The sequence below is a fragment of the Capsicum annuum genome, chromosome 12, assembly GCF_002878395.1.
Source record: "Capsicum annuum cultivar UCD-10X-F1 chromosome 12, UCD10Xv1.1, whole genome shotgun sequence".
In the NCBI taxonomy this organism is placed as follows: Eukaryota; Viridiplantae; Streptophyta; class Magnoliopsida; order Solanales; family Solanaceae; genus Capsicum; species Capsicum annuum.
Genome location: NC_061122.1, coordinates 81,873,947 through 81,946,035, shown reverse-complemented (window position 1 = coordinate 81,946,035; position 72,089 = coordinate 81,873,947).

The following is a 72,089-nucleotide window of genomic DNA, read 5'->3' as shown; positions in this document are numbered from 1 at the left end:
TAGACTGTATTTTTACTGTAGTGTTAGTTGATAATTAGCCTAAAAGTATCATTAGTGGATCCACATATAGATAGATAGGTCCTATATATCAAAAAAGTAAGGGGCAGCCCTCCTAACTGGGTTAGACGTTGGACATCATTAGCTCAAATGATGTATCTCGGTTACAAAAAAACTCCCTCTTATAAAGTTTTTACATTACTTTGATGGTCATCCAAAACAATTATACTATGTACTCAGATAGTATGGACATCATGAATTCTTCTAGATCCCGACTATCCGATAAAGGAAGCAATTGTATACCAATTGTTGACCAGTACATTATATTTCATCTGCATTTCACTTCATATCGATTTAGTGTTAAGTTAATGAGATGGTTGTAAAACCAATTTGACTTGATATGATTGAGGAAAATTATGATCCCAAGTTGCACCCTCAACAGATTGGCTTCGCCACAACAACTTGACCAAGGGAACTTCTTTGTTCCTTAGTCTTCGGATACTAAAATCAAGAATCTCAACAGGAATCTCATCAAAAGAAAGATTTTCTTGAATGTCAGCACTCACAGAGGAATCCACTACCACAGCATCGCTAATATGCTTTCTAAGCATGGAGACATGGAATATTGGATGAACAGAGGACAACTTGAAGGCCACTCGACCTCATAAGCTACCTTACCAATACGGCTAAGAATTTTGTAAGGACCAATATAACGGGGACTAAGCTTCCCCTTATTTCCGAATCTCTTCACCCCCCTCATGGGTGAAATTTTCAGATACACTAGGTCACCAACTTCAAACTCAAGGTCTCTCCTTCTAACATCTGCATATGACTTCTGACGACTCTACGTAGTTTTCAACCTTTCCCTAATCAACTTAAATTTTTCCATAGCCTCGAATACCGAATCAAGACCACTCACAGCTGCTTCACCCACCTCGAACCAACCTATGGGTGATCTACACTTCCTCCCATACAAGGCTTCAAACGGAGCCATGCCAATACTAGAGTAAAAGTTGTATAAGCAAATTCTATCAACGGTAAGTGATCATCCCAACTTCCCTTAAAGTCAAGTGTACAGGATCTCAACATATCCTCTAAGGTATGGATGGTCCACTCAGCCTAACCATCGGTCTGCGGATGAAAAGCAGAACTCAAAAGCACTTGGGTACCAAGACCCTTCTGAAAAGCTTTCCAAAATTATGAAGTGAACTAAGTACCCCTATCCGAAATGATAGACAAGGGAACTGCATGCAGTCTGACTAGCTCTCGGATATACAATCTAGCATAATCCTCAGCAGTATATAAAGTATGAACAGGCAAGAAATGAGCAGACATAGTCAACCTATCAACCACAACCCAAATGGAATCATGATGGAGTCGGGAAGGAGGTAAACCAATCATGAAGTCCATATTTATATCTTCCCACTTCCAGGTGGGAATACTAAACTCTTGCATCATACCACCAGATCTTTGGTGTTCAAACTTAACCTATTGGCATGTTGCATACTTAGCTGCAAACGCTGCTATATCTTTCTTCATGCCACTCCACCAATAGATTTTCCGCAAGTCTCGGTACATCTTGGTGGCACCAGGATGAATAGAATATTGCGCCCCATGCGCTTTAACCATAATTCTTAGTCTTAGATCATCAATATTCGGGACACACAATCTACCCTGCAATTTCAACACATCATCTCTCCCTTGGGAGAAAACCTCTACTTTTTAGTCCTTGACTGACTCCTTCAGTTTGACTAAACTAGCATCTAATTATTGTTTTTACTTCACTTCCGAAACCAAGGAGGATTCGGAACTACTCTGAACCCCTATACTACCTTCAGCAGAGTCAAACAACCTAACTCCCAATCTAGGTAAACGATGTACATCACGAGCCAACTCTTTCTTACCTTCTACCACATTGGAAACACTACCCATGGACACTCTACTTAGGGCATCCGCCACAATATTTGCCTTGCCCGAATGGTACAGCACACTCATATCATAGTCCCTTAACAATTCTAACCATCATCTCTGCCTAAGATTCAATTCTCTCTAGGTAAATACATACTGCAGAATCTTATGATCAGTGAAAACATCAACATGGACACTATACAAATAGTGTCTCCAGATTTTCAAAGCAAACACAACAGCCGCCAACTCAAGGTCATGGGTGGGATAGCTTTTCTCATAGGGTTTCAACTGTCTAGAAGCATAATCTATCACCTTACCTTTCTGCATCAATACGTAACCCAAACCAACTCTTGAAGCATAACAGTACACCACAAAACCATCAACACTATCAGGCAAAGTCAAAACAGGGGTTGAAGTGAGTCGAGTCTTCAACTCCTGAAAACTCTTCTCACAAGATTCAGACCACAAGAACTTCACTTTCTTTTGGGTCAACCGAGTCATAGGAGATGCTATAGAGGAGAAACCCTCAATAAAACGGCGGTAATAGCCAGCTAAACCCAAGAAACTTTGAATATCAGTCGGAGAAATAGGTCTAGGCCAATTTCTAACAGCTTCAGTCTTTTGGGGATCAACTCTAATACCCTCGAAAGAAATGATATGACCTAGAAAAGCAACTGACCTTAGCCAAAACTCACATTTACTGAACTTGGAAAACAACTTGTGATCTCTAAGGGTTTGCAAGACAATTTAGAGATGATCAGAATGTTCATCCTCACTATAGGAGTACACCAGTATATCATCGATGAACACTATGACAAACATATCCAGATATGGTCTGAACACTTGATTCATGAGGTCCATGAAAGCTGCTGGGGCATTAGTTAATCCGAAATACATAACAAAAAACTCAAAATGGCCATAACGAGTTTGGAAAGCAGTTTTCGGGATGTCACACTCCCTAACTTTGAGTTGATGATATCCAAAACGAAGGTCTATCTTTGAGAAATAACTTGCACCTTGCAATTGGTCAAACAAATCATCTATTCTCGGAAGGGGGTACTTATTTTTTATGGTGACTTAATTCAGTTAGCGGTAATCAATGCACATACGCAAAGAGCCATCTTTCTTTCTCACAAACAACACAGGAGCACCCCAAGAAGAAACACTGGGCCTTATGAAACCCTTATCTAGTAGATCTTTGAGTTGCTCTTTCAACTCCTTAAGTTCTGCAGGGGCCATATGGTAAGAAGGAATAGAAATGGGCTGAGTATCGAGAAGAAGATCAATTCCAAACTCTATCTCTCTATCAGGAGGTATCCCTGGGAGATCATCCAAAAAGACATCAGAAAACTCATTGACGACGTTAATAGACTGGAGAGTTGGAGTCTCAGACTTAGTGTCTTGACTCTAACCAAATGGTAAATACACCCCTTGGAAATAAGCTTTCTAGCTTTGAGGTAAGAGATAAAATAACTCTTGGGTAACACAAAATTCCCAGACCACTCAAACACGGATGCACCCGGAAATTAAAACTTGACCACTCAGGTCCGACAATCAATATAGGCATAAGAAGAATACAGCCAGTCCATACCTAAAAGCACATCAAAATCTACCATGTCCAACTCAATCAGATCATCCAATAAAACTCTATGAAGAATGGTAATAGGACACTTTTTATATACTTTTTGGGCAATAATCGAATTACCCACTGGGGTAGAAGCTAGGATAGGCTCAGGAAAAATCTCAGGACTCATTTAAAAATTCACAACAATCAAAGGTGTAACATATGAGAAATCGGATCCAGGATCCAATAAAGCATACACATCAAACTGAAATATACGAAGCATACTAGTAACAACATCAGAGAGTCCTCCTATTCCTGGCAGGATGGTAAAGCATAGAATCTGTTCTGGCGCTGCTTGCCAGCATTACTAGAAGAGACGCCCTGAGCTGGGGCTGGGCTAGTCACTGGAATTGGAGCACTAATAGTCTGAGTCTGGGTCTGAGAACGATAGTCACGACGCCCTTGTCCATCCTATGGAAAATCTCTAACTCTGTGACCTATGTCACCACATTGGAAACATCCCCTCTTCTCACCCCAACACTCACCCGAATGAGCCCTACCACACTTAGGACATAGGGGATGATTTGGCTTACTGCCAGCACTGTACTAGGACCTGGATACGTATGACCTGCTACCTTGCTCCTACCTACCTCTAGGCATGGGAGCACTAGCAAATGATGTTGTTGGCATAGAAAAATGATCCTGATACTGAGGGCGACTCTCTCTCTGCGATCTAGTCTGACCCTGTCCGTGCTACCAGCCCTAGCTCTCTTATTCCCTCTCATTCTATCTCTCTCCTTAATCTTGTTTGCCTCAATCTGTTGGGCATAAGTCATCAGCCTAGAAAGATTTATCTCATTATTCAGCATAGCAGACCTACACTCCTTAACCACATAACTAGATACTCCAGTCACAAACTTACTCATACTAGCCCGATATCAGCCACTAAGTCAGGAGCATACTTGGCCAACTGATTGAACTTTAGATAGTACTCCCTAACAGTCATAGATCTCTGTCGCAGGTTCATAAACTCTTCCACCTTTACCTCCCTCATCTCCAAAGGGAAAAACTTATCCAGGGATACATCCTGGAACTCTTGCCAAGTTGTAGAGAAATCTCCCTCACCTCTACCTTTCCTCAAAGCAATAACCCAGTCATAAGCAAGGTCTTTCAACCTATACGTAGCCAACTCCACACTATGTTCCTCAGATACATGCATCACCTGAGTAATCTTCTGCACCTCCTCTAAAAACAACCGTGGATCCTCATTAGACTTGAACCCATAGAATTCTGGTGGATTCATCTACATGAAGTCACGGATCCTGGCAGCAGCTGAATCACCTCCCTACTGTTGTAGAGCCGGGGCTGGGTTGGCCTGAATATTTATAGTAACAGCTTGGGCCAGCGCCTGAAAGGCTGCCCAAAATTCAGCATGAGACACGTTTTCATTCAATGGGTCAGCGGGTTGAGGTTGGTGACCATCATTATTTCTTCTTGCTCGATGTGGAGGCATATTTTTAAAAGAGGAGAGCACGAATCAATAGCAGAGAGAGACACTTTAAGCATGATAGACTTCTGAAAGAAAGAATCACACTTTTTCCTAAAACGTCTTATAGCCTCTTGCTCATAGATGTGGCGCGCTACACACCGATGATCAAGACTCTACTTAACGCGGCTTATCAGACTCTCTAGGACACCTTAAAACCTTAGGCTCTAATACTAAGTTTGTAACGCCCCGAAAATAGGTCCCAAAGCATCACACGGTGCATAGCCCCAAGCTAACCCTTTGAGCCATTTTCATTCAGTTCAACACGAATCAATGGGGTTTCCATAAAATACCCTCAAATATCAACAGAGTAATCATCATCCAAGAATAAAAGAATTTTAGAAAGATAAAAAAATACGACTTATTAGTTAACTCCCAACATCTATACTAGTCTGACAAGCCTCTAAGAAAATCAATAAAACCAGCAAGCCATTGAGACATTCCCCAACTGACTCATACTCAGTTATAAAATGTAAACAATTTCATGAAACCAACATCAGACATCACATCCTCAAAACATGAGGACTCACCATGACAGATGATGTAGAACAGCGTGCCCGAAGAATTATTATCGAACCTGGAACTAAGCACCTGAACCTACATTCTGAGAAAATGCAGCCCACATCCGAAGATGTGGGTCAGTACCATGAAAAGGAACTGAGTATATGGGGGTGTATGCAGTTGTATAAAGATCATCATGATAAATATTTATAAGAAATATGCAGGATGTATGAAAGACTCACATAGCCCAAAGAAAATCATCATAATTATGAGAGGATGAAATAAGTACAATAACACATGTGAGTCATCATATAATTTGTCAATCACTTTCAGTTCATCAGGAATATCAATTATCATAATGTAAATATCATTTAAATCTTTCAAAAGAATAACTTTCACAATTTCTTTTTTAAATCACTTCACCATTCACCATAGACACAAGAAAACACACACACACTGGGAGATCCTATAACCGACATAAACCATGTGAGCTACATGGAGTCCAACATACAACCCACATTGGGGAGAGCCGTCCTATCCTTGCCATCGGAGTAGGACTATCGATATCAAATCCACACAAACTAGTGATCACTATATAAATTAGCCTTAGGCTCACTTCTATGGGTGCACGTAGTTCTAGGGAAGTAAGGTCGTTTTATACCTCCCGCTCGGTGGTAAAGATTTCTCCCGGACTTAGCTCAGATCATTTCAAAGATAATCCACAGTAAAAAAATTTCAATAATATATAAATAAACACCAGGAGTCATCATGCTTCCCATCTATCAAAATCAACCACGTTGTGGATTTCTTTCACACTCAAGTTCAAAACAACTCCATTAAGACCAAAAGGTCAAATCATTCAAAATATCTCAAATATTCAACATCAACGTGCTTATAACACACACTTTCTCAAAAAAATACAATTTCCAATGGGGATTCATGGCCCAAATATCAAAATCATGATAAATATCGTTCAAGATTCATGCTTTATATCTCCACACATGTAAATTCATCTTTTAAGATCATAAACATCAAGATTTCATATAATCATCATAAGATATGGGTTCATGCTTTAAATTCATAAAAATCAAATAAAAATCATGCCTTTGTAAAGAAAATTACTTTTGAGCACAAGAATAAAAGAGAGTTCTTGTTGAAAAATCCCACATACCTTGAATGATGAACTTTAGATCGATACTCATTTTTGAGATGTTAATCGTGCCTTTGAATGATGGTTCTTAGAGTTCTTGATCTAGGAACTTGGAATCATGAATAAATTTGTAGAATTAATGGTGAACTTTGAAGGTTCTTGAAGTTGGATGTAAGAGCTTAGGATTTTCTTTTTGAGGGAATTTGATGAAATATAACATATAATACTTCTAATAGGCTTTAATATAGGGTTTGGATGGATTTTGGGTGAGGGTGAATGAACAAAATGCCTCTAAAAATCAAATAATTCTCGAATCTGTCCTTTGGTGGACTGTTTTGATAGTCTGAAGTAGATCAACTATAACGTTTTACTTTGATATCCAAATTGGATGAAACCAATTTCATTAGAAAGAGGACTCTCATATATTTCCATTGGTATATAGTATCTCACCCAGATCATTGTGTATGAGGAGTGATGATCGTTTGTAGTTGACCCACAAATTTGCTTTTGATAGACTGAAGTAGATCGACCATAACTTTTTGCTCCGATAGACAAACTGGATGAAACCAATTTCATTAGAAAAAGGACTCGCAGAGATTTCCGTTGACATATAGTAGATCACACAGATCATTATGTATAAGGAGTTATGATTATTTAAAGTTGGAGCAAAAATACGCCAGGCCTCAATACTTTTTCCTGCATGTTTTACTATTCACTACTATTCATGGTTCGATCGGAATGTTCATAACTCGCCGCTCGTGTGTCCGTTTTTGATGATCCACATATCGTTGGAAAGCTTATTCAATACTCTATGCAATGGTGGGGTATAATCTAAGACATTCCATACAAAAAATTTATAATTTATTCTAGAAGATAAAACCCAACACGTTTGCGCATAAAATTTCAATGAAAAATTTTTCGGGGTATTACATCTTTGTAGACACAAAACTTCTTTATTTATTTAGTTTTCCCTTTTTAGAAAAGCTGATAGGTTCTCCTTCAGTCATTTTCCTCTTCTTAGAAAGTGTTCTTGGCCATGTTGAGAGCACTTATGTTGTCACACATCAGATGGATAGTAATGAGACAATACCAAAGTCTTTTTATTGTTGGTTAATCCATAACAGTTGAGCACAACAAGAAGCTGCAGCTACATACTCAACTTCAGCAGTAGATAAAGTAACTGAATTCTGCTTCTTACAACCCTTGGAGATTAAGGAATAGTCTAAAAAATGATCCATTAAAATGAACCATTCCTGAGGTACTTTTTTTATCCACCAGATATCAAGCATAATCAGCATCAGTATATCCTACCAAATCAAAACTATCTCAAGATTGATAGTACAAAACCAGGTCCCCTATACATTTTGGATACTTAAGAATTCTTTTTGCAACTTTCAAATGAGACTCCTTAGGACAGGGCTAAAATCTTATACATATTCCCATACTAAACATAATATTTGGCCTACTTACAGTGAGATATAGTAAGGATCCAATAATCCCTCTATACATGGTTTTATTAACTAAGGGACCAAATTCATCATTATCCATCTTGGATTTGGTTCCAACTGGAGTTTCAATTTTCTTGGAATCTCTCATATTGTATTTATTAAGTATCTCCTTGATGTACTTCTCTTGACAGATCATTATCCTTTGAGAATTTTTCTTGATCTTCAAACCTAGGAAGACACTCAATTCACTCATCATGCTCATTTCAAATTCACTCCCCATTATCTTTGCAAACTCTTCACATAGGGATTTAGAAGTAGCTCCAAAGATTATATCATCAACATATATCTGAACAATCAGTAAGTTGCTACCTCTAGACTTTAAAAAGAGTGTATTGTTAATTTTTCCTCTTAAAACCATTTTCCAAAAGAAACTTTAAAATTTTCTCATACCAAGACCTAGGTGTTTGCTTCAACCCATAGAGAGCTTTGTACAATTTGAGTACATGATGAGGAAAAATATGCATCTTCAAAACCTAAAGGTTGTTTGACATAGACTTCTTCCTTCACGTTTCCATTTAGAAAAGAACTTTTGACATCTATTTGGTAGAGTTTGATCCCCATATAGGCAAGAAAAGAAATAAAAACCCTGATAGCCTCGATCCTTGCTATAGGGGAAAATGTCTCATCATAATTAATTCCTTCCTCCTGGTTAAAGCCTTGAACAACCAGCCTTGATTTTTTTCTGTTGATATTTCCTTGTTCGTCCTACTTTCTTCTATACACCCATTTAGTCCCAATAATTATTCTGTCAATAGGTCTGGGGACCAGGTGCCAGACTTTACTTCTTTCAAATTACTGAAGATATTCTTGTATTGTATTGATCCAGTCAGCATCTTTCAAAGCTTCTTTCACATTTTTAGGCTCAATTTAGAACAGGAATGTTGAGAATGACATGAAATTTATGGCTTGAGCTCTTGTTTGGACTCCATATTCCAAAGGTGTGGCCAGATTCTTAAGTAGAAAAGAAGATTTGTGTCTCCAGTTTGACCTTCTAAGATTAGTTCCACTGAGACCAGGTCCCTAAGGAGTTTGACTGGGCCTATCTTGTTGTTCTTCAACTAGAGTGGGATTCTGTGACTCTGATCCTGGAATATCATCATCTTCTCATTCTCATATACATCATTTATTCCTTGACCACCTTCTTCAGCAATGTTATTTCTTTGAATGTGAATGAGTTCTTCTATTTTGGAAGCTTCACCATCACCTGGATTCAGTAGCTTTCCTGACTCATTAAAGACCACATGCACATTTTCTTTAACACACAGAGTTCTTTTGTTGAAAACTTTGTATGTTTTGCTTGTTGAAGAATAGACCACAAATACTACTTCAGCACTTTTGGATACAAAATTTCCTAAATCCTTCCTCCTATTATTTAGAATAAAGCATTTACACCCAAAAGGTCTGAAGTAGTCAATCTTAGGCTTTACATTGAACATAAGCTCATAAGGAGTCTTTTTCAAGAGATATCTAATCAAGCACCTATTTGTCAAGCAATGTTTACAGCTTCATCCCAAAAGTTCTTTGGACACCCACTATTAATCAGCATGGTCCTGGCAATCTCTATGAGGATTCTATTCATTCTTTCAACAACTTCATTCTGTTGAAGAGTCCTTGGAGCATTGATGTTATGACTGATTCCATTTTCAGCATAGAATCCTACAACTTAGGAGTTCTCAAATTCAGTTCTATGATCAAATTTGAATTCAGCAATCTTACAATTCAGCTTCATTTGAATTTACTTGGCAAAAGTAACCAGAAAATCATAGGTTTCATCCTTTGTTCTCAAGAACAATGTCCACATGAACCTTGAATAGTCATCCACAATTACAAACACATACTTCATTCCTCCTCTACTTTGGACTTTAATAGGTCCACATGGATTCACATGCAATATCTCAAGGGGTCTAGAAGTACTCACTTGCTTTTTCAACTTAAAGGAAGACTTTGTTTGTTTTCCCTTAACACAGGCATTACCAACCTTGTTGTCTAGAAATTTCAGCTTTGGCATGCCACGGATCAGGTCCTTTGAAATCAACTTGTTCAGCAAAGAGAAACTTACATGCCCCATCCTTTTATGCCATAAATCAGCATCTTCACTTTGAATGCTTAAGTAAGTTAATTCCCTGTCAGCCACAGACTCCAAATTAGCCACATACATATTCTTTATCCTCTTGGATTTGAGAATAACTCTCCCAGACTTCAAACTTAACACAGTACATCCACCAACTGAGAATTTGATCTCAATACCTTTGTCACAAATCTATGAAACGCTTAGAAGACTGTAGTTGAGGCCATTCACATAGTACACATCTTCTATTTCTTGATCTGGAGATCTTCCAATCTTTTCCACACCATGACCATATCCTTTTTTATCATTTCTAAAAGAGACACCTCCACCTTGAAGTGTCTTGAGAGAACGAAAATAGCCAGTCCTCCATGTCATGTGCTTTGAACATATACTAACATGAATCAGTTCTAACTGTGTTCCCCTCTTTCTACCAGTAAATATAGTCATTTTTTATATTTGGGAACCCACTTTAGTTTGAGTTCCCAATAGGAAGACAAAAGTGTGATCATATCTTTCTTGGCCCATCTAGGTAGAGAGTTTCTCTTCTTCACATTTTCAAAGGTATGAAACCCTTAGGATAATAGTTCTCCTGCTAGATGTATTTAGTACTGCTCATTCTAGCTCTAAGTCAATGCTGATAATTTTCTTCAAGTGTCTATTTCTCCCACAATGAGTACATAGAGGTTTGTGGACCCTGTTTCTACTACTATGAACAGCTTTCCCATAAGACCCAAGTGATTAGGTCTTGTACTGATATCCCATCCCTTTATCACTATTAACACTGTGACCAGTTAAATTAGAAAGGATTTGTGAAGATATGGTCCATTTTAGTGATTTATTAAGTTCTTCCCTTAAACGGACCAGGTCTCTTTCTAATTTTTCATTCTTATGTAGTTCAGTCATAAGATGCTTTTGAGATTCCCTCAACTTTTCTTCAAGCTCAATTTGAAGCCTTGAAGCTTCTTTCTTCCCTTCATCATTAGAATCATTTACTTTCTCTAGTTGACTCATTAAACTCAGATTTCAAATTTTAACTTAGTAAATTATTCCTCTATTTTAGATATCTGGAGAGTTAAAGCAATTAATTCAAGATCCTGACTCTCTACTTTCTCTTCTAGAGCATTTTTCTTAGTAGTCAGTTCACATACAAAATCAATCAAAACATTTGCTAGCTTCTTTATCTTTCTAGCAGAGTATTATCTAAATTTTTTTTAATGTCAAAGAGAGTTACCTTATTTTCTTCTTAATTTTCAAGGTTTACCATGAGGGAAAATAAAGAATCATAGGTAACTTCACACTCCTCTACAACCAACATAGATACATCTTCAGCCTTTTCAGCTTCATCAGATTCACTAAAGGAATCTCCCCACACTGCTAGGGCCTGCTTCGCTGCATAATCAGCCACAGCCTTTCTTCTTGATTTTACAGGGACCTGGTCTCTGTTTTTTCCTTTGTCACCTCTATTCTTGGGATATTCTTGATAATCAATTTTGTTCATTAGACAGTCCTTAATGAAATGCTCAGGACTTTCACATTTGTAAAAAACTTTAACATTGCCTCCCTCCTTGCTGCTACTTTCTCTTCTTTGAAACTGACCACTTTTCTTTATAGCTCTAACTATCTTTTTTGCCAAATAGGCAACATCATTGTCTTTTTCACCTGAATCAGATTTTGAAGCCTTTAAAGCCATAGATTTTTCCCTTTTTACTTTCTTCTTCTCTTGTCGTTACTATTTTTTGAGCTCATGAGTCTTTAGATTTCCAATGAGTTCATCCATAATGAAAGTCTTCAGGTTTCTTCCCTCAATAATAGAATCCACTTTTCTTTCCTAGGACTTAGGAAGAATACCAAAAATTATTCTCATATGCTTATGCAAAGAGATCACCTTTCCTGAGCAGTCCAGCTCATTTGTGATAGAAGTGCATCTTGTATGCATTTCTTGAATTATCTCTCCTTCATTCATAGATAAGTTTTATATTAAGTAGTCAACTTTTGAATCCTTCACAATAGTTGTTCCTTCATGATCTGTCTTCAGTTAATCCTAAATTTCCTTGGCATTTTCACAAGCAGAAATCATGTTATACTCATAAGGTCCTATGCCACATACAAGAAATTTCTTTGCCTTGTAATTCTTCTCAACTTTCTTTTGATCTTCATCAAACTCTCTCCTATTTTTGACAACCATCCTTATTATGTCTCCTTCTTTGACCTTTCTAACAAGAACATAAGGATAATCAAGTATTATATCTATCAGCTCACTACCTTCAGCCATAATAAAGTTATACATCTTGGTTTTCCACCACCCATAGTAATGCCCATTAAATCGGGATAGTTTAATAGTAGATTGCCCTTCTTTCAAATTAGATGGAGCATCCATATCAATAAATCACTCTATTTATGAACTTTTTAGAGTGTTTTAGCTCTGATACTAATTGTTAAAACATAGGGGGTTACACTACACTATGAAGGACTAGGTCCCTTAGAGTTATACAATCAAACAGTAAAGCAGTAAGGAAACAAAACTTTATAGAAAATTAAAGAACACAAAGATTTAACAAGGAAACCTCCTTACTCAAGGGAGGAAAACCACAATTTTCCCTTGCAAGCACTCAACAATCTACTATAATCAAACTCTTGATTACAGACTCAATGAGAACTTAACTCTAAGCTCCACCAGTTTGTAATAACTCTATTACAAACCTACCTTGACAACTCTGCCAAGGACTTTCCTTAATATTGATTAACTCTAACCAATATCAAACTCAGGTAACTCACACAAAGAAAACACATTACTCTTATAACACGAGTAATTCAATTATACGCCAAAACTTGACTCCATAACACACACACTCTCAGTACATAAAGATTGGTACATAAGCAATATTTGATTTTTGTCGATTTCTCTCTTGAACAATATGATTAGAAAAATTAGTAAAGTGAGGAGGATTGTTTCTATTTATAGCTGGATAATGATTAGGGTAGAAATATAATTGGGCTAGGTGTCCTGATAGGTACAAGATTACCTGTGCAGTTTGTTACAATAATAGACAAAACTGTGCAGGACAATGATAACTTTATTAAACTAATGAAGACCCAGGGACCTGGTCCCTTGTTGTCAGCTGATCATCATCAAAACAAGATATAGAAAGTATTTGTTAGGATACATCTCATTTCACTTGTAGAAAAGGTTAGGAGTAAAATCTTGCAGAGTACATATGTTTCCAATACTCACTCTATATTTGCTACAATTTTTTGCATTTAGGGAATAGTTTAGGTACTAGCAGTACTTGAGTTTTCTAGTATTCAAGGTTGTTGTTATTAGAGTTCAAATTAAGTTGCTTTCTCCATAACATCATGGAATTCTAGAGATTCTTTACATTTTCTTATCTTATTTCCTTTTAGATAATTATTTATCCTTTTCACATTTCTTTTGTATTCATAGATGATCTTATACTAGTGTCACCATATCTTGGGGCCTTTTTGGATTTTGTCTCTTTTCTTATATTTTTTTAAGTTTGTTGCTACTTTTACATTACTCTCACATTATTTATATTGTTAAATGGTTAATAAAGAAAGAAGTTTTCCTATTAGAATGGTGAGTGCCATAACAATCTGATGGAAATTTGGATTATGGCAACATGTTATTAGATCATGGTTCATAGGCCCCCTATGTATAAAATCAAAGTCTAGTAGAGTCTTATGAATTTGTGTAGAAACGTTCATTATTTATTTAATAGAGTCTATAGGACTTTAAGAATCTTTCATTCATTTTTTCCTTTCCACATGTGTGTGGTTCTGTTTATGGTCTAAACTTCTTTGTTCAATCATCTTAATAATGATGAATACACATTCATAAATTTGCACATAATCAATAAGGATGAGGTTACATAATATAGTAAGAGTTGTTGTGATGTGTTAGCAAGATAACTTAGTAATAAGCATTTCCATTTTGAAGAATATAATCGAGGAGGGTAGTCATAGTAAGGAAGGTTTACTTAAGATGTTATTTGGATAATGATACTTCGACCTCGTTTATGTTTATTATGATATTCTTGTGAAATTGTGTCTCAATATCAAGTCAAAATTCAATGATAGAATGATACAATGTGAATGTATTAAAGATAACTATAAGCTTGGAAGATTAGTTGATTATATGGGAGGATAATGAATATGGTAAGGCTATGAGGAGTAGTTGAAAAAGGATAAAGACATAAAAATTGATCCTCGGTGATGAAGTCTAAGATGATAGGACGTGTTATAAGATTCGTACAAAGAACTTTCTTTGTATCCACTGGAATTAAGGTGTACTAAATATAATCTGAATAGTTCACATTAGATGACATAATGACCATATCAACATAATGTTTCTTGATGAGAGCCACGAGGTGGGATAAGTTTGATACCTCAAGAGATTATAAAGTCTAAGTTAGATACTAGTCAATAAGGACATTTTAAGTGGAGGGTTAATGGTAGATATTCACCAATATGATTTGTGAGGTGCCTTTCAGATATTAAACTGGGAGATTAATAATATTAGTTTAAATTAAGAAGGGATGAGTATTTTTTAGTTAAAGGATATTTTCAAGGATACTAGTATGAAGCTATGTGGGAACATTCACAAATACATGCATATAGTAGTTAAGAATTTCCCTACAAATCATACACTAATACAATGTTGGTTAGGAATATTACTTTGACAAGTAACTAACTCTATTGGAGTGAGTATGGTTGTCCCGAGTAGTATTAAGTACGCCCTCAACCTACTACAGTTTAATTCAACCATGTATTTCTTTCTTTTAAAAACCTATGTACTTTGTTTTTAATTTGGATATGTTGAGTGAATCTTCTTCAATATGTAGAGGTATTCCTACACCCTTAGATGGTTCTTAGTAGTGGATCTATTTCATCAATCTTGTTTAGTTGACTTGGACGTACAAGACACTAGGGTTGATTAACTATAAATGACATGGTAGGTTTCAAAATTGTATTGGGAATGGATTGATTAATTACGTAACATACAATTCTAGACTGCTATGCCAAGATATTCAAATATGACATATATTCCTAAACTAAAGTGGTAGTGCACTCTTCGAATCATCTGAGAAAGGTTATTTTATTTTTGAAGTCTAAGCACATGATTGAGAAATGGTATCTCATTTATTTGGCTTATATTCATGATACTAGTCTTGATACTCCTTCTTTGGAGCTCCTTTTGAGTTTGTGCCATTTTAACGGAGCTTTTAGAGGTGTTTATAATTGTTCCTCCAAACATTCACTTAATCCTAATATTTACTTCAGTATTGACTTGGATCTGAGAACTCAATGCATTTATATCCCTCTATATTGGATGGCTCTATCAGAAGTGAAGTAGAAATTGCAAGATTTGTTGAGTAACAACTTTATTAGGCCCATTTTTCCCCTTGAGATGCTCTAGTCCTATTTTTGAAGAAGAAGGATCGCACCATAAGGATGTCTATCGACTATAGGAAATTGAATAAAGTGACTATAAAGAGCAAGTATCTCATTTTTCATATTAATGAATTTCTTATTAGCTTCAAAGAGCCTCGATATTCTCTAAGATTGATTTGAGGCCTAGTTACCATCAGTTAATAATTAGGGCAAAAGATATTCCTAAGACAACCTTTAAGACTTTCTAAGGCCATTATGAGTTCATGGTTATGTATTTTGGGTTGATAACGCCCCAACAACATTCATGAAGTTGATGAATGTAGTGTTCAAGCCTTATTTGGATCTTTTCATTGTAGTCTTTATTGATGATACTTTGATCTACTCATATAGTAGATAGGGGAATGGGTAGTATCTAAGAATAATACTTCAAACTTTGAAGAAGAAGCAACTTTATTTAAACATTTCTAAGTGTGAGTTCTTCCTCAATTCTATGATATTCTTGGGAATATAGGAATCAAGGATGGTGTCATGGTAGATCCAAAAAGATTAAGTTTTCTAGAGAGTGGGCTAGTCTTGTGGACTTACTATGGTTTGCGTTTTATGGTTTTATTGGTTACTATAGAAGGTTTCTGGAGAGCCTCTCTTCTATTGTGCCGTCTATACCCCAGTCACAACAAGGTGCTTAGAGCCATAAGTGACACCAAGCTAACCCATGACTTGGCATTACACTAACTCTAAAAATATATGAAATATTAAATGCAAAATCTAATTTACTTAAAATAAAATCATCTAAATTAGATAGAAATAAAACTAAATCTATAGACCAACCACAATCTGAAATAACTGATTGTTCATCTAAAAGCCTCTACTAAAAGATGAGTTGCTTGGACAAGTCCCCAACTAACTCTAACTTTCTAAAAGCTAAAATAGTGACAAGTAAAAGAATAAGAAAATCCCATCCTATGAGGATGACAACACACTAATAGTCTACGGATGAAGGGTATTGGATCATGCTAATTATGAGTTTGATGTTGAGTGTCAAAATCTATATCCTAACACGATTCAGCGCAAAAAAAGTATGTTGCCAATACTTTGAATGTGTTGGGCATTTTGAGGTATACAACAATAAATAACAAAACATGTTGGAAAGAAAATACTGATAACTAAACTGAAATGCAGGACTAAATGCATAAGATGAGCTAAAGTACAATGACCTTATTATAAATGCATGTAACTGATAAGGTATGACAAGTTTAAAAAGCCATACTTAAAAATTAGTAAATTGAACTGAGAGTCATGTACAAATACTAAGTTTGAATTTGTAACTATGGGAGAGCCTGTTATCCGACATAGTGCTACACGTTAAGCTCGATGTGTATTCCACATAGAAAGGGCCCAATATACCATGCCAGGGTATAGAGACATGGATGGCGTGATCACTAAACTGATGCCCAACTTATAGGGCTAAATAAACCTATGGTGGCATATAATTCTGGGACTTGGGTGCGCTGAACCCTAGTCCAACTTGATGCTAAGTACTACTCCCATATCATTTATACGTTTAGCTCTTAAAAACTGATATACTAAAAATTGAGTCATAAAATACTTTTCTAAAAGTACTATCTGATGAACTGAGGCTATGCTATAAACTAAGGCTAATTACTTTACTCATGCTAAAATCAATAATTTAATGGTATCGTGTGTTCATAACAATCTTTATAATTGAAAATCAATTCATATAAAGATACTATAAATTTAAGCTATGCATCATCTACAAAGTATTAGATTGTGATAGATACCAAATTTATAGATCATACATAATTATGCTATGGAAATCATGAGACAACTAAGATCGTAAAGGGACCATAAATTACATGAAGAACCCTAACTTTAATCAATAAAGAACTGAGAAACTCTAAGTTATTTACGACTCAATGGGTGAAAAGGTACCCATTGATGAAGCCCCACATACTTGGAAGTCAACTCTTGCTAAGGACTTAAAGAGATTTTGAACTTGAAGATGAATCCTAGTTTTTTTCTATTCAGAGAGAAAAGAATCACTTTTGCTTTTGTTTTTCTTGTGTTTGAGAGCTTAAGAGATATGAATGAGGGATTAAATGATGAAACCCTTTTAGCTCTCCTTAAAATAACCCTAAATGGTGTAGTATGGGTGCTAAAAGAGTGGGAAATAACCAAAAGGTCCCTGATTAAATGTAACTACTTTTGCCGCACCAGTTGTCATGGGTCCTCGGGATGATTCCTTGGGTCTAACTATGACTTATTATTAGACTCATCGTGACTGCACAATTTTACCTAGGCTTGGGAATGACTAGATACAATGGCTCATCATCACGGATGATGAGTCATTATATGGCCTCAGTATAACTAGGATAAAAAATAATTCTTTAAGACTTTCACTGAGCTTCTTCAAGATGGGATACATAACGACTATCATCGTGATAAATGAAGACTCATCATCATTAGTCGTTTCCATGATCTTTATCCTTCATGATTTTTGGAATAGCTCTTTACGATGACTTACCCAATGAGTAGTTGGTGATGACGACTACTCAATTGCCTGAGTCATTCTAGGGAAAATTTTCTAGTTTTAGTTGGTTTTCTATGCGAAGTCTGGAAATAATCTTAGGAACTTTTGGTAAATTATAATATCTCCCCATTAGGTACATTCATCCTCAAAGAAAAGCTAGCTAGGCTAAACGATAAGGAAAGAGTTACAATCTAAAACTGAGTTCTAAAAGCTGATTACTGACATAATAATTAATTTCTGACATAAAACATGAACTGGATTGAATTCATAAAACATGCGTGCAAACTAAAACATGAGAGCAACTGAGGGACATGAAATTGAGAGGAATGAAAAAAAGGCGACAATTACCTCAAGATAGAACTTGGCTAAAAGGGAATAGGTAGGGGTATTTGATCACCATATTTGCTTCTGCTTCCCAAGTAGCTCCGTCAACTAGCTGGTTCCTCCAAAGAACTTTCACCGAAGTGACTTTCTTGTTACTCAAGTTAACCTGACAACTAAGAACCTTAGCTGGAATCTCATTGTAAGAGAGGCTATCTTTCACGCCCACAATCTCTAAAGGCAGAACTAAAGTTGGATCACCAAGTTATTTCTTTAATAGAGACACATGAAAGACTAGATGCATCGATACTAAATATGCAAGCAAGTCGTACTTATAGGACACATTTTCGTTGTGCCTTAAAATTATATAAGTACAAATATATTGGGGACTAACTTTTCCTTTCTTGCCAAACCTCATCACCCCTTTCATGGGTAAAATTTTTAAATAAACCCAATCATAAACTGCAAACACAAGCTCCCTCTTTCTCACATCTGTATAGGATTTCAGATAACTCTAAGTTGTCTTCGGCCTTTCTTTAATTAGTTGAACTTTTCAAAAACCTTATGAACTAAATCAAGCCCTATCAAGGTAGCTTCTCAACCTCAAACTAGCTAATAGAAGACCTACACCTCTTACCATAAAGTTCTTAAAATTGAACCATTTGAATACTAAAGTGATGAATGCTATTATAGGGAAACTCAATTAAAGACAAGCAATCATCCCAACTACCTTTAAATTCGATCATGCAAGCTCTCCATATATCCTCTAAAGTTTGAATGGTCAACTTTCACTAACCATCGATCTGCGGTTAAAAGGTTTTACTGAGAAGAACCTGGGTACCTATACCCTTTTGGAAAGACTTCTAAAAATACAAAAATAAACTGAATACCCCTATCTAAGATGTAGTAAAAGGACTCCATAAAACTTGACCAACTTTCTAAGGTAGATTCTAGAAAAATCCTTGGCCAAATTTGTAATGTTAACTGTAAGAAATGCTTTGACTTAGTTATCCGGTCAATAATAATCCAAATGAAATCATATTGTTGGCAAATACAAGGTAACCCTATAATGAAGTCCATATTCACCAGTTTCCATTTCAAAGTTGGAATACTAATATTCTAAGCCATACAACCTAGTCTCTAGTGGTCAGCCTTAACTGGTTGGCAATTTGGACACTTATCCATACATTTCATGATACCATTCTTTATCTCATTCCACTAGTAGACTTCCCATTTGCCACAGTACATCTTGGTGTCACCAGAGTGAATAGAATAATCACACCGTGAGTTTCTATCAGTATCCACTATCTCAAATCATCTAAATCTAAAACACATAATCTGCCTTGATAGTGAAGAACACCATCTCTCCCATGGGAGAAAATCTCAACTTTCTGACTTTAGATTTCTTCCTTTAACTTAAGCAAAATAGGATTGCTATATTGCTTCACGTTGACCTTTGCTACTAAGTTCCATGACCTGATTTATGAGTCATGATGGCATCTACTAAACCCTTTATAAGGTAAGACGAACTGTAACCCAAAGCTATTCACAATGGGTTAATTTGGTGCAAATTACCACAAAAAGGCAAATTATACAACTCAGCATAAAAAATAAGCAAGGAAATAGAAATAGTCTAAAAGATAACCATAATATAGACCACTATCCCACAACCTGGTAGAGTTAGTACAAGAGCTACTATAAATACAACCCAAGTCCAAAAAAGTCAATACAATCCTGTCTCAAAACTAGAGACTAGACATAAGTAAGATAGAAGGAAATAGGGTGACTCCAACTCCAAGAGCTCACTCTATCTCCAGAATCTAACATACCAGTAATTGGTACTCAGATCTACACTAAAAAGGTACAAAAAATGTTGCGTGAGTACCAAACCATATGTATTTAGTAGGTATCATCGGGCGACTGAGCTAAATCATGATATAAATATGATAAAATGCAAGATAACACAACTAAGTCAAGGTAGAGACGAACCTGAATCCACTCCACACCGTTGTACATAAATAAGTAATTAAGATAATAACATAACATAAGGATCAAACATATACAATTATAATTATAAAATTGGCCCTAATAATCCAATAAGTGTGGAAAAGTAAAAAAAAAACCAATGCAGGCCCCCAAAGCCTAGAGGGTATAGACAAAGATAGTATAACCCAAATGACCATCATTTACCAACTCTTAAGGTACAACTAGAATTTATCCATATTATGACACATTACCATAATTTCCACTTTCAGACTTAAACTGGCATATATCTTATCAATATCATATCATTAATATCATACTCCATAGTTGGACTCGTACCGATAATAATATCATCAATTCCATCATCAATATTCGGACACGAATGGGTAATCATATAATTAATAACATAATAACCTTCCAAATTTGAATCGGGTAATCATGTATCACCATATCATCGTCCCTAGATGGACTCAAAATAGTGTATGTGTATATATATATATACATATATTTATTTATACATATCATCATGTCATAATCAATGTTACATTAATAATCAACATCATAACTATTGGGTCTTTTTACATTTAGCATCAACTCCCAATGCCCATCCATTAGATCAATAAGTACTAATTCTCTTCAATATCACCACAACAAGCATTTCTAGACACATAATAAGCATATAAAATTCTACCAATACTAGTTCAAGTCTTGGCCTAAGATGGGTCGAAGCCTACTTTTAAACCCCAACAACCATTATCAATCAAACTCTATTCCGGACTAGGCTAAGGTATCTAATTCTGCTTTTAAATGTCAAACAAGCCTTAATTATCCCTAAGATGGAAATTCTACTCATGATCTAAGCAACAAAGCCAAAGAACCTAAATTATAGTTTTCAAATGGCCTAGAAGGTCTAACTAACCCAAGTATTATCAAATTGATCACAAACACCTAAAACCCATCCCATATCTAACATATATCAAAAACATACAATGAAATATCTCAATCTATGAAGAGGAAAAACGTTGCCTACCTGGACGCTGAAGAAAGTCCACTAAATCACTGACTTTTCTTTCTGAGAAGCTTTCGCAAGATGCCAAGCTATCAAAATGATAATCTACTAATCAACATGAGAATAATGATACTATATAGCATCATTGTACTTCAGATTCAAAAATCATACCAAAATCAATTGTGGATTTGGTTTACAAAAATTGCATTCCCGAAGTCAACCCAACATTCCCTTGGGCTCAAAGAGTAATTACCCTTAAGAATAGGTGAAATCTGAGCTATATTAGTGTGAAAATCAAGACACCAAGGTTTAGGGATTTTATGGGAAGAAAAAGGGAAATCAACTAAGAAATTAGTAAAATCTTACCTCAAATTCGAATAAAATCACATAAATAATCGTTATTCAAGCACCCATCACCCACAAAATTTAATCCTAAGATTTTCCACTCTTTAAGGTTTAAGTCTCAAGAGAATGGATAAAGAATAGGTAAAAACAGGATAGAAATTGGGTATTTATACCGTTTCAAGGTACCCAGGTGTTGCTGTCGTAACTTGGGGCTTGAGATTGCCACATCTGTGGGCTACCCACGTAAGTCGCTATCACGACATGGCACCATAATTGTGGAACATGGTTCCTACCAAGGGGATCATAATCACTATCCCTAGCATCGCTATTGGAAATGACACCAAATACAGGGGGAGACTTGGAATTTTCCAAGTCGCCATCAACCCCTCAGAATCCATCCACAATCCCGTATACGCAAACCAACTATGCTACCATACAAAATTATATGTTCCAGACTTAATGGAACAGTTGAAAATTTCCTTTCGAGATTTTTTTGACTAAAAGTATATCCCACATCCATATTTCATATCATGACCCGAACTAGGATCCAGCCATGACAGGTATCTCAAGTCCACCCAGGATCGGAGACCACCCCCTCAACCTAACCTCAAGAGCATAGTAATAATAATGATAACAATGTAGAAGCCAACAAACAAAAGTAAAAGATGAATAAATAACTCTATCAAATTGAAGACTCAATCAATAACGAACCCACATATGTCCACAATAGCCTCTAAAACTAGAATAACCAATAAGTCAATATATACCCTCGACAATGACCAAATAGAATCCAAAGTACTATGAAAATAAAGAGAGAACGATGAAATAATAAGGCCTTCCAAAGAAAGGAAGCTCACCACTTCACAACAACTCAATGAATGTGCTAATCCACCTAACGCTACACAGGATCAACAGAAGTGTCATCAAACACTACATCATGAAATGATGTAGCATCCTAGGATAGTTATTAGGATAAACAATGGCACGTAACTCAGGGAAAGTGATAACATAATGCAACGTCCAAAATAAGTCAAAACCACATATTCATATATACATATATAGGATGTCAGGATAGGGTAAGGGTCATGAACATAAGAGTTTTAAAACCATTAACATAGACTGTGTAGCTCAATTCGTCCTAAGGGCACATATGGGCTATATGGGTTTAGCTCCCCCGACTGAAAGGGCCGCAGTGTGTATTAGCTGTATAGACCAAGAAAATTTGAGGAAGGGCCAAAGAATCGAGGATCAAACCATTCTAATATATATATATATATTATATATATACATGTATGTATATATGTAATGTGTGAACTATGCACAGGGTTATAAAGATCCCCACGTCAGCAAACGTGGTTTCTAGTATTGGTTTCCCTAGGACCTCCACCTTCATAGCAAGCCACACAACACCCATTAAGCCCAAATTAAAAACATTTAGCACATAATTTCAACAATTAACCTAGGAGTCAATCATTAAGGCATTTACCACTTGGTATCATCATAAAAATATGCTTGCAAGCTAAATTAAGCATGCTACACCAATTCACACAACCAAATTGGACTTTCAATTTCTATTAAAATCCAAACCATGGTCACCAAGGCCATCCAAATCCATTTTTTATATCCAGTTATCCATTACTGCAATGCATGGGGTTCAAAAGCAAGTTAAACCATACAATTTCTCATAATTAAAATCAAATTCACAAAGTGGGTTGAGGTTCATGAAATTTCAAGCTAAAATCTATCCAATTTGGGAAATCTATGTCCCATATTCCAACCAATTAAGTAATACACCAATTCAATTCCAAAAAAAATAATTTAAAATATGAATAATTAATTTAAAGCATGGGACAAGTAATTAAATTAGTAGATACAAAAACCCCTCAACCCAATTTCAAAACCCACCATTAAAATCATATGAAAATCCATTCAATTCATTTGACAATGTAAAATTAAAGTTTTGGAAAGAGAAACATACCTGAAATACACAAGAATTTAAATTTGATTTGAAGTTTGGATCCTGGATGATGAATCCTCTTTGAAACCCTTAAGCTTTCTTTGTTGGAGAGTTAAAGATGAATAAAGTAGAGTTTGATCTTTGAAAATGGAAGGAAAAGGGTCCTTTTATGTTTATAATCGTGGAAAGGGTGAAAAGAACATAAGCCCCTCATCCCTAAGTGAAAAAAATTGGACAAAATTTAACCCTCAGCGTAGCACGGCCTTAGTGAAGGTTACCTTCCGTGCCACGCCGTTATCATGAAGGGTAACCTCCATGACACGGTGATATCATGAACCCTCACAACCTCGGGGTCCCAAAATGACCCTGATCCCTATCTAAGAATTTTAAAACTTTCCCAAATTACCCTTTTAACATCCCTAAACATATTTAAGTCATAAATTGATATTACAAACACAAGAAGATCAAACATAAAATGATCAAAATTTTAAGGGTCTTACGTTTTACCCCCTTAGGATCATTCATCCCCGAATGATAAGTTAGGACACTTTTAGCACAAGAATGGCAAGAATACACAAGGAAAAAGTGATAAACTCAGAAAATGACAAGAGGAAAATAAAACTCATACCTTAAGCACTTTCATCCAACCTGAAGAACAAGAATGGGTTCTTAGCCTTCATATCTTCCTCGGATTCCCATGTAGCCTCTTCTACCTTTTGGTTTCTCCAAAGAACTTTCACTGAAGTTATGTCCTTTGTTCTCAATCTACGAACTTTCCTATCTAATATTTCAACTGGGACTTTCTCATAAGACAAGGAATCTGTACCACCAACATGCTCAACTGGCAGTATCAAGAAAGGATCACTTACACTTTTCAGCATAGATACGTGAAACACAGGACTAATGGAACCCAAACTCAAAGGCAAATCCAACACATAAGTAAAATTCCCAAAAACTCGTAAAAATCTTATATGGACCAACGTAATAAGGACTAAGCTTTCCCTTTTTCCTAAACATCATGAATCCTTTCATAGGAGCACCTTCTAGAATACCCAATCATTTACTTTGAACTCCAATTCTCTTCACCTCACATCCGCATATGAGTTTTGGCAACTCTGAGTAATCTTAAGTCTTTCTCTAATCACCTTCACCTTTTCCATGGCTTGGTGAACCAAGTAAGGACCAAACAACCTAGTCTTACTAACCTCAAACCATCTAATAGGAGATTTGTACCTCCCACCATAAAGGTCCTCAAAAGGATCCACCTAAATACTCGAATGATAACTGTTGTTAGATGTAAACTCAATAAGAGTAAAATGATCAACCCAACTTCCCTTAAAGTCAATCACATATTCCCTTAGCATATCCTCCAAAGTTTGAATAGTATACCCAAATTTCTATTCTTCTAAGGGTGGAAAGAGGTGCTAAGGTTAATCTACTTACCTAAACCCTTCTAAAATAAAAGCCAAAAGTAGGATAAAAATTTAATGCCTTGGTCTGAAATAATGTACACTTGCACACCATGAAACTTCTCAATCTCCTGAATGAATAATTTAGAATAATCCTCTTCAGAGTAGTCAGTCCTCAGCGGCAAGAAATGAGCGAACTTATTCATTCTATCCACAATAACCCAAATCAAATCATATCGATTACAAGACTGCTAAAGACTGGTAATGAAGTTCATATTGATCAACTCCCACTTCCACATAGGCAACTTTATCTCTTGGGAATATAAGCTCACCACTTCACAGCAACTCAATGAATGTGTTAATCTACCTAATGCTGCACAAGAGCAACAGAAGTGCCTTCGAACCCTACTTCATAAAATGATGTAGCATCTTAGAATGGTCAGTGGTGTAAGCACTGGTATATAAATCAGAGGATGTAATAATATAATGCCATGTCCAAAATCGGTCAAAACCACATGGACACATTCATATATATATATTTAAGATAACGAGATAGGGTAAAGGTCATGAACTTGAAAGTTTTAAAACCATTAACCTAGAATTTGTAGCTCAGTCCATCCCAAGGGAACCCATGGGCTATATGGGTTCAGCTCCACCGACTGAAAGGCCCCAATGCATATTAGCCGCACGAACCAGGAAATTCTAAGAAAGGGTCAAATCCACTGAGTCTCCAACCATTCTAACACACACATATATATATATATATTGTGTGTGAACTATGCACATGATCATACAGATCCCCACGCCGGCAAATTTGGTTTTCAGTATTGGTGCCTATGGAACCTTCACCTTCACGGTGAGCTACACAACCCCCTTTAAGCCTAAATTAAAACCATTTAGCACATAATTCAAACCATCAACCTAGGAGTCATTTATTAAGGCATTTACCACTTAGTATCGTCATACCAATATGCTTTCTAGCTAAATTAGGTATGTCAAACCAATTCGTACAACCAAATTAGACTCCCAATTTCCATTAAAATCCAAACCATGGCCACCAAGGCCATCCAAATCAATTTTTTATATCCAATTGTCCATTAATGCCATGACTTGGATTCAAAATCAAGTTAAATCGTGCAGTTTTTCATAATTAAAATCAAATTCACAAAGTGTGTTGAGGTTCATGAAATTCTAAGCCAAAATTCATTCAATTTGAAGAGACCCATGTCCCTCATTCCAACCATTTAAATAATACACCAATTAAGTCCTAAAAACATTAATCTAAAACACGAATAATCAATTCAAAGCATGGGACACATAACTAAATCAGTAGCAACCAAAATCCCTCAGCCTAATTTCAAAACCAACTATTTAAACCACATGAAAATCCATTCAATTTTTGCCACAATGTATAATTAAAGTTTAGGGAAGAGAAACCCACCTGAAATACATTAGAATTTGAATTCGATTCAAAGTTTGTAGCCCAGATATGAATTCCCTATGAAACCCTTAAGCTTTCTTAGCTGGAGGGTTAAAGATGAATAAATTTGAGTTTATGAAAAGGGGTCTATTTTATGTTTATAAGTCGTGAAAAGGATGAAAAGACCAAAATTACCTCACCCCTAAGTGTAAAAAACAAAACTGGATTAAATTTATCCCTCAATGTGATATGTCCTTATCGCAGACCCTCACTATCTCGAGGTCCCAAAATAACACCGAATCCCATTCAAAAATTCTAAAACTTTTTCAAATTACCCTTTTAACACCCCTAAACATAATTCAAGTCAAAAATCAACATTACTAACATAAGAGGGTCAAAATAAAATGATCAAAATTTTAAGGGTCTTACATTTCATTTTCTTAACTTTCTGACGAATAGGTAAAAATGAGCCTGGTGCCTCGGAACTCAAAAAAAAAAGTTCTCCTAGACATTCTGGAGCAATTGGAATAGTCAAAATTGGCATATGTGCCTGGTATCCTATTCGAACCAACGAAGACTTCAAAACAGGAAAGTGGCTCTAAAAAACAAACGAATTGCCCGATTAACAAACTATCAATTCTAGAAAGTCATAAATGACTTAGAGAAACTATAAGAAAGCCCTAACAATGAAAAAAAGTAGAAATATGAAAAATGACCTAAAGGGTCATTACACTAAGGAAGAATTTAAACCATTCTGAAACATGACATTACCTTCAATTGAATCAACCAACTAAACTCCCAACCTAGCAAGTCTGTGAACATCATGAACTGATTCTTTTTTATCATCCACTACATGAGCAACACTACCCATTTAAAGTCTGTTAAGAGCATCAGCCACCACATGGCTTCTCTCAGATGGTACAAAATAACCATATCATAATTTTTCAAAAACTCTTGCCATCTCCTCTAACAAAGATTTAGATATTTCTGACTGAAAACATACCGAAGGATCTAGTGATCCATGAATACATCCACATGAACTCCATAAAGATAGTGAATCTCTTAAGGCAAAAATAATTATTGTCAGCTCAAGATCATGAGTGGATAATTCTTTTTAAACAACTTTACCATGCTATCAACACATAACTGACGATAACTACGAAAGCATCACAATAAACCACAAGCCCATTTGGACCCTATGGTAGAGTCAAAAATATAGCAAAGTGAGTTGAGTTTTTAAATCATAAAAACTCTTCTCACAAGTATCGAACTACTAGTATTTGACTTTCTTCTCTGTTAATTTGAACATAGGTGAATCAATAGAGAAAAATCCTGCAATAGAGGAAAATCCTTCAACAAAATTATTTGTAGTAATCAGCTAAACCTAAAAAAACTCCTAATTTCTAATAAAGAGATGGGTTTAGGCCAATGTGACCAGATTGACTCCCTTTACCTTTTGAGAATAAACCTGAATGCGCTCGCTAGAAATTATACGAACAAGAAATCTATTGATTTTAATTAGGATTTATATCTGCTAAACTTAGTGAATAACTGGTGATCTCTCAGAGTCTATAAGACAATTCTCAAATGGTCTGCATGCTCATCCTCACTTTAAGAATAAATGAGGATGTAATTTATAAAGACAATAATGAACATGTCCAAGTATTACTTGAACACCCTGTTCATTAAATCCATAAAATCTACAGGAGCATTTGTTAGTCCAAAATACATAACAACAAATTTGAAGTAACCATACTGAGTTCTGATGGTTGTTTTGAAAATGTCATGCTCTCTAACTTTGAGTTGATGATGTCCGAATCTAAGGTCTATATTTGATAAATAAATGTCACCCTAAAGTTGGTTGAATAAGTCACTAATCCTAGTAATGGGATACTTAATTGTGGCTTTGTTCGACTGACGGTGATCAATGCATATTTTGAGGGACCTATATTTCTTATGTATAAAGAAAATTTGAGAGCCCCATGGAGATATGTTAGTTCTAATGAAGCCTTTATTTAAGAGGTCCGTTAGATATTCCTTCAATTCCTTAAGCTAATATAAGGAAGAACTAAGTTATGTTGGGTATCTGGAAAAAGGTCTATGCCAAAGTCTATCTCCCACTCAGGAGGGACATCAAGCAGATCATCGAGAAATACTTCTATAAATTCATTCATAAATGGAATAGACAGAAGAGTTGGGGTTTTGGACTTGGAATCCTTGATGCAAATTAGATGATAAATGAAACACTTAGAGATTATTTTTCTAGCCTTAAGGTAAGCAACAAATTAACCTAAATACATTGAAGACTACCCTTCCATTCTAACGTTCGTTCATTTGGAAACTGAAACTTAATAACTTTATTTCTATAGTCGGCTGAAGCATTGCAGGAATGTAACTAATCCATCCTGTAATGACATCAAAATTGGACATATCTAACTCTACTAGATCGATTATGTGATCTTCGAGGAAATTATGTCTAGTCAATTTCTATAAACCTATTTAGCTATAACTGAGTTTCCAACAGGAACATACATTGAGAATGATTCTAAAAGGAATTTAGGAGTAACACCAAAGTCTATAGAATTATAGAGGGTTAAAAAAAGTGTGGCTTGGGGATCTAACAAGGCATAAACTGACATATAGAAGACTCGCAGCATACCAATGACCACATCAGGGAACCCTCCTAATCCTATAAACTTTGTAAAGTATAGAACCTATTTTGGTGTTGACCACCTACTACACTAGATGAGGCACCCTTAAGAGTTGGGAAAACTACTGGACCTTCTAAATTAGTAGACTAATCCATGTTACCCCAAATTCCTTATCCACCAGAAGGACACTCTTTCAACCTGTGACCCATTTAACCACATCTTTTTATCAAGACGGTAGTCACCTAGATAGTTCTTACCATGTTTGGTGTATGCTAGAAAAGTACAGTTTCTCAAAACACTTCCTTGTGACTTAAAGCCTAATGCTCTATTCATTCGACTATGATGAGGTCTAGGGGAAAGCGAAGTAGATGAAGATGAAACTGGAGCTGAAAACCTCTGTTAATACTAAGGACACTTACCACAACTCAACTTCTGTTGAGAATAGTCAAAAATTTCCTATTCTCTCTCTCTTAGTCTCCCTTTCCTTCTTCTTTATCTTCTCTTTCTCAATCTATTGAGTATGATTCATAAGCCTAGAGATGTCTAATTCCTTGACCAATATATCGATCCTACTGACACGCCCCAAAATTGGGATATGTCGTATGGACACCTCAAGCCCACATGAGCTGAAGGTCACCCCAATAACCCATTACAATCATTACATCAATCACAAGGGCTGGGTGAATCCCCACCGAATAATAAGATAAAAGAAATAATACTAGAAGCCAAAACATGACAATTTCTAACCATCTCATAAATAACACACTAACCAATATACCCAAGTCCACAGTCATCCACAAAACCTCTATACAAACTAAAGTTTAGAAATGTATATGTCGATACAAGCCCACGAAAATAGCCAAACCAAGACAAATACAACCAAGTCTTAACGATAGGAGACCAAAAAGAAATGTCTTCCGAAATAAGGAAGCTCACTACTCCCAAGTCAATGCACGAAATGCTTCGATTGCCTAATCACTATGTGGGAAGAGAAGAAGATACTCCAGCCCCTATATCGCGTGGGGACATAGCTTTCGGACAAAGTTAGCGATTGTAGCGCTAGCATGTAACTAAAGAATAAGGATAAAATAGCATCATCATTCAACAATAAGTCAATATATATCATATTCAATCACATTCATAACCTTATCCATACATATCGACATATCACATACTAACCAAAGGGTTAAGTCTAATCAATACTTTTGAAGCACTCATTCATCATACATACAATGGAGGAGTCCAACCTTCCACACTTATAGATTCAGAAATTTTGCATTAGGAATAGGACTTTAACCACATTCACATTCATCAAGTTAGGGACTCTAACCACACTCACATCCATTTAAGTGAGGGATACTAACCACATACACATCCATTTAAGTGGGGGACTTTAGCCCCATACACATCCATTTAAATGAGGGACTTTAACCACTCACACACATTCATATAAGTCGGGGACTCTAACCATTCAAAAATATTTATTCAAGAAAAAGACTCTAACCATATGCTCATATATTTGGCAAGGGACTCTAATTTCATGCCATATTAGATAGGGTTTAACCCCAAGTCAATTTATTTGGTGAGGCACTTTAACCTCATGAAATCTCATTATACAAAGGACTTTAACCACAAGCAATTTTATTAGGTAAGGGAATTTAACCTCAATCTATCACGACTATCATTAGTCGACATTGGGACTCTAATCCTTTGTCCATTAATCCATATATATTCAATTCCACACATAAAGACTGTAACCCATTTAGATAATTCAACACCATACATGACCACATGGTCCTCATGGGAGACTTCATTGCTCAACCATTTTAATAGTCCAATGCCTTAATTCAACTTATCATACAATTCAAACTATGGTCCTCAAGACCCTTACGAGCCATTCACACTTCATTAGCAATTCTATACCATAATTTAGTTCAACACACAATTCAAGTTCATTTTTATGTAAGGGGCTTTAACCCCTTTCTTATTCATCAAACCATCAACATCATCAATTACATAATACATTGATCATTTTACCTTCACAATATCATTTATCAAGAATTCATACATATTTAGCCATTGCCCTAGTTCAAAGCATCATCGCCATATAACTAGACATCTTACTTAGACATTTTCACAAACACCTTATGTATATGCCTTTACCAAGGCCAATTTTATGGTATAAATCATCAAGACTGTGGTTAATAAAGACCCACATATTATGCCACATACAACAAGCATTCACATGTGTAAAATACCATCAATAATATGTATAAACATAAGTCTAAGCAAGACTCATCATTATTCATTATTAGACAACCAAATCCTTTACTTTTGATTTTAAAACCACCATGTACACTTACTGGTCCAAGTGTGAAATACATGGGTTTAGAGTTATTTAGGAAAGGGAAGAGTTACATGCCTTAGACAGTTTCAATCACCAAGAATATTGACTTCATTTTGCCTCTTGAAGATCACCCTTGAAACCCTAGCCTCCAATCCTTCAAAGATGAGCTTGAGAGAGTATTTAGGGTGTTTGCTCCATCAAAATGGATGTTTAGAAGGCTACACACACTTATATAGTGAGAGGGCTTAGGGTTTTATACATGAGAAATAACCACAAGGCCCTAAGCAAAAAGCTGAAAATATAACCCGTCCAGGGGTATGACTCACTATCCGACTCACTTAAGTAGTCATACCCTAAGGTACGAGTGGTACCCTGACTCATACCCTAGGATTATCCTAGGTTACACACACTGTTAAGGATACAACCATACACCTTTGAGTCTTATCAAAAGGGTACGACTCAACCCTAACTCGTATCCATCAATCGTACCAAAAATAGTCCACTTTTGATCAAGGCATCACTTTATACCATTTGTCTTGGTATGACTCGTACCTTAAGGTACAATTGGTTGGAGCCTCACTCGTACCTAGGATAGTGAGTGACCCTTACCACACTACCTAGGGTACTATAGGGGGTCACCAACTCATATCTAAAGGGTACGAGTGGTACCCTTAGTCGTACTAAGTCCAGAGATATCAAATGAGGGGGAAAAATTCAATGGTTCAAAGTCTAGGTATTTCAATTCTCCCCCACTTGGATCATTCATCCACGAATGATGGGTAAGGCAAGCAATAAACACAAGCTAAAATATTATCACACTTCAAAACAACCTTCAAAAAAGTTAGAACAATCATACAACAAGGATATGACAAACATCATGCTCATTATCAATCAATCATTCGCTTCATCATCTTTGGGACTCAAACCCATTATTTATCAAAGACACTTGTTCATCTCAAAGTTTGGGGACTTAAACCCCTAACTTATCAATACATACTCATTTCACAACTTAGGGACTACACCCATCAACTTATCAAAGATACTTACTCAATTCAAGGATTAGGGACTCGAACCCTTTGTTTACCAAAGACATGAATCAACTAAAGATAGTAGGGACTTAAACCCATCACAACAAAACACTCATAAATTCAAAACATTAGGGACTTGAACCCATGGTCTAGCATGACATAAATCAATTCAACACATTGGGGACTTTAACCCATTGTGTATTAATACATAAATCAAAGCAAAAAGATCAACACATACCTCCATCACAATTTCTGAAATAGGAAACAAATGCGGGAACTTGGACTTTATCTCCTTTTCAGCTGACCATGTAGCTTTCTTGGACTTTTGGTTCCTGCATAGAACCTTCACTAAAGCCACCTCTTTTGTTTGCAACCAGCTAACTTGCCAATCCAATATCCTCACCGGGATCTCCTCATAGGACCAAGAGTCTGAGATATAAACATCAATCAAGGGAACAACCAACGAAGGATCACCCACACACTTTTGCAACATAGAGACATGGAAATCCAGGTGAATAGAGTTCATACTAGAAGGCAACTCTAACTCATAGGCAATATTACGAACCCTCTTCATAATCAAGTAGGGACCAATGTACCGGGGACTAAGCTTCCCTTTTTTACCAAACTGCACCACTCAATTCATGGGAGACACTTTCAAGAATATTCAATCGGTAACACTAAACTCTAAGTCCCTACTTCTCACATTTACATAGAAATTTTGGCAACTTTGAGTGGCTTTTAATCTATCATGGATCACCTTCACCTTCTTTAAGGCTTGGTGAACTAAATTAGGGCCAATCAACTTACCCTAGCCAACTTCGTACCACCTAATAGGAGATAGACATATACTACCATACAATTCCTTAAAAGAGGCCATGTCAATACTAGAGTGAAAACTATTATTATAGGTAACTCAATCAAAGGAAAGTGGTTATACCAACTACCACTATAATCAATCACACAAGCCCATAACATCTCCTCCAATATTTGGATGGTCCTTTCCGTTTGCCCATCTATTTGCGGATGGAAAGTGGTACTAAGGCATACTTTAGTACCCAAATCCATTTGGAATGACTTCTAAAAGTGGGATAAAAATAGAGGAGCATAATATAAGATGATCAAAACTAGAACGCCATGCAACTTCACGATCTCCGCAAGATACAACTTAGCATAATCTTTACCGAGTAATTAGTCCTAATGGGTAAGAAGTGAAAGGACTTGGTAATTTTATCAATAATGACCCAAATATAATCACATTAATTCAGAGATTTAGGGAGACCGGTAGTGAAATCCATATTAATTGCCTCCCACTTCCATTTGGGCAATATAATTTCTCGGTATAACCCACTGTTATATGCTCAACTTTCACTTGTTGACACACCATACACTTGGCCACATGGCTAGCCACATCACATTTCATATTACTACACCAATAGAAATCTCTAAGATAGTGGAACTGGGTTGTATAGCATACCGAGATTCATGAGCCTCGGTCATGACCCCTTCCCTTAATCTATCGATATTGGGAAAACATAGCCTACCTTGGTATCTCAAGATACCATCACCACCAATCATAAAGTCCACAACTTTGTGTTGACCCACATTACTCTTGATGTTCATCAAGTCGGGGTCCAAAGCTTCCTTCTCTTTTATCTCAACAATAAGAGATGGATGAGATACCAAATGCATAAATACACCACCATCTTTGAAGCCCAAAGTTGAACTCCAAGATTATCCAAATGGTGAACATCCTTCACCAATCCCCACTTATCCTCATCTACATAGACCAAACTTCCCAGGGACAATCTACTAAGAGAATCGGCGACTACATTTGCCTTACCAGGATGGTAATGAAGACTTATATCATAGTTTTTCAACAACTCATGCCACCTCCTTTGCTGGAGATTTAACTTCTTTTGGGTAAACACATTTTGGAGGATCTTCTGATTGAAAAAGATATCAACATGAACACCATATAGATAATGTCTCCAAATCTATAACGCAAAGACCATGGCTAACAACTCTAAGTCATGGGTAGGGTAGTTTATCTCATGAACTTTTAATTGTCTAGAAGCATAGGCTACCACTCTACTATGTTGCATCAACACACAACCAAGACTGATACGAGAAGCATCAAAATAAACCATAAAACCATCACTACCCTCAGGCATGGTTAAAATCAGAGCAGAAGTCAATTTAGCTTAAAGCTTTTCAAAACTACCCTCACATGCATTGGACCACAAGAACTTGACCTTCTTTTGGGTCAATTTGGTCAACGGGGCAGCTATAGTGGAGAAACTCTCCAGAAACCTTCTATAGTAATTGGCTAGACCCAAGAAGCTTCGAATATCGATTGGAGCCGTAGGTCTAGGCCACTTATTAACCGCCGAAACCTTTGGGGATCTACCATGATCCCTTCTCTAGAGATGACATCACCAAGAAAGCCTACGGATTTCAACCAAAACTCACACTTGGAGAACTTGACAAACAAACGATGATCCTTCAAAGTTTGCAACATAGCACGGAGGTGATCGATATGACCCACCTCACTCTTTGAATAGATGAATATATCATCAATAAAGACAATGACAAACATGTCCAAGAACAGATGGAAGACCTTATTTATCAAATCTATAAATGTCACCGGGGAATTGGTTAATAAGAAAGATATGACAAGAACACTCATAGTGACCATACCGGGTTCTAAATGTCATCTTAGGGATATCCACATCCTTAATCTTAAGCTGATGATAACTTGATCTAAGATCAATCTTAGACAAACACTTCGTACCCTGAAGTTGATCAATCAAATCATCGTTCCTAGGAAGAGAGTATTTATTCTTAACATTCATTTTGTTCAACTGACAATAATCAATGGACATACGAAGAAAACCATCTTTCTTGTGCACAAATAACATGGGAGCACCCCATGAAGACACACTAGGGCAGATAAAACCTTTATTTAATAGGTCTTTCAATTGCTCTTTAAGCTCTTTTAGCTCTGCCGGAGCCATTCTATAAGTAGGGACAGAAATTGGACGAGTGTTTGGAACAAGATCAATCCCAAAATCAATTTCCTATCGGGAGGAACACCAGAAAGATCATCGATAAACAAATTAACCACCGAAATAGATTCTAGAGAAGACCCTTCCAAGTAAGAATCCTTAACTCAGTCCAAATGATACAAACACCCTTTGAAATCAACTTTTGGGCCTTTAGATATGAAATAAACTTTTCCTTAGGCACTAAGGAACCACCTTCCTATACAATGATCTGCTTATAAGGGAATTTGAACATGACCCTACGGGTCCTAAAATCAAAAGAAGCATAGCAAGAGTTCAACCAATCAATCCCCAAAATGATATTAAAATCAAGCACGTCCAACTCTATCAAGTCCAAAAGAGTATCCCTAGCACTAACTGATGTCACACACTCCTTATAGACCCTTCTAACAATCATAGGGTCTCTAACTGAGGTAGAAATAGAAAAAAAACCAACAAACTCTTAGGACCATAATTAAGATGTACAGCCACATATAGGGTCACATAAGAAAGAGTAGAACCTGGATCAAGCAAACAATACACATCATGAGAGAAACGTTTCAATATACCTATGAAAACATCGAGAGATACCTCAGAATCTTGGCGAGTAGTAAGTGTATATAAGAGATTCTAGCTAGCTCCGCTGACAGAAATAAAAATAGAGGTAGACATAGCAGTCTTCGGTACGGGAGTAGATGAAATAGTAATAGGGGCCTTGTTGGCCAATAAAGCTGCTAGGGATAGACACTCACGCTGTGTGTTGCCAACCTGAACACAAGGGAAACACTTGTTTCTCTCCTTCTTATACTGACCATGATGACTCTAACCACAGAATCTACAAGGAGGGTGGGGTGGAGCTGACTGGCACTACTAGCTTAGAATTGGGCACCCTATGCTTGGGACCCACCACTAAACTGAGTCTGATGATCACCCAAAAACTTTAGGTAAGGACGAACACTAGTCTAGGAGAAAGAACTCAAACTCCCCCACTTCTTCTGTGGCCACTTGCTATCATCACCACCATTATGCTTAGAAGGCCTAAATTTCTTTCCTTACCTCTCACTAAGATCAACTTGCTTATTTTTCTCTTCTTCCACTTGTTACAAATACACAATCAACCAAGAAATATCAATGTTCTCAATCAACAAGGTCATCTTTCTCTCAAGAACTAACTATGGGACAATTCCAAGACAAACTTACACATTCTATCTCTTATGCTAGTTACCATCTTGGGAGCATACCTTAACAATTTATGGAATTTGAAGGTATACTCTTGAATGAATATCCTTCCTTGCTTCAAGTTTAAAAAATCTTCTGCCTTTGCCTCCCTCAACTCTAGTAGAAAGAAGCGATCTAAGAAAGCCTCAAAGAAGTCCTCCCATATGGCAGGACTAGAATCAACACCTCTAGATAACTCTCACCCCTCGTACCATTGGTACGCTATATGTTTTAATTGGTAGGAAGAAAACTCAATGACCTCAATCTCTGAAGCATGCATAATTTGAAAGATCATCTCTATTTCATCAACGAAGTCTTGAGGATCTTCCTCAGCCCTCACATAAGAAAACATAGAAGGGATAAACCTCATAAATTGGCCAATTCTTATGACCTCAGAAGAAACAGTAGTTGGAGCACCACGCTCTACTTAAGAAGCTACGAATTGAATCAAAAGGTTGATAGAGCGACAAAACTTGGCATTAGTAGCATCTCATTGAGGTGATAGAATAGGAGGGTCACTCTCATAGTTAGGGTTAGTGGGGACAACTGGAACCCCACGAAGATGGTTTGATACCACAGCCCTAGCTTAAGTTTGAACTCCAAAAGTTGGACGAGCTTCAAGAACAGGGCCCTTAAAAAGGTTTGCATAAGTCTTAGATCTCCATGGAGGCATGATCTGAAAGATAGAAAATAGAAATCAAAGGTACCCAAGACCTTTAACTTTATATCTTGTGATTGAAAAACAAGAAAGGGAAACATTTTTTAAAATGTCTTGTAGACCCCCCTTTTATAAGTGTGTCGCACTTCACACCCATAAAAGAGACTCTACTCGACACGATATTGTGGACACCTAACTAACCATGAACCTAGGCTCTGATACCAACTTGACATGCCTCAAAATTGGGCCATGTCGTATGGGGACCTTAAGCCCATATGAACCGTAGGTCTCCCCAATAGCCTATCACAATCCTCACATCAATCACAAGGGTCGAGTGAATACCGACTGCATAAAAAGATAATGAAAATAATACTAGAAGTCAAAACTTAATAATGTCTAACCATATCATAAATATTAACACACTAACCAATGTACCCAAGTCCACGGTCATCCACAATGCCTCTATATAAACCAAAGTTTAGAAATGTATATTTTAGGACAAGCCCTCGACAATAGCCAAACCAAGTCAAAATAAGGCTAAGTCTAAAGATAGGATACCAAGAAAGAATGTCTTATGAAGTAAGGAAGCTCACCACTTCCAAGTCAATGTATGAACCACATTGATTGTCTAATCACTTCATAGGAAAATAAAAATATGCTTTGTCCCCAATATTGCGTGGGGACATAGCATTTGGAGATGGTTAGCGGTTGGATAGCTAGAATGTAACTCAAGGATAAGGATAAAATAGCATCAGTATTTAACAAAAAGTCAATATTTTCAATATTCAATCACATTCATAACCTTATCCATACATATAGACATATCACATTCTAACCAAGGGGGACAGTCTTATCAACACTTTGGAAGCACTCATTCATCTTACATATAATAGAGGACTCCGACCTTTCATACTTATAGAGTCAAGCATTTCTCATTGGCATAAGACTTTAGCCGCATTCACATATCACCAAGTACGGGACTCTAACCACATACACATCTATTTAAGTGAGGGACTCTAACCACATACACATCCATTTAAGTGAGGGACTCTAACCACATACACAACCATTTAAGTGAAGGACTCTAGCCATACACATATCCATTTAAGTGAGAGACTCTAACACTCACGCATATTCATATAAGTGAGGGACTCTAACCACTCACACATATTCATTCAAGCAAGGGACTCTAACCACATGCTCATATATTTGGCAAGGGACTCTAACCTCATGCCCTATCAGATAGAGATTTGTAATACCCCGTATGTTTCTAAGCTACGAAGTGAACTATTTTTCCTATGTATGAAACCTCCTATCCTATGATTTATATTTTAGTACATGACTTACAATGAGTATCCTAGCGATAATATTGCTTATGATGTGTTAAGCATGTTTATATGAGTCACTTAAGGTAATATGTGCGATAAGATGTGCGACGCATACCCTAAGGTGTGATATAAAGTGTGCGCCACACATGTGGGTGTCCAGGTGACTTAAATAGTCCATTTTTGGGGTAAAATGGTCCTTTTTCCAGCCCTATATAATTCCTAAACATATTCTTTCTCTCAAAATCCTCTCAAGAGCAAAAGCTAGGGTTTTCATAGAAGATTCAAGTTCAAGGAAATTCCTTCATCAATCATCAAGAATCTTCCTTCTAAGGTATGAGTAGTGTTCATCCACGGATTTCTTTCGTCCGTGGAGTTCAAGAATCAATCTTTGATTACTAAATCATAAATATTTTGTAGTGATATGGTTGTATTCATGTTGTTGTTTTTTGTTTGTGCTATAGAATGGGAATTTGATGAATTTTCATGAAGATTATGATCATGTAGTTAGAAACTATGAATTTGAGTGGATTAATGTGGTGTAAATTTGTGAATACACCTATGCCTTAAAGAGTGCATGCAAGGTGTTTGATAAAATACCTAAGAGACTAGAAATCATGAAATATAGATAAGTAGAACCCAAATGACAAGTCCATGCTCTATCCCTTATGACTCAACATGAATTCCATGCAAATTGTTATGTATTATTGTTGTGATATGGAATGCTCATGAAACTAGAACCATGCAAGTATGTATATATTACATGCATTATATTTCATGTTCAAGAATATGACAATCATGTGTATTATGAAATCCCCTACTTATGATATTATGAATTGTGGACTCCATCCTTATGATCAAGTCAGTCATGTGTGTCAGTTTTCTTCCATCGAGTCCTGGGGGTACTTGAACCCAAAAAATATAGCTGTGTGCCTAGAGCCATGACATGTTGTCACGATACTCTTAGTCAATCCATGATCTATAGAATTCATTTACTCATGTGACTCAGAAATCTCAGCAGTCTCAGTAGTTCAGTAATCTCAGTTATGCTCAGTAAATCTCAGTAATCTCAGTACCCAGTAACTTCAGTAATCTCTATAAGTCAGTACTCTCAGAAATCTCATGAACTCAGTAGTATTCCATCAGTCACAAAACTCAGTAAGTTTAGTTAATCAGTTCTGTTCAGAGACTTTTAGATGGGAGTAGGATTCAGCACCGAGCGAGCCTAGGGATGAGGACTCACCCACTAGTGAGGACTGAGACCCTTAGAAGCAATCCCTAAGTTCCAAAACTACATAGCCAGTGTAGGTACGAGATGCCATCCATTAAATAGAACTGACATACTCAGGGGTCACTCGTTAGCACATTTATAGGTATAGGACTGATCCCAAGAGTCACCCGTTAGATTAGGACTGACTTCACAGCAGCTTTCTTTACCAGTGACACAGTATTAACACCCTTCTAATTAGGGCAAAGATTGGACCCCACCAGTTCAGTATCGGGGCATGTCAGTAAGAAGCCTACCTTTCACAGTTATAGTTTCAGTATCAATCTTCAGAGTAGAAATCAAAAATTAGGACTGTCAGATACAGTCATCAATCTTAGTGAGGAACTCTGATAGTTCCATTAATTCATGGACCATCCCGTCAGATAGGCTTGGTCTTATATTCAGATGTTTATTATTAGATCTAGAGATCTCTCATCTGATAGGCTTGATCTCAATCTCAGATTCAATTGAGTATTCTCACTATTAGTTCTAGAGATCACCCATTATTTAGGCTTGATCTCTAGCTTAGTCACTCTTAATCATTATTCGAAGATTTAGACTATTAGATACAGTCACTCAGTATCAGTTACATCGGTTAGGCAGATCATCATAGTTATATTAGTTAAATCAGTTGTCATAGCTTATGTTATCAGTATTCAATTTTAGGACTATTAGACACGATCAATTAGACCAATTCTTCATAATTTGAACTGTCATAAATAGATATTCATCTATTTAGTATCTCAGTGTCGGTAAATTCATGTTGTCAATTTTCAAACTTAGTAGTCAGTATCTCTACGAGTTCAGTAGCAGTTACATATGTATGTATATATGTATTCTCACGTTCATATTAGTCAGCATGTTCATGTATATAAACCCCATGCACTTAGCCTACCCCCACGTATATTTAGTACTTTAGTTGTACTGACGTATTCGCACTATGGTGCTTTCTTTTATGTTACACCATAGGTTCTGAGGCACAGATTCCAGAACAGCAGTAGCAGTTCAGTTAGCAGTGAGTCCTCATCTTTTGAGGACATGATCATTACATTTATTATTCCAGTATTTCAATTTATTTTCAGTTTAAGGAGTTAGTTGTAGACATGTTCCTTCAACTCCTTATTCAGATAGTTTAGAGGCTTTTAGACGATTACAGAGTTTTTTGATTCAAACTTTAGTATTTTCAGTTTTATTTTGATACTGTGATACCACCTTAGTCAGATGTTTTATTGTTCAAGATTCAACCTTACTACCTTTTAGTTTATGTTTTCTGCATTTTTATATGTATATTATGCAGTTATAGGTACAGATATCAGTCATGGGTTAGCTTGTGGTCCTTCGAGGTCATGAGCACCGTGTAGCATTCCAGTTCAGAAAATCAAGGCGTTACAAACTTGGTATCAGAGCCTAAGGTTCAATAGAGTCCTAGGAAGTCTGAAAACCGCATCTAGTAGAGTCTTGTATATGGGTGTGTTGCACATCATATTTATGTATAAGAGGCTATAAGATATTTTAGGAACAGTCTCCCTTCTTTCAGTATTCATGTCGTGCCAGTGAGCAAAAGCTCAAGTTGAACTCTCAGTCTAATCCTTGTTCCTCTTCTATTGCAGAACATGCCTCCTAAGAAAAGAATAGGGAATCAGTCAGCCCCTCAGCCCATAGATCTTTTGAATGAGAATGTGTCACATGCAGATTTTTGGGTAGCTTTTCAGGCGCTAGCCTAAGCTGTGACCACTAGTGTTTAGGGCAACCATCAGACTGCAACCCTACCTCAGTAAGATGGGGATTCATCCATATCCAGAATCAGAAATTTTATGAGAATAAACCCTCCAGAATTCTTTGGGTTAGTAGCAGGTGAGGACCCACAGTTGTATCTAGAAGAGGTAAAAAAGATCAACCAAATCATACATGTGTCAGAGGAAGAGAGTGTGGAATTAGCATCCTATAGGCTGAAAGATATTGCTAATGATTGGGTAGTGTTGTGAAAGAAGAGTAGAGGGGAGGATGCAACTCCCATGACTCGGTAAATATTTTAGGATGCCTTCTTAGATAAGTTTTTCCTGTTAGAAATGAGAGAATCTAAGGTAGAAGAGTTTATGAACCTGAGACAAGGCTTCATGACAGTGAAAAAAAATTGTCTTAAGTTTAACCAGTTAGCTAAGTATGCTCCTGACTGGATAGCTGACCCTAGAGCGAGTATAGTAAGTTTGTGACTGGTGTGTTCAGGTTAGTATTGAAAGAGTGTAGAATAGCCATGGTCAAAAGAGACATGGATCTTGCTAGGTTAATGATGCATGCCCAGCAGATAGACATAGATAAGTCTAATAAGAGGGAGAGATCTAATAAGAGATTCAGAACAGGTATTTATAGCTTTTCTCCAACTGGGTCAGAGGGTGGTAATTGTACTTACCATAGTTAAAAAAATTTAGTCTCAGTCCCCTCCTCAACTAGTGTGCCCATACCAAACTTTAGAGATGTTAGTCATGATGAGGCGCCAGGCTCCAAAGCCTAGAGTAGTGTTAGAAGTGAGTGTACTTATCCACTTTGTGGAGGGTGTGGAAAAAATCATCTAGGTGCATGTAGAGCTAATAGTCAGGTATGTTTTATATGCGGTAAGACAGGTCACAGAATGTGGAAGTGTAGAGTGTCAGTTTAGAAAGGTAGAGATTTGCGTCAGCAGACTGCCAATCCTAGTACCAATAGTGGTCAGCGTCAGAATCGACTCTATTCACTTCAGACTTGCCATGATCCAGAAAGTTTCCCTAACATAGGCTCAGGTACGTATGAATCCTTTATCTTCATGCATCATGCATTAGTTTTAGACTCCCGAAGTTCAGTTATAAACTAGTTCGTAGATGCCTTGTGCATCGCCCCAGTATCTCAGTCAGATGTGTATTTTTAGAGAGACATAGTATCCCAAGGGGGAGATACCCTACCTCTTCTTGACGCTCTCATCTCTTAGATCCTTCAGTCTCTCCTTGCGTAATGAATTCAGTCTAGAATAAAGGGTGCTCATAAGTTGACCCTCAAGTTAAAAACCTCTACTGAAAGTCGAGTATTCAGAGGTTCAGTTCAGTTTATTATGTTCAGTCCATATGTCACGTAGAAGATTCAGTCATGTTCTCAAGTTTTAGTCCAATCTTAGTGCCTTTACCATTGCATGTTCAGTCGTACGTTCATGAGTTAGTTCAGTTATGTATTTGCTCATCAGATATGCGTAATCAGTTTATCAATCAAGTCAATCATGTAATCAAGCATCAGATATGTATGGATTCAGCTTTTCAGTTATGCATTAGATATGCATTCTCATTTTGAGAAAACTCAGTTTATCAAAATCTTCAGTCTTACATTCATAAATTAGTTACCCATGCATCAGATAAGCATGTTCGGCATAATATATATTCATATCTTCAGTCATGTAAATCATGAAATTATATTTCAGTAATGTATGTCTTTTACGTACTTCATCTTACCATTTCTCCCATCTCAATTAATTCTAATTTGAGGATGAATGTTCCCAAGGTAGAGATATTGTAATACCCCGTATGTTTTTAAGCTAGGAAGTGAACCATTTTTCCTACGTATGAAACCTCCTATCCTGTGATTCATATTTGAGTACATAACTTACAATAAGAATCCTAGAAATAATATAGCTTATGATGTGTTAAGCATGTTCATATGAGTCACTTAAGGTAATGCAAGCTAAGAGTTTTTGAATCCATCAAGTTTTAGTATTTGATTTCACAAGGGTCATGTTTGAATGAACATAACTAGTTTTATATGGTGTTTTGTCATATTTAGACCGACCAAATTGTAGAGAATCAAATTATCTTTCCAACGATACCAATTTCGCTCAAATCCGACACCTAAGCAAGAAGTTATGACTTTGCAAAGTGGAGTACGTCGCCTGACATAAGGTGTGCAATGCAAAACCTAAGGTGTGAGATAAGGTGTGAAACACAAACCCTAATATGTGCGATAAGATGTGTGACGCACGCCCTAAGGTGTGAGATAAAGTGTGCACCGCACATGTGGCTATCCAGGTGACTTAAATAGTCCATTTTTGGGGTAAAATGGTCCTTTTTCCACCCCTATATAATGCCTAAACACGGAATTAAGCCCTTATTTCACCAAAAACATATTCTTTCTCTCAAAATCCTCTCAAGAACAAAAGCTAGGGTTTTCATAGAATATTCAAGTTAAGGAAATTCCTCCGTCAATCATCAAGAATCTGCCTTCTAAGGTATGTGTAGTGTTCATCCACGGATTCCTTTCGTCCGTGGAGTTCAAGAATCAATCTTTGATTACTAAATCATGAATATTTTGTGGTGATATCGTTGTATTCATGTTTTTGTTTGTTGTTTGTGCTATAGAATGGGAATTTGATGAATTTTCATGAAGATTATGATCATGTAGTTGGAAACCATGAATTTGAGTGGATTAATGTGGTGTAAATTTGTGAATACACCTATGCCTTAAAGAGTGCATGCAAGGTGTTTGATAAAATACCTAAGAGACTAGAAATCATGAAATATCAATAAGTAGAACCCAAATGACAAGTCCATGCTCTATCCCTTATGACTCAACATGAATTCCATGCAAATTGTTATGTATTATTGTTGTGATATGGAATGCTCATGAAACTAGAACCATGCAAGTATGTACATGTTACATGCATTATATTTCATGTTCAAGAATATGATAATCATGTGTAGTATGAAATCCCATACTTATGATATTATGAATTGTGGACTCCATCCTTATGATCAAGTCAGTCATGTGTGTCAGTTTTCTTCCATCGAGTCCTAGGATTACTTGTACCCGAAAAATATAGCTGTGTGCCTAGATCCATGAAATGTTGTCACGATACTCTTAGTCAATCCATGATCTATAGAATTCAGTTACTCATGTGACTCAAAAATCTCAGCATTCTTAGTAGTTCAGTAATCTCAGTTAATCTCAATAATCTCAGTACCCAGTAACTTTAGTAATCTCTATAAGTCAGTACTCTCAGAAATCTCATGATCTCTGTAGTATTCCATCAGTCACGAAACTCATTAAGTTCAGTTAACCAGTTTAGTTCAGTGTCTTTCAGATGGAAGTAGGATTCAGCACCGAGCGAGCCTAAGGATGGGGACTCACCCGCTAGTGAGTATTGAGATCCTTAGAAGCAATCCCTAAGTTCCAAAACTATGTAGCCAGCATAGGTACGAGATGTCACTCGTTAGATAAGACTGACATACTCAAGGGTCACCCGTTAGAACATTTAGATGTATAGGATTGATCCCAGGAGTCACCCGCTAGATTAGGACTGACTCCACCGAACTTGTCTTTATCGGTGGTACGGTATTGATACCCTTTCAATCAGGGCAAATATTGGACCCCACCAGTTTAGTATCGGGGCATTTCGGTTAGAGGACTACCTCCCATAGTTACAGTTTCAGTATAAGTCTTCAGAGTAGAAATCAGAAATTAGGAGATACAATCATTGATCTCAGTGAGAAACTCGGATAGTTCCATTGATTCATAGACCATCCCGTCAGATAGGCTTGGTCTTATATTTAGATGCTTATTATTAGATTTAGAGATCTCCCATCAGATGGGCTTGATCTCAATCTCAGATTCAGTTGAGTATTCTCACTATTAGTTCCAGAGATCACCCATTATTTAGGCTTGATCTCAAGCTTAGTCACTCTTAATCATTATTAGAAGATTTAGACTGTTAGATACAGTCACTCAGTATCAGTTACATTGGTTATGCTGATAATCATAGTTATATTAGTTAAATCAGTTATCATAGCTTACGTTATCAGTATTCAGTTTCAGGACTGTTAGACATGGTCAATCAGACTAGTTCTTCATGATTCAAACTATCAGAAACAATCATTCATCTATTCAGTATCTCAGTATCAATAAAGTCATGATGTCAGGTTTTAGACTTAGTAGTCAGTATCTTTACGAGTTCAGTAGCAGTTATGTATGTATGTATGTATGTATGTATTCTCACGTTCATATTATTAGCATGTTCATGCATATAAACCCCATGCACTTAGCCCCACGTATACTTAGTACTTTAGTTGTACTGACGCATTCGGCTATGTTGCTTTCTTTAATATTACACAATAGGTTCTGAGGCACAGATTCCAGACCAACAGTAGCAGTGAGTCCTTATCTTTCGAGGACATGATCATTACATTTATTATTCCAGTATTTCAGTTTATTTTCAGTTTAAGGAGTTAGTTAGAGACGTATTTCTTCAACTCCTTATTCAGACAGTTTAGAGGCTTTTGGATGATTACAGAGTTTTCAAATTCAGATTTTAGTATTTTCAGTTTTATTTTTGTACTGTGATACCTCCTTATTCAGATGTTTTATTGTTCAAGATTGAACCTTACAACCTTTTAGTTCATGTTTTCCGTATTTTTATACGTATATTATGCAGTTACAGGTACAAATATTAGTCATGGGTTAGCTTGTGGTCCTTCAGGGTCATGAGTATCGTGTAGCATTCCGTTTTAAAAAATCAGGGCATAATAGGACTCTAACCCTGAGCTAATTTATTTGACGAGGCACTTCAACCTCATGAGATCTCATTATGCAAGGGACTTTAAATGCAATCAATTTCATTAGGCAAGGTACTTTGACCTCAAGCCATAACGTCTTTCATTAGTCGACATTAGGACTCTAACCCTTTGTCCTTGCATCCATATACATTTAATTCTACACATAATGACTTTAACCTATTTAGCTAATTCAACACCATACATGACGACATGGTCCTCATGGGAGCCTTTATTGATCAACCATTTTAATAGGATAATATCTTAATTCAACTCATCATACAATTCAAACTATCGTCCTTAATATCTTTACAAGCCATTCACACATCATTAGCAATTCTTACCATAATTTAGTTCAACACACAATTCAAGTTTATTTTTATGTTAGGGACTTTAACCCCTTTCTTATTCATTAAACATCAAGGTCACCAATTACATAATACATGGCTCATTTCATGTTCAGTATCATTTATCAAGCATTCATAAATATTGGGCCATTGCCCTAGCTCAAAGAATCATCATCATGTAACTAGACATCTCACTTAGACATTTTCCCAAAGACCTTGAGTACATGACTTTACCAAGGTCAATTTCATGGTAGAAATCATTAAGACTAGGGTTAATAAAGACCCACATGTTATTCCACATACAAAAAGCATTCACATGTGCAAACTACCATCAATAACATGTATAAACATAAGTCTAAGTAAGAATCATCATTATTCATCATTAGGCAACCAAACCCTATTCATTTGATCTATAAACCACCATGTAAACCTTCTAATCCAAGTGTGAAATACATGGGTTTAGAGTTATTTAGAAAGGGGAAGAGTTACATGCCTTACACAACTTCAATCACCAAGAATATTGACTTCACTTTGCCTCTTAAAGATTACCCTTGAAACCCTAGCCTCCAATCCTTCAAAGATGAGCTTGAGAGAGTATATATGGTATTTGATCCATCAAAATAGATGTTTAGGAGGTTACACATAGTTATATAGTAAGTGGGCTTAGGGTTTTAGACATGGGAAATAACCACAAGGCCCGTAGTTATAAGCTTAAAATCGAACCTGTCCAGGGGTACGACTCACCATACAACTCACTTAAGTAGTCGTACCCTAGTGTATGAGTGGTACCCTGAATCATACCCTAGGCTTACCCTAGGTCACATACATTTTTAAGGATACAACCATACACTTTTGAGTCATATCCAAAGGGTACAACTTAACCCTAACTCGTGTCCATCAACCATACCAAAAATAGTCTATTTTTTATCAAGGAAACACTCTATATGATTGGTCTGCGTATGAATCGTACCTTAAGGTATGATTGGTTTGAGCCTCACTCATACCTAGGACAGTGAGTGACCGTCACCACACTACCTAGGATTCAATAGAGGGTCACCAACTCGTGGTACAAGTGGCACCCTTAGTCGTACCAAGTCCAGAGATATCAAATTAGGGAATTTTTTTCAATGGTTCAAAGTCTATGTGTTTCACCTACACTCCTTGACCACTAACTCAAAGACACCTAAAATAAAATTGCTCATGTGGGCCCTTGAATCTACCACCATCCTTGGAGCATACCTACAGAGTTATGTAAGCTTCAAAGAATACTCTTTCATGGTCATGTTACTTTTTTCTGATTGATGAACTCCTTAACCCTAGCTTTCCTCAATTTAAGGGGAAAGAATCTATCCAAGAAATTAGTCAGGAACTCATCGTAATCCACTGTTCATGCATCCATATATCTACCCTCCTTCCATTGTATGCACTTGGTCTGAGTCACTCCTTTTAACTAATAGGTGGCAAAATTTACACTTTCTATAGGAGTAATTCCCATAATCTGAGTGATATTCTAAACCTTATTAAGTAAATCTTGTAGATCATCCTCCACCTTATTAGCAGAGCACTCAGGAGAATTCATTCGAGTAAAGTCCTTAAATCTTATTGTTGTCGTATTCCTGCTTGAGTTAGCTGGTGAATAAGTTATTGGTTGACCTGACTGGTCATCATTTGATAAAGCACCTGAAAAGTAGCCCTAAATTCATCATAAGTAACTTGCTCATTCAAGGGGTTTGCTAGAGCTGGTAGGGTTCTCTGGTTACATTATCATTTTGTCATCCATTGGCTCTCGTAGAAAGCATTTCTTATAAATACACAGAGCACGAATTAGAAGGAAATTAAATAAAGTTCACACTCTATTGACAATATGAACCTGAAAGAAGTAAGACTTTCCTAAAATATTATGTGGTCTCTCCCTTGTACTTATGGCTCGCTTTACACCCCAAGAATGAGGCTCCACTTAATATGATATCCAGACACCCTAGGATATTTAAAACTAATTCTTTGATACCAAGTTTTCATGACTGAGTCTACACCCTAGACATAACGCGATTGTTTGGCAGAGAAAGCCACTTGAGGGGTTGAGTCTAACATACTAAATAGATATCCTCAGCTTTTAGGTAGTCTAGCTACTTTTTTCCCTTTGTCAGTTTGAGGATAAACGTATATCTTAGTGGTGGATTCCTCAAATGACCCACCTAGTCATTTTATGAATTTTGCTTTTGTTCCCCTTTTTAACCCCGCATGTACTTCTTATATATGATTTATGACTTGCAGGGAAGAGTGAAATGATTTCAAAGTAATCAAATGATTTTTAGTGAAGATGGTTTATTATGAGAGTGCATAGTAAGTGTTCGTATCCAAACATTTTAGAATAAGATTTTGGATACATTCGAGGATGAACATTTTTTGTGGAGGAGAATGTACTAACCCATATTTTAAGGATTACTTTGTAACAAAACCAAAAAAAAAGGATTAAAAGTATAAAAAAACTAAATAAAAATGGGAAGTGGGGAAAAGGGAAAGAAATGTAGAAGGAGAAAAGAAGATGGAGAGGAGAAACATAGTGGAAAATTGGGATCTTCATATCAAAGAATCAAGGTAATGATTTTGAATTTTTCATGAGATTATATGAACTATGAGAAAATTTTTATGGTAAAAAGAAACATAAGAAATTAAGTACATCCCTGGGATTCTTAAAGTAAGAATTCTTGATTTAGGGATCGAATAATGACCCATTTTAACTGTAATTTGATGAGTGAGTTCCTGTTATTAACTCTACATATAATTTGAAAGAAAGCTCCAAATGCAACTCTGAAGGCTTGGATGAATTCTTTTACCTAATTTTCATGTTGAAAATAAATGTAGAATATGGGTGTCATTGAAATTGTGTTCTTAAAGATTCTATAATTGAAAAAATTTTAACCGTTTGATAGGGTTATGAAAGGAAAAGTTCAAAATTTGATACTTGAGATTCAATATGAGTTAGTAGAGATTCTTGATTCTTTGAAGTGTTAATATTGATGTATTAAATAAATATAAGAATAACTGATAATACGGGTCTCATACAAATGAGACAATGATCATTTTTATGAGTATCAATGCATGATATGAAAAAAATTACATGAAATTTATTGTCAATTAATATCATTTTTTTAGTTGTAGTTTTATTGAATTGTTGATACTTCTGAATTACAAGGATTTGAGTAAATCTTGAAGATCCTTAGTTATAGGATTGAATCAGAGCTAATGTTATTTATATTTTTCATATATATTCATGCCATCTTATTGTTTCATAATTTATAATTGTAAGTGTCCATTGTGTTATTGTGTAATTCATATTTCGTAAAAGGATCAACTATGTCATTAAAATGATAGAAATGGATCATCTATGCCACTGCCATTACAGAAAAGGTCCATTCGTGCCATAATTTTTTAACAATGATTTTGCAAAACTATTTTGCCGTATGCCCTCTTATTAGAGGTCCACGTCACCAAATCCCAATCAACCAGTATTGCTTCAAATCAAAATTAAAAATCAAATTCACTAAAAAAAACTCGACCCACACCCTACACAATTAATGGATTCAATTTATTTTAATGAGTCTAGTTTTTATTATTTGTGATGTGAATTTGTAGTAAGAGGCCATGTGGCAAAAGTTGTTTTAAAAAATCACTGTAAATAATAATGGCATGAATGAACTCTTTTTGTAACATTGGTGGAATATATGAGCCATACTTTTAACAATAGTGGCATAAATGAGCCAAACATTTAACGGATGGCATAGATGAGCCATTTCTAATAGTTCGATAGCATATTTGATGTTTTTTCCTTCATATTGTAATGATGTCGATGAAAAATAATTCCAAGATCTCAAAACCCTAAATCTCAAATTAATAATCAACCGTAAAATCCAAGAAAAATGGATTCCAAGATCAAAAGTTGAATCTTAGGATCAATATAATATTGTGAATGTAAAGAGTATGTAAACTAATACAAAAATAACCAAGGAGTATTAGTAGTTTCATAAAATAACCTAGAAATCCTAACCAAAACAAAATAGAAAAATAAGGTCGGTAGTCACTACACCTCAGGCAACGAATCGTATGGACCAACGGCGACTCATTGTCATCTCTGTTATCTTCCTTCTGTACTCAGTGATGATGACTCATCACGACACCCTACGAGTCGTAGGCTGGAGTCTTTGTCACTCCAATAAATTTTCAGCTTTTAGTATTCATTCTCCACATGCTCAAAAAAGTTTCCATAATGAGTCATAGTCAGATGCAATGACTCATCACTAGCCTCGTCTCCACTGGGCTCCAATGTTGATGCCTTCAGGACTTTGGCTCAATTTTCTCAGAACGATTCTTTCCTATGACTCATACTCAATCTCTATGAGTCGTAGGCTACTTTAAGTTTATTCCTCTTCTCAGATTTTCTCACGATTTACCTTACGACTTGGGCTATGAATTGTATAGTCACCCAACGACTCGTAGTCCAGGATGCAACTTTACTTTTTAAAGTTTTTTCTTCTCATCTTGTTATAATCACTTCCAACCTTGTTTTCCTGAAACATAAACACAAACACACATCACATCTAACAAAATGGCCTAAGTATTTACATATTTTCGTAGTTTTAAGCATCAAAGTGCCATGAAACCATGGCACATCAGTCTCAAACCACCTAACCGAAGAACGACATTACCTACCGTATAAAGCTTCAAAAGGCATCATCTCAATACTCGAATGATAGTGGTTATTATATATGAATTCTTCCAAAGCAAACTATTGCTCCCGCTCACCTCCAAAATTGATAACATAGGCTTGAAGCGTATTCTCAAGAACCTGAATAGTCGGCTCCAATTGCCCATCGATTTTAGAATGAAAGGTTATACTAAGATCCACCTGGGTACCCAACTCCACCTGAAAACCTTTCCAAAAACAAGAAGTGAACACTAAACGCAGGTCTGAAATGATAGATATAGGCACACCATGCAAATGGACTATTTCACGAACCTATGTAGGCTAGCCTCTCAGTCCTGAAGGATATCTGAATAGGAATAAAATATGCTGACTTGGTCAACCGATCACAATAACCCAAATACCAATGGCGCCGCAGAAAGTATGAGGCAAACCACTAACAAAGTCCAAGGTAATCCACTCCTACTTCTACTCGAGAATGGGCAATCTCTAAATCAAGTCAGCAGGCCTATGATGCTCGACCTTCACCTGCAGACAATATAGTTGAGCTATAAAGTCTGCCACATCTCTTTTCATACCAATCCACTAATAATGTTGCGTCAAATCTCCATACATCTTAGTTATACCCATGAAAATAAAATACCTAGAGTTGTTAACCATATGCAAAATTGACGGAATCAAGTCATAAGCCCTTGGAACACAAATGTGACTATCAAAACTTGAAACACCCTCAGAATTTATGGTAGCCCTCTTAGACTCACCACTCAACACTTGATCACGAATGATGCAAAGTCCCATATCCTCAAACTGAAGACTCTAAATTTGCTCAAATAACGAAGACCTTGCCTCAACACTAGTAAGAATCCTCCTAGGGTATGAAATATCAAGTCACACCATCAAGTTGGCTAAGGATTGGATGTCCCATGCAAAAGGCCCCTGAGAAACTGAAATACAAGCCAAGCTACCCATACTCACCGCCTTCTAACTCAAGGCATCCGCTATCATATTTGCCTTGCCCAAATGATACAAAATAGAGATGTCATAATCCTTAAGCTCTCTCTGGGTCATAAGATACTAAGACTATGATTATACCTGAAGATCTCACAATGCACGCCAAAAAAAACCTTTTTTCGAGTCAATCTGCTCATCGACACTGTAATAGTAGAAAAACTCTCAACGAACCATCTATTGTAACTAACCAAACCAATGAATCTACAAACTTCAGATTGAGATATAGACCTAGCCCAATCACAAATAGCCTCAATCTTCGTGGGGTCTTCCAAATCCCATCCTTAAAACGCCACATGCCTAAGAAAGTCACCAACTCAAGCCAAAACTCACACTTAGAGAATTTGGCAAAAAGCTTATGATCTCTCAAAGTCTAGAGCATAATCCTCAAATGTTGCATATGTTTCTCTCTACTCCTCGAATACACAAGGATGTCTTCAATGAACACAATCACAAAGGAATCCAATAAGGCCTGAACATACAGTTTATCAAATCCATAAATGTAGTTAGGCAATTAGTCAAACCAAAAGATATCACTAGGAACTTATAATGACCATAACGGGTCCTAAAGGTTATCTTTGGGATATCCTCAGCCCGAATCCTCAAATGATGGTAATCGGACCTCAAGTCAATCTTAGAGAACGTCACTGCACCCTGAAGGTGGTCAAACAAGGCATCAATGTGAGGCATAGGATACCAATTCTTCATCGTCACCATTAAGCTGCCTATGATCAATATATATATGCATGAAACCATCATTCTTCTTCATGAACAAGATAGAAGCTCCCTAAGGAGACACACTCAGTCTAATGAAACCCTTACCAAGAAGGTCCTAAAGTTGAATATTTAGCTCCTTAAGCTCGGTAAGATCCATACGATAAGGTTCCATAGAAATAGGTTGGTTGCCTGGCTCAAGATCAAACAAACTCATTATCACATACAGGAGGAACACCAGGTAAATCGATATGGAAAACATCAGGAAACTCACAACTATAGGAACAGAGCCAAGTGACAAACTTTCCACACTAACATCATGAATAAAAGTGAGATAAGGCCTGCAACCCCTCAAAATAAGTCTCCTAGCCTGAATATAGGAGAAATCCATGTCGACTCATAGCTAATAGCTTTCTGCCACACAACCAAGGGTACACTGGGCATGACTAAGGTAACAATATTAGCAAAATAATTCAACACTACATGATAGTGTGATAACCAGTCCATGTCTAGAATCACATTAAAATCATCATATCTAAAAAATAAGATCTGCCTGAGTATCAAACTCTTGATCAGTCACAACACATGATCTATAAACTCAATCCACTATTAAAGAATCACCCACGGGATCAGAAACACATAATGGAACAAATAATGAATCCCAAGATAACTCTAACTGCGGGGCATAATAAGTAGTCAATAAGAATAAGTGGATCCTGGATTAAATAAAGCAAAAGCCTACTGATGCCACACAAAGATTATACCTATAATAACAACATCCAAAGACTCAACCTTGAACCTAGCAGGTACGGCATCCAACTAACCACACTCACCACCTGGCTGAGCTCCTGATCGATATTGTGTCCTACCAGCCTAAGAACCTTCATGAGTACCTTGGGGCCCACCCCTATTACCATGCATATCACCTCTAGTTGGGGGCAAAACTACCCAAATTGGTGGAATACTTTGAGTTGAAGGAACCATGGCACCATGATTGGGCACTTTCTCGAGAAATAGCTAAAAGCCCTACAACTATAATATGCCTCAGGCGTTGTACTAAAATGAAAAGATCTGTCTAACCCTGAATAACCACCATGACTAGAATAACCGAAAGACAAACCTTTTAAAGATATACTATTTCCTTGGCTAGGACAATCACTTAAACTAGACTGGCCTCCGTCAGTAATCTGAAGTACAACCTGAATGGGCCACTAAATTAAGCCTAATATTGATATGACTGACGCTTAGGGTACCTACCCTAAGAACCATTGCCTCTGAATTGTGATCCACTACGGCTCCTACTAAAACTACCCTAAAAAATTAGACTCTTCTTGTTGTTCCCTTGGGGTTCGCGATGCATATTCTCTATAACCTAAGCATGATCAGAAACTTCAGCAAAAAAACTACCCATAACAACAAAAATCTATGTAGACATGCAAAGAGAAAGTCTCAATCCTCGAACAAAGCAACAAACCCTCTCATACTTAATAGTCATAATAGAAGTAGAATATCTAGCTAACTCATAAAATTGAGCCTCATACTTTAAAACAATCATGGAGTCCTTATCCAATCTCCAAAATTGATTCTTCAAATAATCCCTAAGATTGTGAGCCATATATTTCTCCAAGAAGATCTCGGATAACTGAGTCCATGTCAATGAGGGAGATCCGGCTGGCTTGGAATCAATATGACCTCTACACCAATGTTGAGCTACCAAATCCAATTGAAAAGTAGTGTGATCCACACCATGAGTCTCAACTAAGCGATACCTTCTGGAATTAACCAGGTTACTTAAGTGACTAGTGTTCTGCTTAGACGGCATTCGCTTAAGTTTTCCATGGGACCCTTAAGTGATGCACCAGCACTAACTGAGACTTAGAATTTTATTCAAGTCTCAGCCAAACCTCTCGGTATTTATCTGAAACCCATATATGCGAACGAACTATGCTATCCTATCAAATTCAATATTTCAGACTCAATGGCATAGTAAAAATTTCCATATGAGGTTGTTTTGATGAAAAGTAGGTCCCACACTCATGTCTCATTTTTCTTACCTTCCCGCCAATAGCCTAAAATTATTCCAGAAGCCTTAACACCCAAATTAAGGGTCCACCTAGCCTAAAATTGATATTTTAAAGTTGTTGAAATAGTTAAAATTGGCATACGTGGTCATTTGGCTAAATTTTTCACTTGGTAGCCAATTTCAACCAATGAAGACTAAAATAATGAATTGGCTCTAAAAATCAAATGCATGGCTTGATAATTGAACTGTCAGTTCTAGTAAGTCATAAATGACTTGGGACATCTATAGGAAAGCTCAAAATAAAAAATGAGCAAAATATAAAAAAAAAATGACCTGGGGGCAAATACAATAGTCTAGTAATCAATATGTTACAAACTAACCATAATAGCAATGACAATATAAAATAACTTACTATCCTAGACAAATAATACCTAAATCGAACCCTATAGCACACACAACATACCGCAAGCAATATTCTTCACATATACGTGTGCAACCCCCCATAAGGCTAATAGATATAGGTACATACTAACGATAGATAGGCAATGCCCATGCAAGGACTAATGCAAAGTGAATTCATAATACCATAACCAATATAAATACCATAAATTAACCTAGTGTAAGCACCTCCTCCAGCTCGATGGCTCGCAAAGGTAAGACCTACGGTGACCTCTCTTCTCTGGCATGATGGCTTACCGATGAAGGGGCCCCTAGGGGGTTTGGGAGTACCCTTATATACCGACCTGATCCCAATCTAAGATTTTCAATAACCAGCATCATCATCAATCTACTCCATCCAGTACCTAAGATATATATATAAAATGCATAGGCTAGAACCGTAAATAAAAGATTGTGAGTCTGTAAATTCATTGGTAGAGGTAAAATCCAGGACTAAATTATCATAAAAATATAGATAGGTTCAGAATCTCTCGATCGAGCTAAATAGTAGTAGAGAAATCATGGAATGGAATCTATCTCGATTAGGTCTCTAAAACATCATTTTGGTCTAAAAGGCTCATAAGTGATTCATTAAGATGGTACGATTCTGTAACACCCCATATTCAAGTACGTGTATTGGCGTATTCAAGTACGTGTATTGATCTTATTTATATGGAATTAATTTTTTATTTTATTTATACCAAAATTTACCCGTCGATGGTTCCATGAGAAGGTTATTGAATAAGATTTCCAATGATATAAAGACTTCCAAAAATGGATAGGTTTCGGATATAATCGAGCAGGTTCGAAACTATAAAACGGTGGCCGGGATATTTGGGAATAGTAAATGTGCAGGAAAATTTCCTGCACACAAATTACTGAGGCCAGCTGAATTTTTGGGTCAACTTCAAATGACCATAACTCCCTTAATATAATGAACTGGGAGAGATTCGACCTATGAAAAGAAAGATCTTTGAGTCTTCTTTCCAATGAAATTGGTTTCATCCAAATCCAATGTCTAAGTAAGGAGTTATAATCATTTTACTTCAGCCTATCAAAACAGATTTTTAGGGTCAACTTTAAACGACCATAACTCCTTGTACAGGACGAACTGGGTGGCCTACTTTATATGAAATGAAATCCCTTTGAATTATCCTTCCAACGATACCAATTTCATCCAAATCCAATATCGTATCAAAGAGTTATAGTCGATCTACTTTAGCTTATCAAAATAATCCACCAAAGGACAATTTGACATTATTTAAATTTTAAAGGCATTTTGGTCATTTCCTATTATATTATGAACGGGAATATGTGTATATATGCATGTATATGAGTTCAAAAACTCATTTTCATCATCAATCATTGAGAAAGAACAAACCCTAGCCAAATTTGACCTTTAAATTACTTTTGATTCAACCATAGAAATTTCAAAGTAATCCAATAACTGTGTTTGTCATCTCGAGAGCTTCGAATGGCACCTATTATTTGTGCAAATAGGATTGCATAATCAAGAGGTGAATTCTAAGGTACGAATATTGTTTGCCTTTATTCTTTTCCATATGTAAATATGTGATAGTGGATTATATGTATTGATTATTATTAAAAGGTGATGGAAATAGGGTTATGGACTATTTTACATGGTATGGTTGTATTGAATTGTGGAAGGTGGATATGGTAATTGAGTTATGGAATATGGATATGGTGATATACTATTGAATTGATGATTATTTATGTCTATGGCTCAATTTGGTTTAATGGATTGGTTGGAAGGCTAAATGAATCCAAACTTGATATTGGAGGATGTTGTATGAATATGCATGGCATGTGAATGTAATTGGAGTATAAGAGGGTTAAAGTGACACCCTTTATGGTGTAATTAAGGCTTACTACTTAACCACTAGTTTGGTGAATTCAAATAATTGAATTGTGACGTTTTGTTTCTAATACTAGATTGCTATATATGTTCATTGTAGATAAGTAATTTGAAAAGATGGGAAGTCTATTTGGGACTAGTATTGAAGGTTGACAGTCAGGTATGTAAAGCATTCTTGTAACGCCCCGCATTTTGGGCTAGAATAAAAACCATGATTTCAATGTGTTGCTAATCCCGAAGCCATAAAATCCTATGCCAATATGGCATGTTAATTATTGTGTAGCATGTGAATCCGCTCAAGCTTGAATTTAGACCATAGAGGTCCTTCAACTCAAGGACGAGTTGAAACTATTTCCGTCGACTAAGTTTTAGTGGATGTTATAAAGTGTGCCAGCTTCCATCGACCATAATTCTCTGTATATGTCGAATTAGGAAGCCTACTATGTGTCAAATGATAGGTATTCGAGTTATCTTTCTAACGATACCAATTTGGCTAAAATCCAACACCCGAGCAAGAAGTTATGACCTTTTTAAGTGATAATCAACGCCTAACCAATTGCCCATGGCCACTGGAAAGCATAGGCGATGGCCTAGGCGGCGCCTTATGTAAACATAGGCGATAACCTAGGCAGCGCCTATGTGAAGATAGGAGATGATGGGATGGGCGGGCGCCTATGTAAGGAATTCTAGAAATTTAAACACTCCGTGTTGAGGACAAAGTGGTCCTTTTCCACCCTTACTTAGCCCTAAAATATGAGATTTAGTTCCAAGGACCCCAAAATACATATTCTTTCATCAAAAGTGCTCAAGATTTTCCTTAGGGTTTCAAAATTAAAAAAAAAAAGTAGTTCAAGATTTGACCACAGGTTTTCAAAGATAATTACATATTTGGAATCACCAATCTGCAAGCTTCAAGAAACATCTATTATCATTGGAAATAGAGGTACGTGGAATTATCCAAAAATCTCATGGGTGTAGTTTTTATGAACATGGATGCTTTTAAATGGGGGTTTTCAATCAAATGCTAATATCTTGCTTTTAATATGATTTCTAAGTCATTTTCTTTATGTCATGGGAATTGTTTGCCTATATACTTCAATGGTTGAAACCATGCATATGTGAATTGAGATTTTCCATAGAAGTAGATAAATATGAATGATAAATTATTTTCAAATTCCCATGATAATTGTTTCGATACTCTATATATATTGTGATCAACAAAAGAGAGCATGAATTTGAAATAAATATTGTTCACCACTTGTAAATGATGAAGCACCTTGGTTTTTACATGATTATGCATATGTGGATGTGATATTGATGACTTGCAAGTCGGGTATGACGATACCCTACAGAATACTATATGTGATTGAATAAGAAGAAATTTGAATGCATTGATTTTACATGAGAAAGTTGGATGCCCGAAGAAGGCATTTGAGACACAAGTGGCTTATTACTGGAAGAACGTGTTTGCCGACATGGAATATCGGTACCATGCTTTGTGGTCTTGCGTACCTGATATTATAATATCCCAAATTGGGATTATGGTTAGGAGCCATGCTTTGTGGTCTTGTGCACTACCATATTTGATTTGGGTCGAGACACCATGCTTTGTGGTCTTGTGTGTCTCTCCCTCACCTATACTCTAATCTCGACGGCAACTGAGGTTTGACAGTTGGTGTAAATTATGTAGGGTATCCCACCTAGCTCAGTTGTATTTCATTATTGTTGAGAAAAAACTATTGCATTACAGCCATGTATTTTCAAATGATTTGATACAAAATTGCTTTATAATGGCTCTCAACTATATTTTGTAAAAATATTATGTTTTGCTTTGATATCTCTGCGTGCCAGTACTTTTCTGCTGACCCCCTCCCCTCTCCAACCTCTCAGGTTCAGAGGCCCAGTCTAGGGGTCAAGAGAATCAGTAGAACTTTCAGACAGAGCTGTAGATACAAGTGGTGAGCCTTCTATGTTTCGGAAGGTCTTATGTCCTGCAGTCCTTTTACCTTATATTCGGTTTTTGGGTCTGCTGAGGGCCTTGTCCCAGTTTTCAGATAGACATTGTTTCAGTCATGTAGTAGAGATTTTGCAAACGGTTTTAGATATGTTAATTTAGATTGTGGGACACTATTCCCCACTGTCGTTTTCATATGATTCTTGACCATATTTCCATTATATTGTATTTCTTCCATATTACTTTGATCATATGAATTATATGCATGATTATCAGACAGATAGGGGTGTTCCAGGCCTCCATGGTTTGAAATTCTCATCACGTCCAGGCCCTGGTTCGGGTCGTGACAAACTTAGTATCAAAGCTTCATGGCCCCAGGGTGTCTGCAAAATTGCATCAGGTAGAGTCTTGTTTATGGGTATGTAGCGCGCCATGCTTATAAGCAGAAGGCTACTTGGCATTTAGGAAATTTTTCCCTTCTTTGTGATTTAGTTCATACTTCGGAGTCTGAACTGTCCCCTAATCAATGATCACTTATGTTTCAGAAACACAGTTATGCCTCCACGTCGTATCGTCGATCAGAATGCTTAGGCAGATGAGGTCTGTCCCACCCATGGAATGCGGACCCGTAACAGGGCTCACACTCTAGAATTTGTACCTTCTCCGGGAGTCTCTCCAATCTCGACCAGTCTACCTCGGGCTCCACAGACTAATACCAACGGTCCCCCAACTGCTCAGGGAGATATTTCAAATGCAGAATTCAGACGGTCTATACATAGGCTGACATAGTTGGTAGCTAACCAGGCTCAATGATTGGAAGATGTTGGGTCTGCATCTGTTACATCTGAGGCTACTAGAGTCAGACATTTCATGAAGATAAACCCACCTAAGTTCACTGGCACCAAGGTGGAGGAAGATCCACAGGAGTTCATGGATGAGATGGAAAAAATATTTAAGGTGATGTATGTGGATAAGGTTGAAGGGGTGGAGCTATCAACCTATCAGCTCAAGGACGTTGCGAATCAGTGGTCTGCTGACTGGGAAGATGAAAAAAGTGAAAGTCTTGAGCCCACAGTTTGGGGCAAATTTGTGGAAGCTTTCCTTGATCGATTTTTTTCTCTAGATTCAAGGGAGGCCAAAGCGGAAGAGTTTATGAATCTGAAGCAGGGCAGTATGAGTTTCCAGGAGTACACTTTGAAGTTTAATAAACTAGCCCGCTATGCACCAGAGTTAACTAGTAATATGAGGGCCTGGATGAGGAAATTTGCATCCGACCTTACTGATGACCTAGTACTTGAGTGCCAGGGGGTTATGTTGAATAAGGAGTTAGAATTTGCTCGACTGACTGTTCATATGCATCAAGTGGAAGAGAAGAAGAAAAAGATTGTTGAATCTAAAGAGAAAGACAGACAGGCTAAAAGAGCTAGATCTGTGGATCAGCACCAGAGTCAGCCACAGAGTGGTAACTGGGATAGTAAGTGATCGAAGAAGAAGAAGTTTTGGAATAATTCACAGTCAGCAACCAGCGCCCCAGCACCCAAACCACCGACAGACAGACAAACTCAGAGTTTTCAGACTCCTCATGGGTCCAAAGCTCTAGGTACACAGTCTTAGGTCAGCGTGGCCCAGCAGCGGCGTACTCGTCTGCAGTGTGAGGTTTGCGGAAGGAATCATCTAAGAAAGTGCTAGTTTGATGGGAGAAACTGCTATACTTGGGGCAAAGTGAGTCACCTTCAGAGAGATTGTCCATCAGCTGGAATAAATGCGAGGGGGGCTAAGTCCCAAGCCGCCTCTACAGCTCATTTTTCTAAGGATGCCCCTTCAGTTACCGGAAGCGGTCGCAACCGGTTATATTCTTTAACTAACCGCCAGGAGGCGGAAGCTTCACCAGATGTTGTCACCGGTATGTTACAAATCTTTTCTCATGATATTTATGTATTGTTTGATCCTGGGTCTACTTTATCCTATGTGACCCCTTATGTAGCTGCTGGTTTTGGGTTTGAGCCCAAAGTTATTGTAGAACCCTTCTCTATTTCTACTCTTGTAGGTGATTTTGTTGTTGCTAAAAGGGTATATAGAAATTGTGTCGTGTCTGTTCATAGTAGTAAAACTGTGGTAGACTTTATAAAACTGAATATGATAGATTTTGATGCCATCCTTGGGATGGACTGGCTCCATTCGTGTTTGCCACCCTTGATTGCAGAACCCAAAAGGTCACTTTTTCTTTTCCGAATGAGACACTAGTTATATGGGCAGGGAGTTCTGTGGAACATAGAGGTCACTTTATCTCTTATCTTAGAGCCCGAAAGCTTATCTTCAAAGGGTGTATGTATCATCTAATCTGAGTAAAAGATTCAAAAGTTGGAAACCTTCCTCTGCAGTCAGTCCCTGTAGTGAATGAATTTCTAGAAGTCTTTCCCAAAGATCTCCCAGGGATACCCCATGATAGGAAGATAGATTTTGGCATTGATGTGTTGCCAGACACTCGTCCTATTTCTATTTCGACATATAGAATGGCTCCTGTGGAACTAAAGGAGTTAAAGGAATAGCTTGCAGACCTCCTAGACAAAGGCTTTATTCGTCCTAGTGTTTCCCCATGGGGTGCACCCATGCTCTTCGTGTGAAAGAAGAATAGGACCCTTCGGATGTGCATAGACTACCGTCAGTTGAATAAGGTCACGATTAAAAATAAATACCCTCTTCCTAGGATTGACAACCTTTTTGACTAGCTTCAGGGTGCCAAGTACTTTTCAAAAATAGACCTTCGTTTGGGTTATCATCAGTTGAAATTTATGGAGTCGACATACCCAAGACAGCCTTCCAAACCCGATATGGTCACTACGAATTTCTAGTTATGTCCTTCAGGTTGACTAACGCCCCTACAGCCTTCATGGATCTTATGAATAAAGCGTTCCATCAGTTTCTTGAATTGTTTATCATTGTATTTATTGATGATATTCTGATCTATTTTAAGAGTAAAGAGGATCACGCAAATCATCTCCGAATTATCCTCTAGACCCTTAAGGATCATCAGTTGTACGTTAAAGTTTCTATGTGTGAATTCTGGTTAGATGCTATTGCCTTCCTGGGTCATATTGTGTCCAGTGACGAGATAAGAGTGGATACCCAGAAAGCTGAAGCAGCGAGAAAATGGCCCAGACCCATGCCTCCAACCGATATTTGGAGCTTCTTGGAATTGGCGGGGTATTACAGAAGGTTCGTAGAGAGTTTTTCTTTCATAGCTGCTCCGCTTACTAAACTAACTCAGAAAAAGATGAAGTTTGTGTGGTCTAACTTATGTGAAAACAGTTTTGAGAAATTGAAGGACAAGCTAACTATTGCTCCTGTTTTGACCATTCCCGAGGGTGTAGATGATTTTGTGGTTTATTGTGATGCATCTCGTGTGGGACTTGATTGTGTATTGATGCAGCGTGGTAGGGTGATAGTGTGTGCATCTAGGCAGTTGAAGGTGCATGAGCTCAATTACCCCACTCATAACTTGGAGTTAGCAGCCGTGGTGTTTGTACTTAGAATCTGGAGGTACTATCTCTATGGAGTGCATGTTAATATTTATACTGACCATAAGAGTTTACAGTATGTTTTCTCACAGAAAGAATTGAACCTCAGGAAGAGGCGTTGGATGGACCTTTTGAAAAACTATGATATGATTCTGCACTACCATCTAGGCAAGGCAAATATTGTAGCCGACGCCCTCAGCAGGTTGTCTATAGGCAGCCTTTCTCATGTAGAAGAAGGAAAGAAAGAGATGGTGAAGGATATTCACCACCTTGCAAATCTGGGGGTGCGACTCTTAGATTTCGAAGATGGAGAGGTGATTGTTCATGAGTTATCTAAGTCATCTCTTTGTGCTGAAGTTAAGGAGAAGCAGGTTGAAGATCCCATCTTGATGCAAATCAAGAAAGATGTGGGTCAACAAAAGGTTATGTCGTTTAAAATTAGTGGCGATGGTATTCTGAGATTTTAGGGTAGGTTGTGCATTTCGAATGTCGATAGGCTACGGGAATGAATCCTTAATGAGGCGCACACTTCGAGGTATGTCATTCACCCAGGCCCTACTAAGATGTATCATGATCTGAAAATCTTGTATTGGTGGAATAACATGAAACGTGATATAGCTGATTTTGTGTCCAAGTGTTTGAACTATCAACAAGTGAAGGTAGAACACATAAGGCCGGGTGGTACTACCCAAGAGATAGCCCTGCCTTTATAGAAGTGGGAGATGATAAACATGGACTTTATCAAGAGGTGAATTCTAAGATATGAATATTGTTTGCCTTCATTCTTTTCCATATGTATATGTGTAATAGAGGATTATATGTATTGGTTGTTATTGAAAGGTGATGGAAATAGGGTTATGGACTATTTTGCATGGTTTGGTTGTATTGAATTAAGGAAGGTGGATATGGTAATTGAGTCATGGAAGGTGGATATGGTGATATACTATTGAATTGATGATTATTTATGTCTATGGCTCAATTTGGTTTAATGGATTGGTTGGAAGGATAAATGAATCCAAACTTGATATTGGAGGATGTTGTATGAATATGCATGGCATGTGAATGTAATTAGAGTATAAGAGGGTTAAAGTGACACCCTTTATGGTGTAATTAAGGCTTACTACTTAACCACTAGTTTGGTGAATAATAATTGAATTGTGATGTTTGGTTGCTAATACTAGATTGCTATATATATTCATTGTAGATAAGTAATCCGAAAAGATGAGAAGTCCATTTGGGACTAGTATTGAAGGTTAACAGTCAAGTATGTAAAGCATACTCTATACCATATCTTTGGCATGAAAGTGAATAATTGTTTTATTAAGAAAGTTTCCAAAGTTATTCAATAACATGTGATCCATAATGGTTTTGTATGATGTCCTACGTTACCAATGAGCTTGTTTCCACCCTACAAGATATCAAGACATTCCAATACTTACTTGTTTTCCAAATCTTACATGTTTATTGCACTAATGAATGTCAGAAGGTATCCGGTTACTCAAACAAGATTCATGTGTTATTAATGACTCCAAAATGTTTTATTGATATACCAATAAGTTCCTACTTCATTATTATGGTATTGATGACTCCAAAACACTTCATTGATGTGCCAATGAGTTCTTACTTCATCGTTATTGCATTGATGGTCTATTTATATGTCTCTTATCGATGTATCATTGTTTCAAAGTATCAAAAATATGATGGCAACCAAAATAACAATCTCAAAGATTAATTGAACTAAGTGATGGAAGTTCTCTCTTATCAGGTAGTATCCTAGGGGCATAAGCCTATCATGGGTCGATCCCTATTTGTGTTTATGGGTGGTATCCCAAGGGCATAAGCCTATCATGGGTCGATCCCAGTTGATATGTACTGGAGGCAGCCTAATGGTTACAGTACAGTATAGTAATGATTACAAAGATGATAAGAACGAAGGTAAAGTGATTGAATAAATACAATGTACAGGTTGTCACAAGTTTTAGTAAGTAAGGTCCACTCCTATTATGATTATTTATTCACTTATTTCTAATTTCTATTGAGCTCCTATATCATATGTTATTATCTACAACTTTACATACTCAGTACATATTTTGTACTAACGTCTCCCACGAGGGACTTGCATTTCATGCTGCAGGCATAGGTACCTCAACTCATACACTGCACAACTAGGAGCCAGGATATCCAGCTACTTTTGGTGAGCTCTAATTTGCTTCGGGGCTTTTCGTGTCAAATTCAATCACTTTTGGTATTATATAGAAGTTAGTTATATAGCGGGGTGGTGTTTTGTTAATAGACGTGATGGCTCCAATGGCCAAGTATTGTATATACATATATATGTGTGCTCGAGCTTATACAGGTGATTATTTTCTTTTATATGTGACATGATGTTGTCCGAATTTTGGGTTGTCATAGAGGTATGCATGGGAAGTATAAGGTTATGAGTTGGTTCTCCCGGGCCTTCTTGGTTATGGGTGTCAGTCCGCCCCAATAGGATTTGAGGCGTGACAATAGTGGTATCTGAGAAGTTTGTCCTAGTGAGTCTACAAAGCCGTGTCTACGTAGTGTCTTATTTATTGGTGTGTCGTGCACCGCATCTATAAACAGGAGGCTATGGACATTTAGGAATTGTTTCTTTTCTTCATGTATTAGATCGTGCGATAGAGCCTATATTGTATATGAAGTCATAGTTGACCACTGAATCCGTTTGTTTCTCTTATTATAGTAATGATACCGATTACCAGAAGCAAGAATACCGGTAAACAAGTAGATGTGGCTGCCGAAGAGGGGACTAGTAAGTCACCCACTATACCAGCTAATCAAAGTGAGGCTCCAGCTGAGCATGCATCAGAAACTTCTTTCACTCCGGAAGAAATAAGGGGGAGGAGAACTATATCCCCAGAGCCACCTATTAATGCTGCTGATCAAGATCTTAGAAATGCAGTACAACTTTTGACTCGTATAGTTGCTGGGAAAGCTCAAGGGCAAGCCATTCCTACCACGGGTCCTAGTGGTACAGATAGGGCGGCTAGCCTTCGAACACAGGATTTTCTTAAGATGGATCCTCCCACTTTTACTGGATCAGATCTTAACGAGGACCCATAGGACTTTATTGATCAAATTCAAAGAGTCTTAGATGTTATGCATGTAACGGGTAAAGAGATAGTGGAGTTAGTAGCGTATAGATTTAAAGGGGAGGCTATATATTGGTACGAGGACTGGAAACGATCTAGGGGTATTGATGCACCCCCAGCTACTTGGAAAGAGTTCAAAGAGGCATTTCTTGATCATTATCTTCCATTTGAGATTCGTCAGGGCCGTGCAGATCAGTTTTTAAATCTTTATCAGGGGAATATAAACGTGAGGGAGTACAGTCTCTGAATTAACTCGTTGTTGATTTATGCTCCTAATATTGTAGCTACTATGGATGACAGAGTTCATCAATATGTGGATAAGATGGATCCATATCTAGTTAGAGATTGTACTATTGCCGCTTTGAACAAAGATGTGGACATAGGGAGGATCCAAGCTTTTGCACAGAAAATGGAAGATCAGAGGCAGATAAGAAGAACACAGGAATTAGAAAGAGGATATTCCAAGAGGGCCAGATCTACAAGGCAGTTCATGCCATCCCAAGGAGGGTTACCACAGTTTTCTGCTAGACCACCTAGGCCATTATCTTCTTATTCTGCAGCTAGTGCCCCACCACAGTTCCAAGGGTCCAGAGGAAATCAATTTGGGCATAGAAGTGAGAGTCAGAGTTTGCGGACAGTGGGGTACTAAAGGCAAGGGAATATGATCCAGTCGAGACCTCCTCGAGAGCCATGCAATAAATATGGAAGGTATCATTTGGGCGCATGTCGAATGGAGACCAATGTTTGCTTTTGGTGCGGTATGTCGGGGCATATAATGAGAGAATACCCACGAAGGGGCATAGGGGGTATGACATGACCTATAGGGTCATTTGTTGTATCATCATCATCGATGCCTTATTCAAGAAGGGGTGCACAACCAATAGATCGTGTTAGAGGTGATAGAGGAGCCACGAGTTCTAGCGGTGCTCAAAATCGTACGTATGCTTTAGCGGATCGACAAAATTTAGAGGCTTCCCCAGATGTGGTTACGGGTACGTTGTCTATCTTTTCATTCGATGTATATGCCTTAATTGATCCCGGTTCTACATTATCTTATGTTACTCCATTGGTTGCTGAAAAGTTCAAAAGAATACCTGAACTGTTAGTTAAGCCATTTGAAGTGTCCACACTAGTTGGGGAATCTATTATAGCTAGAAGGGTTTACCAAAACTGCATAGTAACTATTTGTGGTCGTGATACAATGGTTGATCTTGTGGAGTTAGAAATGGTAGATTTTGATATTATAATGGGTATGGACTGGTTGGCGTCTTGTTATGCCACAATTGATTACTGCACAAAAAAAGGTATATTTCCATTTTCCAAATGAATCAGTCCTTGAATGGAAAGGTGAAATTGGCGCGCCAAGAGGTAGATTTATTTCTTATTTTAAGGCAAGAAGAATGATTTCCAAGGGATACATATATCATTTAGTTAGAGTAAGGGATACAGAAGCGGAGCCACCAACTCTTCACATTGTTCCGGTGGTAAATGAATTTCTGATGTATTTCCTGAAGATCTTCCAGGTTTGCCTCCTGAACGAGAAGTAGAGTTTGGTATTGATGTAATACCAGGAACCCAACCAATCTTCATTCCTCCGTATAGAATGGCCCCAGCAGAATTACGAGAATTGAAAGAGCAATTGAAAGATTTGCTAGAGAAGGGATTCATAAGGCTTAGTATGTCCCCCTGGGGAGCACCAGTATTATTTGTGCGCAAAAAGGATGGCTCGCTGAGGATGTGTATTGATTATTGGCAATTGAATAAGGTGACTATTAAGAATAAATATCCTCTCCCAAGAATTGATGATTTATTTGATCAGTTATAGGGCGCCAAGTGCTTTTCTAAGATTGATTTAAGGTTAGGTTACCACCAAGTGAGGGTCAAAGAGAAAAATATACCCAAGACAGCTTTCCGAACATGGTATGGTCATTATGAGTTTCTAGTTATGTCATTTGGGCTAACAAAAGCACCTGCAGCTTTTATGGATTTGATGAAAGGGTGTTTAAGCCATTCCTGGATGTATTTGTTATAGTTTTTATAGATGATATTCTAGTTTATTCTAGATCAGAAGAGGACCATGCCAATCACTTACGATAGGCATTGCAGACTCTTCGTGATTGTAAGCTTTATGCAAAGTTCTCTAAATATGAGTTTCAGTTAAAGTCGGTGGCATTTTTGGGTCATATTGTATCTAGTGAAGGGATAAAGGTTGATGCTCAAAAGATAGAAGCTATGAAGAACTGGCCAAGGCTCACAACGCCTACGGAGATTCGTAGTTTTCTCGGGTTGGCCGGTTATTATAGAAGGTTTGTTGAAGGTTTTTCTTCTATTTCAGTACCCTTAACCAAGCTAACCCATAAAGCATCCAAATTCCAATGGAATGATGCCTGTGAGAAGAGTTTTCAAGATTTAAAGAACAAGTTGATTTCTACATCGGTGTTGGTACTTCCAAAAGGCACCGAAGGGTATACAGTGTACTGTGATGCTTCCAGAATTGGTTTAGGATGTGTATTGATGCAGCATGGTAAGGTAATAGCATATGCTTCTAGACAATTGCGGCCACATGAGAAAAATTATCCTACACACGATCTTGAGCTGGCAGCATTTTTTTTGCTTTAAAGATATGGTGCCACTACTTATAAGGGGTTCATGTTGATATATATACTGACCATAAGAGCTTGCAATATATTTTTAATCAGAAAAATCTAAATTTAAGGCAGCAGAGATGGCTTGAACTATTAAAGGACTACGATGTTGATATCTTGTACCATTCAGGGAAAGCAAATGTAGTAACTGATACGTTAAGTCGTAAGGCTATGATGGTGCCTATATAAAGGCAAGGGATTATTAAAGATCTTCACCAGTTACCTAGTTTGGGAGTTCACCTTCTTGAAACTCTGAATAAAGAGCTTATCATACATAATGCTGTGGAATCTTCATTAGTAGCTGAAGTGAAAAAGAAGCAAGATGCAGATCCTATTTTATTATAGCTTAAGGAGAATGTTCAGAGTGGTACGACCAAGGCATTTAAGCTTACGCGAGAAGGAGTACTTCAGTGCCAAAACCGATTATGTGTGCCGGATGTAGACGGGCTAAGAAAGAAGATTATGACAGTGGCACATTGTTCAAGGTATTCCATTCATCTAGGATCAACCAAAATGTATCAAGATTTGAAATATATGTATTGGTGGAATGACATGAAGAAGAGCATTGAAGAATTTGTAGCTGAATGTCCAAATTGTCAAAGAGTTAAAGTTGAGCACCCAAAACCCGGAGGTTATATGCAATGCATTGATCTTCCAAGCTAGAAGTGGGACATGATCAATATGGATTTTGTTATTGGTTTGCCTTGTACATCCCGGAAGTTTGATTCTATATGGGTGATTGTTGATAAGCTTAACAAATCCGCACATTTCCTACCAGTTAGGACGACTTACACAGTTGAAGAGTATGCGAAGCTGTACATTAAAGAGATAGTCCGATTACATGGAGTGCCAATCTCTATTTTATTAGATCGGGGAACCCAATTTACCGCAAACTTTTGGAAGTCTTTTCAGAGGTGTTTGGGAACACAATTGAAGTTGAGTACAGCTTTTCACCCTCAAACAGATGGACAAGCAGAACGTACCTTTCAAACACTTGAAGATATGCTACGAGCTTATATAATAGATTTTAAAGGCAACTGGGATGATCATTTACCTCTTATTGAGTTTGCCTACAATAATAGCTATCATTCAAGTATCAAAATGGTACCATATGAAGCTTTATATGGAAGGAAGTTTAGATCACCAATAGGATGGTTCAAAGTGGGTGAAACTCTTTTGTTCGAACCAGATCTTGTTTATCAAGCCATAGAGGAAGTTAAAGTAATTCAGCAACGACTGAAAATGGCCCAAAGTTGACACAAGTTATATGCGGATAGTAGAAGGAGAGGGCTAGAGTTTTCTATAGGTGATTGGGTATTTTTGAAGGTATCACCAATGAAAGGGGCAATGAGATTTGGCAAGAAAGGGAAGTTGAGTCCACGTTATATAGGCCTGTATAAGATCACTCGAAGGTTTGGACAAGTTGCATATGAATTAGAGCTACCCCAAGAGCTCTCATCAGTACATCCGGTATTTCATATGTCAATGCTTCGAAATTGCATCGAAGATCCATCACATATCACTTCTACTGAGCATGTGCAAGTTGCGGAAGATCTTACCTATGAGGAAGTGCCTATTGCTATTCTTGATCGCCAAGTTAAGAAGATGAGAAATAAAAAGATAGCATCTGTGAAAATACATTGGAGAAATCATCAAAGGGAAGAGATTACATGGGAAGCTTAGGAAGCAATGAAATCTAAGTACCCTTATTTGTTCAAATATGAAGAGGAAGTTCAAGAAACGGAGTTAGAACATTAACAAGTAAGTTTTTTTTTATATATGCATAGTATTTATGTGATGATGTGAATATTAATGATGGACTTGAACTTTTTTCGGTTGAATAACTACGCTAAAATTCGAGGACGAATGTCCTTAGGGGAGGAAGGATATAACACCCCATATTCAAGTACATATATTGGCGTATTCAAGTACGTGTACTGGTTTTATTTATATGGAATTAATTTTTTTATTTTATTTATACCAGAATTTGCCCGTCGATGGTTCCATGCGAAGGTTATTGAATAAGCTTTCCAACGATATAAATATTTCCAAAAACGGATAGTTTTCGGATATAATCGAGCACGTTCGAAACTATAAAATGGTGGCCGAGATATTTGGGAATAGTAAATGTGCAAGAAAATTTCCTGCACATAAATTACTGAGGCCAGCTGAATTTTTGGGTCAACTTCGAACGATCATAACTCCCTTAATATAATGAACTGGGAGAGCTTCAACCTATGAAAAGAAATATCTTTGAGTATTCTTTTCAATGCAATTGGTTTCATCCAAATCCAACGTCTAAGTAAGGATTTATACTCATTTTACTTCAGCCTATCAAAACAGATTTTTAGGGTCAACTTCAACGGACCATAACTCCTTGTACAAGACGAACTGGGTGGCCTACTTTATATGAAATGAAATCCATTTGAATTATCCTTCCAACGATACCAATTTTACCCAAATTCGATATCGGAGCAAAGATTTATGGTCGATCTACTTTAGCTTATCAAAACAGTCCACCAAAAGATAGATTTGACATTATTTAAATTTTAAAGGCATTTTGGTCATTTCCTATTATATTATGGACGGGAATATGTGTATATATACATGTATATGAGTTCAAAAACTCATTTTTATCATCAATCATTGAGAAAGAACAAACCCTAGCCAAATTTGACATTTAAATTACTTTTGATTCAACCGTAAAAATTCCAAAGTAATCTGATAACTGCGTTTGTCATCTCGAGAGCTTCAAACAGCAGCTATTATTTGTGCAAGCAAGATTGCATAATCAAGAGGTTAATTCTAAGGTACGAATATTGTTTGCCTTTATTCTTTTCCATATGTATATGTGTGATAGAGGATTATATGTATTGGTTGTTATTGAAAGGTGATGGAAATTGGGTTATGGACTATTTTGCATGGTTTGGTTGTATTGAATTGTGGAAAGTGGATATGGTAATTGAGTTATGGAAGGTGGATATGGTGATATACT